Source organism: Rutidosis leptorrhynchoides, chromosome 2 (assembly GCF_046630445.1).
Source record: "Rutidosis leptorrhynchoides isolate AG116_Rl617_1_P2 chromosome 2, CSIRO_AGI_Rlap_v1, whole genome shotgun sequence".
NCBI classification, from domain to species: Eukaryota; Viridiplantae; Streptophyta; class Magnoliopsida; order Asterales; family Asteraceae; genus Rutidosis; species Rutidosis leptorrhynchoides.
The window spans coordinates 475,040,852-475,112,940 of record NC_092334.1 but is presented as its reverse complement, the minus strand read 5'-3'; the positions used below and the strand labels follow the sequence as shown (position 1 = coordinate 475,112,940).

At 32.2% G+C, this 72,089-nt stretch overlaps 1 protein-coding gene across 1 annotated transcript; it reads right to left on the bottom strand.

Moving 5' to 3' along the window:
- Positions 1-49,847: 49,847 nt before the first annotated feature.
- Positions 49,848-53,556, bottom strand: LOC139892600 (uncharacterized). The gene is made up of 6 exons (XM_071875710.1): positions 53,476-53,556; positions 52,088-52,692; positions 51,368-51,620; positions 50,654-50,800; positions 50,321-50,563; positions 49,848-50,204 (listed from the first exon to the last, which is right to left on the bottom strand). The coding sequence occupies exons 2-6, from the start codon at positions 52,669-52,671 to the stop codon at positions 50,070-50,072; spliced, it is 1,362 nt and encodes a 453-aa protein (XP_071731811.1). The 5' UTR covers positions 52,672-52,692; positions 53,476-53,556; the 3' UTR covers positions 49,848-50,069.
- Positions 53,557-72,089: the final 18,533 nt, after the last annotated feature.

Below are 72,089 nucleotides of genomic sequence, written 5' to 3'. Positions count from 1 at the left end.
CATAACACTTTCCACATCTCGAATTTGAAGAAATGTTTTGCTAAAGAAGATCTCACTATTCCATTAGACGAAATCCAAATCAACGAAAAACTTCAATTTATTGAAAAACCCGTCGAAATAATGGATCGTGAGGTTAAAAGACTTAAGCAAAATAAGATACCAATTGTTAAGGTTCGATGGAATGCTCGTAGAGGACCCGAGTTCACCTGGGAGCGTGAAGATCAAATGAAGAAGAAATATCCACACGTATTTCCAGAAGATTCGTCAACACCTTAACGGGTAGGTACTGTAGTGACTCGAACTTTACCATGTTTATATATATTAAATAAAATTGATATTTACATGATTAAATGTTTCCAACATGTTAAGCAATCAAACTTGTTAAGACTTGATTATTTAAAATGAGTGTCATGTTGACAATTGACCACCCAAGTTGACCGGCGATTCACGAACGTTAAAACTTGTAAAAACTATATGATATATATATATATATATATATATATATATATATATATATATATATATATATATATATATATATATATATATATATATATATATATATATATATATATATATATATATATATATTTAACATGATATTATGATAAGTAATTATATCACTAGGTATATTAACAATGAGTTATATACATAAAAATGAGACAACTAAGTTAAGAAACTCGAAACGATATATATAATGATTATCGTTATAACAACGTCTTACTAAATACATATGTATCATATTAAGATATTATTACACTATATTTAACATGATAAAATGATAATTATATATATCATTAAGTATATTAACAATGAACTACATATGTAAAAGAAGACTACTAACTTAAGAATTTCGAAACAATATATATACGTAACGATTATCGTTGTAATAGTATTTTAACATATATATATGATGTTAAGACATATTCATACACCATGTTATCATGTTAACATAACAATTTAACATCTCATTTAAGTATAATAACAATGAATTAATTACATTTAACAAGATCGTTAACTTAAAGGTTTCTAAAACAACACTTACATGTAACGACTAACGATGACTTAACGACTCAGTTAAAATGTATATACATGTAGTGTGAAAGGACCCGTCCTAATCCATCCGGACGAAGTCCATATCGATTATAAACGATTCACAACAGTTGATTACATCGCGAGGTACTTGACCTCTATATGATACATTTTACAAACATTGCATTCGTTTTGAAAAGACAATCTTTCATTACATCTAAAGTTGACAGGCATGCATACCATTTCATAATATATCCAACTTTAATTAACTTAATAATGATCTTGAATAACTCAACGACTCGAATGCAACATTTTTTGAAATATGTCATGAATGACTCCAAGTAATATCTTTAAAATGATCAAATGCACAGCGGAAGATTTCTTTCGTACCTGAGAATAAACATGCTTTCAAGTGTCAACCAAAAGGTTGGTGAGTTCATTAGTTTAGCATAAATAATCATTTCATAATTTTAATAGACCACAAGATTCCATATTTCTATTTCTCATAAACATACGTCCCATACATAGAGACAAAAATATCATTCATATGGATTGAACACCTGGTAACCGACATTCACAATATGCATATAAGAATATCCCCATCATTCCGGGATCCTTCTTCGGACATGATATAAATTTCAAAGTACTAAAGCATCCGGTACTTTGGATGGGGCTTGTTGGGCCCGATAGATCTATCTTTAGAGTTCGCGTCAATTAGGGTGTCTGTTCCCTAATTTTTAGATTACCAGACTTAATAAAAAGGGGCATATTCTATTTCGATCATTCAACCATATAATGTAGTTTCAATTACTTGTGTCTATTTCGTAAAACAGTTATAAAAGCGCATGTATTCTCAGTCCCAAAAATGTAAAGAGTAAAAGGGAGTAAATGAAACTCACCTAATGTATTTTGTAGTAAAAATACATAGAACGACATTGAACAAGTATAGGGTTGGCCTCGGATTCACGAACCTATATCATTTGTATGTATATTAAAACATATAATTGAAATCTCAAAATTTCATTCATAAATATATAATATTTGTATATATTTTGTAGTTATATTTATACTAGATTCCATTTTAAAAATATATATTTTATTTTATATCTTAAATTATATGTTACATATATTTATTTTGTATATGTATTTAAAGTGATTAATATAGTTATTTTGATATCTATATATATTTAGTATTATATTAAAAATACTTAATTTATTGTATGTAAGTTTTTATATATATGTAATGTTAATATGATTTATATATAGAATATTAATATATGTAAATAAGATGTCTTATGTACAAAATATTTACTTGTTTAAAAATGATAGTTTTGATATTACTGATTTACTACAAATATTAATAATAATCTTATTAAAATGATAAAATTAATGATAATACTTCAGTCAATATTGCTAATACTAATTATAAAATGATACTAATACTAATAATATACCTATGTAAATAATAAAAGTTCTAATATTTATAACATGATAATAATACTAATCATAATCATAATAGTGATAATAATACTTAAAATAATAAATTTGGTAATATTATTAATAATACTTTTAATAATAATATGATAAAGTTAATAATAATGTTAATAACAATAATAACAATAATACTTAAGGATGATCCTAAAATGATAATTTTTAGTAATAAAGAATGATAATTTTAAATAAAAAAATGTTAATTCAATAATAATACAAATTTTAATAAATTGATTAAAGAAGATAGTGATACACTTGGTAATAATAATAATAATAATAATAATAATAATAATAATAATAATAATAATAATAATAATAATAATAATAATAATAATAATAATAATATTTATACCTTGAATATTAAGTAAGTCCATAAACATGGCCCATTTATGTTGATAATTGGATCTCTAGAATAGCCCATCCAATAGTCCAGTACAATACGGTTCCTTTGTGTTAGGTTTAAGTTGTGAGTATTAGGGTATCTAGCAGAGTATTCGACATTTCCTCAATCATGGTTTCGATTTTTTTTTCTGCTCATCACCGATCATCTTCCATCATCATCGTTCTTCCTTATTAATCATCATCATTTAACAAATCATAACCGGCATAATTAAGGATCTATATTCGAGATACAGTGATCGATTTTTCAGAAGGAGCTTTTTTAATAACATCTTCAATGAAGTTGATTCATATAAATTGGGTTTAGAATCTTGAGGTATAATCAGATTCTAATACTGGTACATCAACACATCTAAATGACATCAACTGATTCTTCTTCAATTGAATCGGTTTCTTCGTTTGAGTTTGTCAAATAAAGTTCAGTCTCAGATTGATTCGAACGAATTAGCGAACAGGTAAACCCTCAGATCTCTTAAAATAGAATATAGTAATTTCTAATAGTGTTTTCTTGATATTTTAGGTTTATGGTGAAGATTGTTTTGCAGGTGGTGATTCTAATGATTGTGATGGGTTTTATAATCTAATATGGGTGTCGATTCCCTAATAACTTCTTGAGAAACATCTGAAAGGTAATATGATAATGAAGGATTTGAAATCTTTATATTACTTGAGGCTTTCTTAATTTTTACCTAAATATAATTATGATCACATCAATGTTTTCACTATTGTCGTCGGATCTTAGTATGCTCTTTATGTTACTGATATTAATCAATGACTATAGCTAGCAAATTATTCCAGCCGTAGACAGAGAATAGGAACAGCAGAAGCTTTAAATTTTATGATGGGTTGTGGTAGTTATCGATTGGTGGTTTGGAGTGGTGATTGATTAGATCAAGAAGGAACCCGGTAGCAACAACAATCACAATGGTGATGAGCTGCAATATAAAGTAGCAGCGACTAATAACATCCATCAGGTAATAATAACAATAATTCGAGTTTCGTGAATTTATTTTTGATAGTATTTGCATTGTTATCCGAAAGTAGATACAGAAGTAATGCTTTTCGAAAGGTTGTAGGTTTAGTTCTTGGGTTCTAGCTAAACATAACACAAATGCAGCAGTCTGCAGCAGTTTATTCAAAACCGAAATAAACAGAACGAGATTAGTTACTTACATTGGGGTTGTGGTGGTTGTCAGGTATATTTATACATGTATCATATATACATAGAGAGAGAATAGATGATGGGTTTGTTTGACAGCCATAAACAGACATAGCAGTTCATAGTAGCTGTTGCAGATTAGATAATCATGAATAAGTGATTGTTTGTGTGGTATTTTGTAGGTGGAAAGAGAAGAAGCAGGAAAAGACACAAGTGATGGTACTGGTGTGTAGTGACCCGAACTATTCCATGTTTATATATATTAATTGAGATTGATATTTACATGATTAAATGTTTCCAACATGTTAAGCAATCAAACTTGTTAAGACTTGATTAATTGAAATATGTTTCATATAGACAATTGACCACCCAAGTTGACCGGTGATTCACGAACGTTAAAACTTGTAAAAACTATATGCTGACATATATATGGATATATATATAGTTAACATGATACTATGATAAGTAAACATATCATTAAGTATATTAACAATGAACTACATATGTAAAAACAAGACTACTAACTTAATGATTTTTAAACGAGACATATATGTAACGATTATCGTTGTAAAGACATTTAATGTATATATATCATATTAAGAGATATTCATACATGATAATATCATGATAATATAATAATTTAAAATCTCATTTGATATTATAAACATTGGGTTAACAACATTTAACAAAGATCGTTAACCTAAAGGTTTCAAAACAACACTTACATGTAACGACTAACGATGACTTAACGACTCAGTTAAAATGTATATACATGTAGTGTTTTAATATGTATTTATACACTTTTGAAAGACTTCAATACACTTATCAAAATACTTCTACTTAACAAAAATGCTTACAATTACATCCTCGTTCAGTTTCATCAACAATTCTACTCGTATGCACCCGTATTTGTACTCGTACAATACACAGCTTTTAGATGTATGTACTATTGGTATATACACTTCAATGATCAGCTCTTAGCAGCCCATGTGAGTCACCTAACACATGTGGGAACCATCATTTGGCAACTAGCATGAAATATCTCATAAAATTACAAAAATATGAGTAATCATTCATGACTTATTTACATGAAAACAAAATTACATATCCTTTATATCTAATCGATACACCAACGACCAAAAACACCTACAAACACTTTCATTCTTCAATTTTATTCATCTAATTGATCTCTCTCAATTTTTATCTTCAAGTTCTAAGTGTTCTTCATAAATTCTACAAGTTCTAGTTACATAAAATCAAGAATACTTTCAAGTTTGCTAGCTCACTTCCAATCTTGTAAGGTGATCATCCAACCTCAAGAAATCTTTGTTTCTTACAGTAGGTTATCATTCTAATACAAGGTAATAATCATATTCAAACTTTGGTTAAATTTCTATAACTATAACAATCTTATTTCAAGTGATAATCTTACTTGAACTTGTTTTCGTGTCATGATTCTGCTTCAAGAACTTCGAGCCATCCAAGGATCCGTTGAAGCTAGATCCATTTTTCTCTTTTCCAGTAGGTTTATCCAAGGAACTTAAGGTAGTAATGATGTTCATAACATCATTCGATTCATACATATAAAGCTATCTTATTCGAAGGTTTAAACTTGTAATCACTAGAACATAGTTTAGTTAATTCTAAACTTGTTCGCAAACAAAAGTTAATCCTTCTAACTTGACTTTTAAAATCAACTAAACACATGTTCTATATCTATATGATATGCTAACTTAATGATTTAAAACCTGGAAACACGAAAAACACCGTAAAACCGGATTTACGCCGTCGTAGTAACACCGCGGGCTGTTTTGGGTTAGTTAATTAAATACTATGATAAACTTTGATTTAAAAGTTGTTATTCTGAGAAAATGATTTTTATTATGAACATGAAACTATATCCAAAAATTATGGTTAAACTCAAAGTGGAAGTATGTTTTCTAAAATGGTCATCTAGACGTCGTTCTTTCGACTGAAATGACTACCTTTACAAAAATGACTTTAACTTATTTTTTCGACTATAAACCTATATTTTTCTGTTTAGATTCATAAAATAGAGTTCAATATGAAACCATAGCAATTTGATTCACTTAAAAAGGATTTAAAATGAAGAAGTTATGGGTAAAACAAGATTGGATAATTTTTCTCATTTTAGTTACGTGAAAATTGGTAACAAATCTATTCCAACCATAACTTAATCAACTTGTATTGTATATTATGTAATCTTGAGATACCATAGACACGTATACAATGTTTCGACCTATCATGTCGACACATCTATATATATTTCGGAACAACCATAGACACTCTATATGTGAATGTTGGAGTTAGCTATACAGGGTTGAGGTTGATTCCAAAATATATATAGTTTGAGTTGTGATCAATACTGAGATACGTATACACTGGGTCGTGGATTGATTCAAGATAATATTTATCGATTTATTTCTGTACATCTAACTGTGGACAACTAGTTGTAGGTTACTAACGAGGACAGCTGACTTAATAAACTTAAAACATCAAAATATATTAAAAGTATTGTAAATATATTTTGAACATACTTTGATATATATGTATATATTGTTATAGGTTCGTGAATCAACCAGTGGCCAAGTCTTACTTCCCGACGAAGTAAAAATCTGTGAAAGTGAGTTATAGTCCCACTTTTAAAATCTAATATTTTTGGGATCAGAATACATGCAGGTTTTATAAATGATTTACAAAATAGACACAAGTACGTGAAACTACATTCTATGGTTGAATTATCGAAATCGAATATGCCCCTTTTTATTAAGTCTGGTAATCTAAGAATTAGGGAACAGACACCCTAATTGACGCGAATCCTAAAGATAGATCTATTGGGCCTAACAAACCCCATCCAAAGTACCGGATGCTTTAGTACTTCGAAATTTATATCATATCCGAAGGGTGTCCCGGAATGATGGGGATATTCTTATATATGCATCTTGTTAATGTCGGTTACCAGGTGTTCACCGTATGAATGATTTTTTATCTCTATGTATGGGATGTGTATTGAAATATGAAATCTTGTGGTCAATTATTATGATTTGATATATATAGGTTAAACCTATAACTCACCAACATTTTTGTTGACGTTTTAAGCATGTTTATTCTCAGGTGATTATTAAGAGCTTCCGCTGTCGCATACTTAAATAAGGATGAGATTTGGAGTCCATGCTTGTATGATATTGTGTAAAAACTGCATTCAAGAAACTTATTTTGTTGTAACATATTTGTATTGTAAACCATTATGTAATGGTCGTGTGTAAACAGGATATTTTAGATTATCATTATTTGATAATCTACGTAAAGCTTTTTAAACCTTTATTGATGAAATAAAGGTTATGGTTTGTTTTAAAATGAATGCAGTCTTTGAAAAACGTCTCATATAGAGGTCAAAACCTCGCAACGAAATCAATTAATATGGAACGTTTTTAATCAATAAGAACGGGACATTTCAGTTGGTATCCGAGCGTTGGTCTTAGAGAACCAGAATTTTGCATTAGTGTATCTTATCGAGTTTGTTAGGATGCATTAGTGAGTCTGGACTTCGACCGTGTTTACTTGAAAAATGATTGCTTAACAAATTTTGTTGGAAACTATATATTTTTAACATGTGAATATTATGTGATATATTAATCTCTTAACGCGTTTGATATTATGTGATAGATGTCTACCTCTAGAACAAGTCCCATTGACTCACCTAATAATAATGAAGAGTCAAATGTAAATTGGAATGATTCGTGGACTGGTTCACAAGTTCCCGATGAGGAACCGGAAGCAGAGTCGGAACCGGAAGAAGAATCGGAACCGGATGAAGAAATAGAACCGGTGGGGGAAATAATAAAACGGTTAAGTAAAAGAAAATCCTCAACCAACCGACCAAGGTTAATTATGGTCAATGGTGTTTCCGCCAAGGAACCAAAATATTGGGAGGATTACCAATTCTCCGATGAATCGGATTCCGACGAGAATTCCGATGATGTTATAGAAATTACCCCAACTGAATTTAAAAAGGCAAAAGAAAATAATAAGGGAAAGGGCATAAAAATAGAGAAATCTAATTCCAACCCCGATGAACTTTATATGTATCGTCAACCCCCGAAGTCCTTAAGTTGTAACAATGACCCGGGAACCTCTAAACCACCAGGTTTTTCTAAACCAATGTGGATAACGACGGCTCGTATTAGGGGAACATCATATATCCCTAGAAACTTGGCAAAACGAACCAAAACCGAAGAAGAAGAAACAAGCGAGTCGGAATAAGATAGTTGTATTCGTGTGGTGTAATATAAGTAATATAGTGTGCTTATGCTTTATGATATATGTAAAAATTGCTCGTATTAATAAGTATTTTTTTTTATGAATCTAACTCTTGTCTATTTTACAGTATAAAAACACAAAATGGATAGACAACCTAATATTTTAAGAGACCTACCCGGAGACATGATTGATGAAATCTTGTCTAGAGTCGGTCAGAATTCTTCGGCACAACTATTTAAGGCGAGATCAGTTTGTAAGACATTCGAAGAACGTTCCAAGAATGCCTTGGTTTATAAAAGGCTTTCGTTCGAAAGATGGGGGATATCACATTGGGAAATCCATAAGTTACGATGTGTTTACTTTGACACATATATTGCGGGGAACCCAAATGCTATTTTACGCAATGGGTTAAGAAATTATTTTGACTCAATATATCCGAATATTGGACTTCGTGATTTAGAAAAAGCGGCTAACATGCAACATAAAGAAGCATGTTATGCTTACGGATTAGTAATGTTCGCTTCTCACCAAAGTGAGAACAAGAACATCGGGCTACAACTATTAAACAAAACGTTCCCACAAGTGACGGAGTCGGTAATTGGGGTAAGAAATGAGGTTTTTAGATTGTTACGGGACTGTTGGACATTACGTAACCCTCGTCCCTTTGACGACGTTACAACACGCTGTCTTATCAACGGCCATAATGGTTATGTTCCACAAGACCAAGGATGGGAAGTAATCCTAGTAAAACCAGAATGCATGACTTGTTTCTGGACGTATGAATTACGTGTCTTTATTGCCTTTGCTGAACGACTTGTGTACTAGCTAGAATTATCTTCACAACCATCTTGTATCAAATTTATTGTGTGCTATATTTCATGTTATATGTAAAATAAGCGGTATTGTAAGTTTGTAAAATATTGTGTAAAAGTTTGAACGCGAAATATTATTATAATCAGTTTTTCATATAGAATTGTAGTAGTTGAATTGTATATTAGCTACTAAGTATGAACTTAACGGGTAGGTACTACCCGAATTTAAACTTATAAAATGCTAATATGAAGAAAAAGCTTTTATAAATGAGTTCATATTATGCTACGAAATACTATTAACTACTCTTAATATTCTGTATGATTAACTTGTTCCATTTGAATATTTTGAAGGAAATGGCACCGACTACTCGACACACCGTGAATATGAATGAAGAGGAATTCCGTACTTTTTTAGCTTCAAACATAGCTGCAGTACAGGCTGCGCTACATACCAACAATAACCTTGGATCTAGCAGTACAGGAAATCGTGTAGGATGCACCTACAAAGAATTCACTGCCTGCAAACCTTTGGAATTTGATGGAACCGAAGGACCGATCGGATTGAAACGGTGGACCGAGAAGGTCGAATCGGTGTTTGCCATAAGTAAGTGTACTGAAGAGGACAAAGTGAAGTACGCTACGCATACCTTCACAGGTTCTGCGTTAACATGGTGGAATACCTATCTAGAGCAAGTGGGACAAGACGATGCGTACGCACTACCGTGGTCAGCATTCAAGCACTTGATGAACGAGAAGTACCGTCCCAGAACCGAGGTCAATAAGCTCAAGACAGAACTTAGAGGGTTACGAACCCAAGGATTTGATATTACCACGTATGAAAGACGATTCACAGAATTGTGTCTATTGTGTCCGGGAGCGTTTGAAGATGAGGAAGAGAAGATCGAAGCGTTTGTGAAAGGATTACCGGAAAGAATCCAAGAAGATATAAGTTCACACGAGCCCGCCTCCATACAACAGGCATGTAGAATGGCTCACAAACTAGTGAACCAGATTGAAGAAAGAATTAAAGAACAGACTGCTGAAGAGGCTAATGTGAAGCAAGTCAAAAGAAAGTGGGAGGAAAACGGTGATAAGAATCACCAATATAACAACAACAGCAATTACAACAATAATCGCAACAATTATCCCAACAATCGCAACATCAATCGCAACTACAACAAACGGCCCAACAACAACAACAACAACAACAACAACTACAACAATCATCCCAACAACAATAATAACCGCAACAACAACAACAATCAGAAGCAGCTATGCCAAAGGTGTGAAAAGTATCACTCGGGGTTCTGCACCAAATTTTGCAATAAGTGTAAAAGAAATGGTCATAGCGCGGCGAAGTGTGAGGTCTACGGACCAGGGGTTAATAGAACAAAAGGAACAAATGGTGTCGGAACGAGTAATGGTGGAGCAAGTAGTGTCGGAGCAAGTTATGCAAATGTAGTTTGTTATAAATGTGGAAAACCGGGCCACATTATTAGAAATTGCCCGAACCAGGAGAACACGAATGGACAAGGCCGCGGAAGAGTTTTCAATATTAATGCGGCAGAGGCACAGGAAGACCCGGAGCTTGTTACGGGTACGTTTCTTATTGACAATAAATCTGCTTACGTTTTATTTGATTCGGGTGCGGATAGAAGCTATATGAGTAGAGACTTTTGTGCTAAATTAAGTTGTCCATTGACGCCTTTGGATAGTAAATTTTTACTCGAATTAGCAAATGGTAAATTAATTTCAGCAGATAATATATGTCGGAATCGAGAAATTAAACTGGTTAGCGAAACATTTAAGATTGACTTGATACCAGTAGAGTTAGGGAGTTTTGATGTGATAATCGGTATGGACTGGTTGAAAGAAGTGAAAGCAGAGATCGTTTGTTACAAAAATGCAATTCGCATTATACGAGAAAAAGGAAAACCCTTAATGGTGTACGGAGAAAAGGGCAACACGAAGCTACATCTTATTAGTAATTTGAAGGCACAAAAACTAATAAGAAAAGGTTGCTATGCTATTCTAGCACACGTCGAGAAAGTACAAACTGAAGAAAAGAGCATCAATGATGTTCCCATTGCAAAAGAATTTCCCGATGTATTTCCGAAAGAATTACCGGGATTACCCCCACATCGATCCGTTGAATTTCAAATAGATCTTGTACCAGGAGCTGCACCAATAGCTCATGCTCCTTATAGACTCGCACCCAGCGAGATGAAAGAACTGCAAAGCCAATTACAAGAACTTTTAGAGCGTGGTTTCATTCGACCAAGCACATCACCGTGGGGAGCTCCTGTTTTGTTTGTCAAGAAGAAAGATGGTACATTCAGGTTGTGTATCGACTACCGAGAGTTGAACAAACTTACCATCAAGAACCGCTACCCACTACCGAGAATCGACGACTTATTTGATCAACTGCAAGGCTCGTCTATTTATTCAAAGATTGACTTACGTTCCGGGTATCATCAAATGCGGGTGAAAGAAGATGATATTCCAAAGACTGCTTTCAGAACACGTTACGGTCATTACGAGTTTATGGTCATGCCGTTTGGTTTAACTAATGCACCAGCTGTGTTCATGGACCTTATGAACCGAGTGTGTGGACCATACCTTGACAAGTTTGTCATTGTTTTCATTGATGACATACTTATTTACTCAAAGAATGACCAAGAACACGGTGAACATTTGAGAAAGGTGTTAGAAGTATTGAGGAAGGAAGAATTGTACGCTAAGTTTTCAAAGTGTGCATTTTGGTTGGAAGAAGTTCAATTCCTCGGTCACATAGTGAACAAAGAAGGTATAAAGGTGGATCCGGCAAAGATAGAAACTGTTGAAAAGTGGGAAACCCCGAAAACTCCGAAACACATACGCCAGTTTTTAGGACTAGCTGGTTACTACAGAAGGTTCAACCAAGACTTTTCCAGAATAGCAAAACCCTTGACTGCATTAACGCATAAAGGGAAGAAATTTGAATGGAATGATGAACAAGAGAAAGCGTTTCAGTTATTGAAGAAAAAGCTAACTACGGCACCTATATTGTCATTGCCTGAAGGGAATGATGATTTTTTGATTTATTGTGACGCATCAAAGCAAGGTCTCGGTTGTGTATTAATGCAACGAACGAAGGTGATTGCTTATGCGTCTAGACAATTGAAGATTCACGAACAAAATTATACGACGCATGATTTGGAATTAGGCGCGGTTGTTTTTGCATTAAAGACTTGGAGGCACTACTTATATGGGGTCAAAAGTATTATATATACCGACCACAAAAGTCTTCAACACATATTTAATCAGAAACAACTGAATATGAGGCAGCGTAGGTGGATTGAATTGTTGAATGATTACGACTTTGAGATTCGTTACCACCCGGGAAAGGCAAATGTGGTAGCCGATGCCTTGAGCAGGAAGGACAGAGAACCCATTCGAGTAAAATCTATGAATATAATGATTCATAATAACCTTACTACTCAAATAAAGGAGTCGCAACAAGGAGTTTTAAAAGAGGGAAATTTAAAGGATGAAATACCCAAAGGATCGGAGAAGCATCTTAATATTCGGGAAGACGGAACCCGGTATAGGGCTGAACGGATTTGGGTACCAAAATTTGGAGATATGAGAGAAATGGTACTTAGAGAAGCTCATAAAACCAGATACTCAATACATCCTGGAACGGGGAAGATGTACAAGGATCTCAAGAAACATTTTTGGTGGCCGGGTATGAAATCCAATGTTGCTAAATACGTAGGAGAATGTTTGACGTGTTCTAAGGTCAAAGCTGAGCATCAGAAACCATCAGGTCTACTTCAACAACCCGAAATCCCGGAATGGAAATGGGAAAACATTACCATGGATTTCATCACTAAATTGCCAAGGACTGCAAGTGGTTTTGATACTATTTGGGTAATAGTTGATCGTCTCACCAAATCAGCACACTTCCTGCCAATAAGAGAAGATGACAAGATGGAGAAGTTAGCACGACTGTATTTGAAGGAAGCCGTCTCCAGACATGGAATACCAATCTCTATTATCTCTGATAGGGATGGCAGATTTATTTCAAGATTCTGGCAGACATTACAGCAAGCATTAGGAACTCGTCTAGACATGAGTACTGCCTATCATCCACAAACTGATGGGCAGAGCGAAAGAACGATACAAACGCTTGAAGACATGCTACGAGCATGTGTTATTGATTTCGGAAACAGTTGGGATCGACATCTACCGTTAGCAGAATTTTCCTACAACAACAGCTACCATTCAAGCATTGAGATGGCGCCGTTTGAAGCACTTTATGGTAGAAAGTGCAGGTCTCTGATTTGTTGGAGTGAAGTGGGGGATAGACAGATTACGGGTCCGGAGATTATACAAGAAACTACCGAGAAGATCATCCAAATTCAACAACGGTTGAAAACCGCCCAAAGTCGACAAAAGAGCTACGCTGACATTAAAAGAAAAGATATAGAATTTGAAATTGGAGAGATGGTCATGCTTAAAGTTGCACCTTGAAAAGGCGTTGTTCGATTTGGTAAACGAGGGAAATTAAATCCAAGGTATATTGGACCATTCAAGATTATTGATCGTGTCGGACCAGTAGCTTACCGACTTGAGTTACCTCAACAACTCGCGGCTGTACATAACACTTTCCACGTCTCGAATTTGAAGAAATGTTTTGCTAAAGAAGATCTCACTATTCCGTTAGATGAAATCCAAATCAACGAAAAACTTCAATTCATCGAAGAACCCGTCGAAATAATGGATCGTGAGGTTAAAAGACTTAAGCAAAACAAGATACCAATTGTTAAGGTTCGATGGAATGCTCGTAGAGGACCCGAGTTCACCTGGGAGCGTGAAGGTCAAATGAAGAAGAAATACCCGCATCTATTTCCAGAAGATTCGTCAACACCTTCAACAGCTTAAAATTTCGGGACGAAATTTATTTAACGGGTAGGTACTGTAGTGACCCGAACTTTTCCATGTTTATATATATTAATTGAGATTGATATTTACATGATTAAATGTTTCCAACATGTTAAGCAATCAAACTTGTTAAGACTTGATTAATTGAAATATGTTTCATATAGACAATTGACCATCCAAGTTGACCGGTGATTCACGAACGTTAAAACTTGTAAAAACTATATGCTGACATATATATGGATATATATATATAGTTAACATGATACTATGATAAGTAAACATATCATTAAGTATATTAACAATGAACTACATATGTAAAAACAAGACTACTAACTTAATGATTTTTAAACGAGACATATATGTAACGATTATCGTTGTAAAGACATTTAATGTATATATATCATATTAAGAGATATTCATACATGATAATATCATGATAATATAATAATTTAAAATCTCATTTGATATTATAAACATTGGGTTAACAACATTTAACAAAGATCGTTAACCTAAAGGTTTCAAAACAACACTTACATGTAACGACTAACGATGACTTAACGACTCAGTTAAAATGTATATACATGTAGTGTTTTAATATGTATTTATACACTTTTGAAAGACTTCAATACACTTATCAAAATACTTCTACTTAACAAAAATGCTTACAATTACATCCTCGTTCAGTTTCATCAACAATTCTACTCGTATGCACCCGTATTCGTACTCGTACAATACACAGCTTTTAGATGTATGTACTATTGGTATATACACTTCAATGATTAGCTCTTAGCAGCCCATGTGAGTCACCTAACACATGTGGGAACCATCATTTGGCAACTAGCATGAAATATCTCATAAAATTACAAAAATATGAGTAATCATTCATGACTTATTTACATGAAAACAAAATTACATATCCTTTATATCTAATCCATACACCAATGACCAAAAACACCTACAAACACTTTCATTCTTCAATTTTCTTCATCTAATTGATCTCTCTCAAGTTCTATCTTCAAGTTCTAAGTGTTCTTCATAAATTCTACAAGTTCTAGTTACATAAAATCAAGAATACTTTCAAGTTTGCTAGCTCACTTCCAATCTTGTAAGGTGATCATCCAACCTCAAGAAATCTTTGTTTCTTACAGTAGGTTATCATTCTAATACAAGGTAATAATCATATTCAAACTTTAGTTAAATTTCTATAACTATAACAATCTTATTTCAAGTGATGATCTTACTTGAACTTGTTTTCGTGTCATGATTCTGCTTCAAGAACTTCGAGCCATCCAAGGATCCGTTGAAGCTAGATCCATTTTTCTCTTTTCCAGTAGGTTTATCCAAGGAACTTAAGGTAGTAATGATGTTCATAACATCATTCAATTCATACATATAAAGCTATCTTATTCGAAGGTTTAAACTTGTAATCACTAGAACATAGTTTAGTTAATTCTAAACTTGTTCGCAAACAAAAGTTAATCCTTCTAACTTGACTTTTAAAATCAACTAAACACATGTTATATATCTATATGATATGCTAACTTAATGATTTAAAACCTGGAAACACGAAAAACACCGTAAAACCGGATTTACGCCGTCGTAGTAACACCGCGGGCTGTTTTGGGTTAGTTAATTAAATACTATGATAAACTTTGATTTAAAAGTTGTTATTCTGAGAAAATGATTTTTATTATGAACATGAAACTATATCCAAAAATTATGGTTAAACTCAAAGTGGAAGTATGTTTTCTAAAATGGTCATCTAGACGTCGTTCTTTAGACTGAAATGACTACCTTTACAAAAATGACTTGTAACTTATTTTTTCGACTATAAACCTATACTTTTTCTGTTTAGATTCATAAAATAGAGTTCAATATGAAACCATAGCAATTTGATTCACTTAAAACGGATTTAAAATGAAGAAGTTATGGGTAAAACAAGATTGGATAATTTTTCTCATTTTAGCTACGTGAAAATTGGTAACAAATCTATTCCAACCATAACTTAATCAACTTGTATTGTATATTATGTAATCTTGAGATACCATAGACACGTATACAATGTTTCGACCTATCATGTCGACACATCTATATATATTTCGGAACAACCATAGACACTCTATATGTGAATGTTGGAGTTAGCTATACAGGGTTGAGGTTGATTCCAAAATATATATAGTTTGAGTTGTGATCAATACTGAGATACGTATACACTGGGTCGTGGATTGATTCAAGATAATATTTATCGATTTATTTCTGTACATCTAACTGTGGACAACTAGTTGTAGGTTACTAACGAGGACAGCTGACTTAATAAACTTAAAACATCAAAATATATTAAAAGTATTGTAAATATATTTTGAACATACTTTGATATATATGTATATATTGTTATAGGTTCGTGAATCAACCAGTGGCCAAGTCTTACTTCCCGACGAAGTAAAAATCTGTGAAAGTGAGTTATAGTCCCACTTTTAAAATCTAATATTTTTGGGATCAGAATACATGCAGGTTTTATAAATGATTTACAAAATAGACACAAGTACGTGAAACTACATTCTATGGTTGAATTATCGAAATCGAATATGCCCCTTTTTATTAAGTCTGGTAATCTAAGAATTAGGGAACAGACACCCTAATTGACGCGAATCCTAAAGATAGATCTATTGGGCCTAACAAACCCCATCCAAAGTACCGGATGCTTTAGTACTTCGAAATTTATATCATATCCGAAGGGTGTCCCGGAATGATGGGGATATTCTTATATATGCATCTTGTTAATGTCGGTTACCAGGTGTTCACCGTATGAATGATTTTTTATCTCTATGTATGGGATGTGTATTGAAATATGAAATCTTGTGGTCTATTATTATGATTTGATATATATAGGTTAAACCTATAACTCACCAACATTTTTGTTGACGTTTTAAGCATGTTTATTCTCAGGTGATTATTAAGAGCTTCCGCTGTCGCATACTTAAATAAGGACGAGATTTGGAGTCCATGCTTGTATGATATTGTGTAAAAACTGCATTCAAGAAACTTATTTTGTTGTAACATATTTGTATTGTAAACCATTATGTAATGGTCGTGTGTAAACAGGATATTTTAGATTATCATTATTTGATAATCTACGTAAAGCTTTTTAAACCTTTATTGATGAAATAAAGGTTATGGTTTGTTTTAAAATGAATGCAGTCTTTGAAAAACGTCTCATATAGAGGTCAAAACCTCGCAACAAAATCAATTAATATGGAACGTTTTTAATCAATAAGAACGGGACATTTCATGGTGTTGATTTGCAAATGGAACAGAAACCAGTTGTGGAATCGTAGCAATAGCAGCAAGAAGGACTGAGTAGTAGCATACCAGTAATGGTTTTTGATTGTTTGTCTTGGGTTGTTTGAGTTGGATACTTGAGATAGAAATAGCAAACATTAGAAAATAAATTGTGGAGTGGGTGATTTGATGCATGGATATGTATATGTGTAAATAATGTCCCAGCGAAAATTATATACAATGGAATCAAATGCAGTTGTTTGTAGTGGTTGTAATGGTCGACATCTTATTCTCAAACAGAGAAAAACGAGTACAGATAGAAAAAAAAAAATGAAAAGTGATCTTGATTGGTAATTGATTTTTGGACATATCTATAACCTTGAGACAAGAATCAAGAATCAAATATAGTTTGATGGATATAGATATCAAACTCGTACCATTTATTATTATTATGATTTTTTTTATTGTACTTCTTTTTTATTAATATTAATAGATATATTACTAATATTAATACTAATTAATAATAATTTATTATACTGATTTTAAATAGAATTACTAATAATAAAATACCACTATTAATAACAATAATAATAAATTAATAATAATAATAATAGATTGAATTATTTTCTAATAACTATAATATTAATTATACAAATATTAACATCGGATATTAATTTTTAATAAGAATTATGAAATTAATAATAATAATTATTATTATTATCTGAGTAATAATATAGAGATAGAGATTTACATGGTTGTGTTGTTCGATGGGCAAACTGAAATATATATAGATTCATTTTAAATAACAACTTTATTATAACGTTTATTATTTTACAATTTAGTTCTTACAATTAAATCATATATTATTTCAAATTATATTTAAAATCATATATATATTTATTTAAATATATACATACCTATTTACAAATAGTTATTCATGAATCGTCGAAATAGTCAAAGGTCAAATGAATACATAAACACAGTTCACAGTTTTTGAGATTTCAACGTTACAGATTTTGCTTATCGTGTCGAAATCATAATAGGATTAAGTTTAAATTTGGTCAGAAATTTCCGGGTCGTCACAGTACCTACCCGTTAAAGAAATTTCGTCCCGAAATTTGAGTAAGGTCATCATGGTTAACCATAAAAATGTTTTCATGACGATTATGAGTTGATAATTAGGGTTTTATCATCACTGAGCAATATGGATAAAACAATTCGATTATTCGAAAAGTACGAATGAAGCTATCACAAAAGAATGAAATGAGTAAATGAGATTCGTCTTAACCGGTAACGTAGTCAAGGTTGATTTTAGAATTTAAGGTGCGTCTTAACTTTTGATGTTGCCTTGATTGAATTCCGGAATTCAAGGGATTTACAGAAAATCTTTGAAATCTAAAAGATCCGATTCTTCGTTTAATACGGCAATTAAGATCTCTTAAATTAAATGCGGATATCTGCCTTGATTGCTATGTCGGATACTCTTATTATAAATTTACCTCTACCGTTCCATTATTTTCACCACTTCTATATTTTCTTCCCTTGATTTACATTTCCAAGGATTGTGAAAATGTTTAATCCAGTTCTGATCATTGTTCTTATTCTGACTATCGCAACATTCATTCTCCTCTTCTAACTCCCACCGGAGGAATCTGCTTTCTTCTACTTCGCTCTTGGGGGTTATAGTGTTTTTAATTCTCCCTTGTCTTTACATTGCGATAAACATTGACATACACGGTTTGTAATTCCTGTGTTGTTATCGGGTTTTGTATACTCCTTTATATTTCGGGGCTCCATGCTTTTGTTTTCACTTCCCGACTTTAAGTCAAGCGAATAATGGTCCAGAATTTGTAGGTATAGAGTTTCGAATGATTATAATGTTCTAAGCAAGAAGGAACATGATAGCACGATTTTATTTTTAAATTTATCAACATCACGGAAGATAGAACCATCAAGAATACATTTTTCTTGATTTGTTCAGGAGTTAAGTAGAATGTAAGAGTTATGTAACATGGCACATGATGATGGTATGTTCTGTGAATCATCACGTTCCATTAGAACTCAGCATGACTTAGTGTAATATAATCACGTTGATCAAGTGTCATTATATTATACTAACTCATGCATCAGTCCTCAACATTACTTCAATAACTTTCATATTTTAAGCTCGAAAGTTTACAGAATATAGAAACTAACGGTTTCTATATGATGTAACACTGATAGTACGAAGAAATTAATGATTTCATGTAAGAATAGTTATAAAAATATATCCAGAAATATGAAGGATATTTATAATGAAAGATACGATAATATCTTGGAATATCTAAGATCAGAGGATGATAGAAACTATTGTCTGCAAGGGTTTAGAGTAATGAGCAAGATATTCACTAAAGACCTTAGCAGACATTGAATCATTCGGATTCTTTGAAGTCAAACTTATTCTTTGTGATTTTTCCACGGCTTTCTTCATAGTTTCGCATAATCTTCTTTTCGGTACTAAATTTTCTATTGAATGTTTCCATTATAATGATACACAGGAAGCACGAAGAGGTATATAATTTCGGACGAGAATATTTATGAAAATATCCTCAGAAATATCGAAGATATTGATGATGATATTTTGGAATTTCTAAGTTCGATGGTTGATGAAGAAAGGTTTTCCGCAAGATTTTAATATGAGTATGGAGCAAGATATTTGTTGAAGATTTCATCAGATCCAGAATTAACTGGATTCTTTGAATATAGGGTATGGTCCTTGTATTTGTCCTTGGTCTCCTTCATGGTTAACTCTATCCGTTTTCCAGTTCCAACGTTTCTGAGCTTTTCCAACACATTATTCTTTATCATCAAACTTCCGACTACTAAGGTCGTTTATGGTTGCCTACAGTTTCTGCTGCTTCATTCAGCTTTTTCAAAGTTCAATGTATTGATTCGTAAGCTGGGTGCCTTTTCAAAATTTCAAAATGAAAAATCATAATTCTAAGAGATAAATGTTATATGGATACATATAACTGTTGATGTAGATATGCTGTGAGTTTTCAAAGTACTGATAGCTGATTCCTGGTAACTGGTATGGCATTATTCGTTACAAGATGCGGATGAGTATATGATAGGATTTCAATGAATAAACATAATGATTTATCAGAGAGAGATTTAAACCAAGAAGAAATGAGGTTGCTGGTACGTCTACTGGTAATATGGTAAAATATGAAAGGTTCTCCGGTAACAATAAAAGAGCACGTATATATATCAAGGTTATAATAAGGTTGTTTCGAACGAAAAGTCGAAGTTGACTTGCTGGAGCTGTGATAAAATTGGCTACCTTGAAAAGGGATAGCAAAATTATTTTTGCTAATAAATGCCGAAGGATCTGACGCGGTTACATGTTAAACTTTTACTCAGTTGCCGAGAGTTTCTCAGGTGCATAACTATATGCATAAATCTTTCCTTCCGTAGATGAAGTGCGGTTAGTTCATCCTCTCGATTGAGGTGTTTTCAAGAATCATGAAAGGTTTGAATGCAGAATGTAATCGTGAAAATACAAATAAGGTTTAGGACGAAATCAAGTGGCAAACTTGAAGAATTATTTAATTTCATATGTTATAATCAATATTTTAATTCATTTTAATTGTCCAATGTCATTAGTCCACAGTCGATAGTCCACCTTTAATAGTCCAATAATTCATATATAATTTAATTTATAATATTCGAATTAATTAATACGTATCGTGACCAGTATACGTCTCAGACTCGATCACAACTCAAAGTATATATATTATTTGAGAATCAACCTCATCCCTGTATAGAGAACTCGATCATTACTGCATATAGAGTGTCTATGGTAATTCCAAATAATATATATAGATGCGTCGATATGATATGTCAAAACCTTGTATACGTGTCCCGATATTTAAAGTGCGTAAAATAAATACAGAAATTAAATGACAAAATAAATAAAGTGCGTAAAGTAAATAACAGAAATTAAATGACGATAAATAAAATTGCGAGAATATAAATTGCGATAATTAAACTACGATAAATAATTTAAATGGTGATAAGGAATTAACAGTTAGCAAGGAACAGTTAGCTAGGATTTTATTAGCATGGATTCTTAATAGAATTTCATATTGTTAATTAATCTGTTTCTAATCACTTTTTATTGTGTCCATTATTTCTTCATTATGTCACTTGTTGGATTCTGATAGGTCAAAATCCAAATATGAAATTGGATGAATATGGTTATTCTGTGGTGAATGGATTTGTATATCGGTGGATGTAAGTAGGATAGTATATGACTGTTGAAACAGATTAGAAGAACGTACAATGTAACTTACTAATGTGAAATCTTAAATATCCCTCGGGTATTACCTACCCGTTAAAATGTTTTCACCATTAACAGTTTGTACAAAAGAATTTTTAATTACAATCTTTATGAAAACATATATACATATATATTTTCTTCAGATGTAATCATGGATTTAATGAGTTAACTTAATATTAAACTCATTTAGTTTTCGGTTGGAACTAGAATAAATAATCTCTAAAACTTTATAGATTACATATTCGCCATGTCGAACGAAGATAAATGAGGTAGAATGATACGTAGAATGAAGATCATACTCAAAGTACAGATGATGATATTGAAGCATGGATTGTTGATGGTATTGGTGCTGTTATTGATGGTACTGTTGGTGCCGGTGATGTTGCCGAAGCTGGTACATTTTGCACCATATTCTCCGAGTTGATTATTCGAGCGCGAAGTTCGTTGACTTATTACTCCAGGATGATTGTCGGTCGGAACGAGCAGATGAATAAGGTTCAGAATTGTGGATAGAATATAATCTTGTCGAGTTACCCTGGAAATGAGACTGAAAATGGTGTTTCGAACTGGTTCGCCGGTAAACGCTTCAGGTTCATTGTCAAGAAGTGAATTCAGTTGGTGGAAGGGATTACCTTCTGCGCGTTTCCATTAATTAAGTCGACTACGAATCCATCAGATGAATTGATAATGGTTGATTGGTTGACTCATGCCGATGACGCTGTTTTCGGAGCTTAGGTGAACATCTATGTCGGAATAGCTGTCGGAATAACTATCGGAATAGCTATTGGAATCTGAGGGACTCGAACTGGTTGTAGTATTCCTCTCGTACGATCAGATGAGGGATTTTTGATAAGAAATAGATTATAGGATGTAGATTAGTACCCTGCAATACATAATTTACATATGCATATATAATACTAAAATCCCATAAGTTACTGAGGAATCTACGAAAGTTGTCAGGTAAAGTTACAGTAACAGATACGCTAAGATATGAAGTAGCAGATACGCTAAGATATGAATTTTGTCTATACACTATTCATGCAGTCAATGTAGTAAAACGTGTCTAGACTTAGAATGATAAGCAAGTGATTCTCTAAGAATGATAAGCAGGTAATTTTCGACACGAATGATAAGCAAAACTTTTGACATGAAGACACGGTCAAAGTCCAGGCTCACTAATGCATCTTAACGACTATCAGTTAGACATACTAATGCAAGACCTGGTTCGCTAAGACCACCGCTCTGATACCAACTGAAAGGACCCGTCCTAATCCATCCGGACGAAGTCCATATCGATTATAAACGATTCACAACAGTTGATTACATCGCGAGGTACTTGACCTCTATATGATACATTTTACAAACATTGCATTCGTTTTGAAAAGACAATCTTTCATTACATCTAAAGTTGACAGGCATGCATACCATTTCATAATATATCCAACTTTAATTAACTTAATAATGATCTTGAATAACTCAACGACTCGAATGCAACGTTTTTTGAAATATGTCATGAATGACTCCAAGTAATATCTTTAAAATGATCAAATGCACAGCGGAAGATTTCTTTCGTACCTGAGAATAAACATGCTTTCAAGTGTCAACCAAAAGGTTGGTGAGTTCATTAGTTTAGCATAAATAATCATTTCATAATTTTAATAGACCACAAGATTCCATATTTCCATTTCTCATAAACATACGTCCCATACATAGAGACAAAAATATCATTCATATGGATCGAACACCTGGTAACTGACATTCACAATATGCATATAAGAATATCCCCATCATTCCGGGATCCTCCTTCGGACATGATATAAATTTCGAAGTACTAAAGCATCCGGTACTTTGGATGGGGCTTGTTGGGCCCGATAGATCTATCTTTAGAGTTCGCGTCAATTAGGGTATCTGTTCCCTAATTTTTAGATTACCAGACTTAATAAAAAGGGGCATATTCGATTTCGATCATTCAACCATATAATGTAGTTTCAATTACTTGTGTCTATTTCGTAAAACAGTTATAAAAGCGCATGTATTCTCAGTCCCAAAAATGTAAAGAGTAAAAGGGAGTAAATAAAACTCACCTAATGTATTTTGTAGTAAAAATACATAGAACGACATTGAACAAGTATAGGGTTGGCCTCGGATTCACGAACCTATATCATTTGTATGTATATTAAAACATATAATTGAAATCTCAAAATTTCATTCATAAATATATAATATTTGTATATATTTTGTAGTTATATTTATACTAGATTCCATTTTAAAAATATATATTTTATTTTATATCTTAAATTATATGTTACATATATTTATTTTGTATATGTATTTAAAGTGATTAATATAGTTATTTTGATATCTATATATATTTAGTATTATATTAAAAATACTTAATTTATTGTATGTAAGTTTTTATATATATGTAATGTTAATATGATTTATATATAGAATATTAATATATGTAAATAAGATGTCTTATGTACAAAATATTTACTTGTTTAAAAATGATAGTTTTGATATTACTGATTTACTACAAATATTAATAATAATCTTATTAAAATGATAAAATTAATGATAATACTTCAGTCAATATTGCTAATACTAATTATAAAATGATACTAATACTAATAATATACCTATGTAAATAATAAAAGTTCTAATATTTATAACATGATAATAATACTAATCATAATCATAATAGTGATAATAATACTTAAAATAATAAATTTGGTAATATTATTAATAATACTTTTAATAATAATATGATAAAGTTAATAATAATTTTAATAACGATAATAACAATAATACTTAAGGATGATCCTAAAATGATAATTTTTAGTAATAAAGAATGATAATTTTAAATAAAAAAAATGTTAATTCAATAATAATACAAATTTTAATAAATTGATTAAAGAAGATAGTGATACACTTGGTAATAATAATAATAATAATAATAATAATAATAATAATAATAATAATAATAATAATAATAATAATAATAATAATAATAATAATAATAATAATAATAATAATAATAATATTTATACCTTGAATATTAAGTAAATCCATAAACATGGCCCATTTGTGTTGATAATTGAATCTCTAGAATAGCCCATCCAATAGTCCAGTACAATACGGTTCCTTTGTGTTAGGTTTAAGTTGTGAGTATTAGGGTATCTAGCAGAGTATTCGACATTTCCTCAATCATGGTTTCGATTTTTTTTTCTGCTCATCATCGATCATCTTCCATCATCATCGTTCTTCCTTATTAATCATTATCATTTAACAAATCATAACTGGCATAATTAAGGATCCATATTCGAGATACAGTGATCGATTTTTCAGAAGGAGCTCGATTTCATAACATCTTCAATGAAGTTGATTCATATAAATTGGGTTTAGAATCTTGAGGTATAATCAGATTCTAATACTGGTACATCAACACATCTAAATGACATCAACCGATTCTTCTTCAATTGAATCGGTTTCTTCGTTTGAGTTTGTCAAATAAAGTTCAGTCTCAGATTGATTCGAACGAATTAGCGAAAAGGTAAACCCTCAGATCTCTTAAAATAGAATATAGTAATTTCTAATAGTGTTTTCTTGATATTTTAGGTTTATGGTGAAGATTGTTTTGCAGGTGGTGATTCTAATGATTGTGATGGGTTTTATAATCTAATATGGGTGTCGATTCCCTAATAACTTCTTGAGAAACATCTGAAAGGTAATATGATAATGAAGGATTTGAAATCTTATCACATCAATGTTTTCACTATTATTGTCGAATCTTAGTATGCTCTTTATGTTACTGATATTAATCAATGACTATAGCTAGCAAGTTATTCCAGCCGTAGACAGAGAATAGGAACAGCAGAAGCTTTAAATTTTATGATGGGTTGTGGTAGTTATCGATTGGTGGTTTGGAGTGGTGATTGATTAGATCAAGAAGGAACCCGGTAGCAACAACAATCACAATGGTGATGAGCTGCAATATAAAGTAGCAGCGACTAATAACATCCATCAGGTAATAATAACAATAATTCGAGTTTCGTGAATTTGTTTTTAATAGTATTTGCATTGTTATCCGAAAGCAGATACAGAAGTAATGGTTTTCTAAAGGTTGTAGGTTTGGTTCTTGGGTTCTAGCTAAACATAACACAAATGCAGTAGTCTGCAGCAGTTTGTTCAAAACCGAAATAAATAGAACGAGATTAGTTACTTACATTGGGGTTGTGGTGGTTGTCAGGTATATTTATACATGTATCATATATACATAGAGAGAGAATAGATGATGGGTTTGTTTGACAGCCATAAACAGACATAGCAGTTCATAGTAGCTGTTGCAGATTAGATAATCATGAATAAGTGATTGTTTGTGTGGTATTTTGTAGGTGGAAAGAGAAGAAGCAGGAAAAGACACAAGTGATGGTACTGGTGTTGATTTGCAAATGGAACAGAAACCAGTTGTGGAATCGTAGCAATAGCAGCAAGAAGGACTGAGTAGTAGCATACCAGTAATGGTTTTTGATTGTTTGTCTTGGGTTGTTTGAGTTGGATACTTGAGATAGAAATAGCAAACATTAGAAAATAAATTATGGAGTGGGTGATTTGATGCATGGATATGTATATGTGTAAATAATGTCCCAGCGAAAATTATATACAATGGAATCAAATGCAGTTGTTTGTAGTGGTTGTAATGGTCGACATCTTATTCTCAAACAGAGAAAAACGAGTACAGATAGAAAAAAAAAAATGAAAAGTGATCTTGATTGGTAATTGATTTTTGGACATATCTATAACCTTGAGACAAGAATCAAGAATCAAATATAGTTTGATGGATATAGATATCAAACTCGTACCATTTATTATTATTATGATTTTTTTTATTGTACTTCTTTTTGATTAATATTAATAGATATATTACTAATATTAATACTAATTAATAATAATTTATTATACTAATTTTTAATAGAATTACTAATAATAAAATACCACTATTAATAATAATAATAATAAATTAATAATAATAATAATATATTGAATTATTTTCTAATAACTATAATATTAATTATACAAATATTAACATCGGATATTAATTTTTAATAAGAATTCAGAAATTAATAATAATTATTATTATTATTATCTGAGTAATAATATAGAGATAGAGATTTACACGGTTGTGTTGTTCGATGGGCAAAATGAAATATATATAGATTCATTTTAAATAACAACTTTATTATAACGTTTATTATTTTACAATTTAGTTCTTACAATTAAATCATATATTATTTCAAATTATATTTAAAATCATATATATATTTATTTAAATATATACATACCTATTTACAAATAGTTGTTCATGAATCGTCGGAAATAGTCAAAGGTCAAATGAATACATAAACACAGTTCACAGTTTTTGAGATTTCAACGTTACAGATTTTGCTTATCGTGTCGAAATCATAATAGGATTAAGTTTAAATTTGATCAAAAATTTCCGGGTCGTCACATAGTGTATTTAGATGTATTAGTACACTTTTGAAAGACTTCAAAACACATATCAAAGCACTTCTACTTAACAAAAATGCTTACAATTACATCCTCATTCATTTTCATCAACAATTCTACTCGTATGCACCTGTATTCATACTCGTACAATACATAGCTTCTAGATGTATATACTATTGGTATATACACTTCAATGATCAGCTCCTTAGCAGCCCATGTGAGTCATTAAACATTTGGGAACCATCATTTGGCAACTAGCATGAAATATCTCACAAAATTACAAAAAATATTATAAATCATTCATGAATTATTTACATGAAAACAAAATTACACATCTTTTATATCTAAGCCATATACCAACGACCAAAAACACCTAAAAATACTTTCATTCTTCAATTTTCTTCATCTAATTGATCTCTCTCAAGTTATATCTTCAATTTATAAGTGTTCTTCATATATTCTATAAGTTCTAGTTTCATAAAACCAAAAACACTTTTAAGTTTGCAAGATTACTTCCAAGCTTTCTAATCCATTCCAAGTAATCATCCAAGATCAAGAAACCTTTGTTACTTACAGTAGGTTATCTCTCTAATTCAAGGTAATACTCATATTTAAACTTTGATTCAATTTCTATAACTATAACAATCTTAATTCGAGCAGAAATCTTACTTGAACTTGTTTTCGTGTTATGATTCTAGTTCAAGAACTTTCAAGCCATCCAAGAATCTTTTGAAGCTAGATCATTTCTTGTGACTTCCAGTAGGTTTACCTACTTAACTTAAGATAGTAATGATGTTCATAACATCATCCGATTCATACATATAAAGCTATCTTATTCGAAGATTTAAACTTGTAATCACTAGAACATAGTTTAGTTAATTCTAAACTTATTCGCAAATAAAGTTAATCCTTCTAACTTGACTTTTAAAATCAACTAACCACATGTTCTATATCTATATGATATGCTAACTTAATGATTTAAAACCTGGAAACACGAAGAACACCGTAATACCGGACATACGCCGTCGTAGTAAAATCGGGCGCTGTTTTGGGTTAAAAAAAGTATCTTAATTTTTGAATTGGAAGTTTGTTTTCTGGAAAAATGATATTACATATAAACATGATACTATATCCAAAAATCATGGTTAAACACAAAGTGGAAGTATGTTTTTCAAAATGGTCATCAAGATGTAGTTTTTTCGACGGAAATGACTACCTCTTTAAAAAATGACTTGTAACCTGTATTTCTGACTATAAACTTATACTTTTTCTGTTTAGTTTCATAAATTTTAGTTCATTTGTTATAGCAACTTGTGTTTTGAAAAACATACTTCCACTTTGTGTTTAACCATGATTTTTGGATATAGTATCATGTTCATATGTAATATCATTTTTTCAGAAAACAAACTTCCAATTCAAAGATTAAGATACTTTTTTTAACCCAAAACAGCGCCCGATTTTACTACGACGGCGTATGTCCGGTATTACGGTGTTCTTCGTGTTTCCAGGTTTTAAATCATTAAGTTAGCATATCATATAGATATAGAACATGTGGTTAGTTGATTTTAAAAGTCAAGTTAGAAGGATTAACTTTATTTGCGAACAAGTTTAGAATTAACTAAACTATGTTCTAGTGATTACAAGTTTAAATCTTCGAATAAGATAGCTTTACATGTATGAATCGAATGATGTTATGAACATCATTACTACCTTAAGTTTATTAGGTAAACCTACTGGAAGTGACAAGAAATGATCTAGCTTCAAAATATTCTTGGATGGCTTGAAAGTTCTTGAAGTAGAATCATAACACGAAAAAAAGTTCAAGAAAGATTTCTGCTCGAATTAAGATTGTTATAGTTATAGAAATTGAATCAAAGTTTGAATATGAGTATTACCTTGAATTAGGGAGATAACCTACTAAAAGTAACAAAGGTTTCTGGATCTTGGATGATTACTTGGAATGGATTAGAAAGCTTGGAAGTAATCTTGCAAACTTGAAAGTGTTCTTGGTTTTATGAAACTAGAACTTATAGAATATATGAAGAACACTTAGAACTTGAAGATAGAACTTGAGAGAGATTAATTAGATGAAAAAAATTGAAGAATGAAAGTGTTTGTATGTGTTTTTTGTCGTTGGTATATGGATTAGATATAAAGGATGTGTAATTTTGTTTTCATGTAAATAATTCATGAATGATTTATAATATTTTTTGAAATTTTGTGAGATATTTCATGATAGTTGCCAAATGATAGTTCCCATATGTTTAATGACTCACATGGGCTGCTAAGGAGCTAATCATTGAAGTGTATATACTAATAGTATATACATCTAGAAGCTGTGTATTGTACGAGTACGAATACGGGTGCATACGAGTAGAATTGTTGATGAAAATGAATGAGGATGTAATTGTAAGCATTTTTGTTAAGTAGAAGTACTTTGATATGTGTCTTGAAGTCTTTCAAAAGTGTACTAATACATCTAAATACACTACATGTATATACATTTTAACTGAGTCGTTAAGTCATCGTTAGTCGTTACATGTAAGTGTTGTTTTGAAGCCTTTAAGTTAACGATCTTGTTAAATGTAATTAATTCATTGTTATTATACTTAAATGAGATGTTAAATTGTTATGTTAACATGATAACATGGTGTATGAATATATCTTAACATCATATATATATGTTAAAATACTATTACAACGATAATCGTTACGTATATATATTGTTTTACATATGTAGTTCATTGTTAATATACTTAATGATATATATAATTATCATTTTATCATGTTAAATATAGTATAACAATATCTTAATATGATACTTATGTATTTAGTAAGATGTTGTTATAACGATAATCGTTATATATATCGTTTCGAGTTTCTTAACTTAGTAGTCTCATTTTTATGTATATAACTCATTGTTAATATACCTAGTTATATACTTACTTATCATAATATCATGTTAACTATATATATATCCATATATATATATCATCATATAGTTTTTACAAGTTTTAACGTTCGTGAATCGCCGGTCAACTTGGGTGGTCAATTGTCTACATGACACTCATTTCAAATAATCAAGTCTTAACAAGTTTGATTTCTTAACATGTTGGAAACATTTAATCATGTAAATATCAATTTCATTTAATATATATAAACATGGAAAAGTTCGGGTCACTACAGTACCTACCCGTTAAATAAATTTCGTCTCAAAATTTTAAGCTGTAGAAGGTGTTGACGAATCTTCTAGAAATAGGTGCGGGTATTTCTTCTTCATCTGATCTTCATGCTCCCAGGAGAACTCGAGTCCTCTACGAGCATTCCATCGAACCTTAACAATTGGTATCTTGTTTTGCTTAAGTCTTTTAACCTCACGATCCATTATTTCGACGGGTTCTTTAATAAATTGAAGTTTTTCGTTGATTTGGATTTCGTCTAATGGAATAGTGAGATCTTCTTTAGCAAAACATTTCTTCAAATTCGAGACATGGAAAGTGTTATGTACAGCTACGAGTTGTTGAGGTAACTCAAGTTGGTAAGCTACTGGTCCGACACGATCTATAATCTTGAATGGTCCAATGTACCTTAGATTTAGTTTCCCCCATTTACCAAATCGAACAATGCCTCGCCAAGGTGAAATCTTAAGCATGACCATCTCTCCAATCTCAAATTCTATATCTTTTCTTTTACTATCCGCGTAGCTCTTTTGTCGACTCTGGGAGGTTTTCAACCGTTGTTGAATTTGGATGATTTTCTCGGTATTTTCTTGAATTATCTCCAGACCCGTAATCTGTCTATCCCCCACTTCACTCCAACAAATCAGAGACCTGCACTTTCTACCATAAAGTGATTCAAACGGCGCTATCTCAATACTCAAATGGTAACTGTTGTTGTAGGAAAATTCTGCTAACGGTAGGTATCGATCCCAACTGTTTCTGAAATCGATAACACATGCTCGTAGAATGTCTTTAAGGGACTGTATCGTCCTTTCACTTTGCCCATCAGTTTGTAAATGATAAGCAGTACTCATGTCTAGACGAGTCCTCAATGATTGTTGCAGTATCTGCCAAAACCTTGAAACAAATCTTCCATCCCTATCAGAGATAATAGAGATTGGTACTCCATGTCTGGAGACAACTTCCTTTAAATATAATCGCGCCAACTTCTCCATTTTATCATCTTCTCTCATTGGCAGAAAGTGTGCTGATTTGGTAAGACGGTCGACTATTACCCAAATAGTATCATAACCACTTGCAGTTCTTGGCAATTTAGTAATGAAATCTATGGTAATATTTTCCCATTTCCATTCTGGGATTTCAGGTTGTTGAAGTAGACCTGATGGTTTCTGATGTTCAGCTTTGACCTTAGAACACGTCAAACATTCTCCTACATATCTCGCAATATCGGCTTTCATACCCGGCCACCAAAAATATTTCTTGAGGTCCTTGTACATCTTTCCCGCTTCGGGATGTATTGAGTATCTGGTTTTATGTGCTTCCCCAAGTACCATTTTTCTCACATCTCCAAACTTTGGTACCCAAATTCTTTCAGCTCTATACCGGGTTTCGTCTTCTCGAATATTAAGGTGTTTCTCCGATCCTTTGGGTATTTCATTCTTCAAATTCCCTTCTTTTACGACACCTTTTTGCGCCTCTTTTATTTGAGTAGTAAGGTTAGTATGAATAATTATATTCATAGCTTTTACCCGCATAGATTCTCTGTCCTTTCTACTCAAGGCGTCTGCTACCACATTCGCCTTCCCCGGGTGGTAACGAATCTCGAAATCGTAATCATTCAATAACTCAATCCACCTACGCTGCCTCATGTTTAGTTGTTTCTGATTAAATATGTGTTGGAGACTTTTGTGATAAGTATATATAATACTTTTGACCCCATATGCCTCCAAGTCTTTAATGCAAAAACAACCGCGCCTAATTCCAAATCATGCGTCGTATAATTCTGCTCGTGAATCTTCAATTGTCTAGACGCATAAGCAATTACCTTCGTTCGTTGTATTAATACACAACTGAGACCTTACTTTGAGGCATCACAATATATCACAAAATCATCATTCTCTTCAGGCAATGACAATATATGTGCTGTAGTTAACTTTTTCTTCAACAATTGAAACGTTTTTTCTTGTTCATCCTTCCATTCAAATTTCTTCCCTTTATGCGTTAATGCAGTCAAGGGTTTTGCTATTTTGGAAAAATCTTGGATGAATCTTCTGTAGTAACCAGCTAATCCTAAAAATTGTCTTATGTGTTTCGGAGTTTTCGGGATTTCCCATTTTTCAACGGTTTCAATCTTTGCCGGATCTACCTGAATACCTTCTTTGTTCACTATGTGACCGAGGAATTGAACTTCTTCCAACCAAAATGCACACTTTGAAAACTTAGCGTACAGTTTTTCTTTCCTCAATAACTCTAGCACTTTTCTCAAATGTTCTTCGTGCTCTTGATCATTCTTTGAGTAGATAAGTATGTCATCGATGAATACAATGACAAACTTGTCAAGATATGGTCCACACACTCGGTTCATAAGGTCCATGAACACAGCTGGTGCGTTAGTCAAACTAAATGGCATAACCATAAACTCGTAATGACCGTAACGCGTCCTAAAAGCTGTTTTCGGAATATCATCCTCCTTCACCCGCATTTGATGATATCCGGAACGTAAATCAATCTTCGAATAAACTAACGAACCTTGTAGTTGATCAAATAAGTCGTCAATTCTCGGTAGTGGGTAACGATTCTTGATGGTAAGTTTGTTCAACTCTCGGTACTCGATACACAACCTGAATGTACCATCTTTCTTCTTGACAAACAAAACAGGAGCTCCCCATGGTGATGTGCTTGGTCGAATGAAACCACGCTCTAAGAGTTCTTGTAATTAGCTTTGGAGTTCCTTCATTTCGCTGGGTGCGAGTCTGTATGGAGCACGAGCTATTGGTGCAGCTCCTGGTACGAGATGTATTTGAAATTCAACAGATCGGTGTGGAGGTAGTCCCGGTAATCCTTTCGGAAATAAATCGGGAAATTCTTTAGTGACGGGAACATCATTGATGTTCTTTTCTTTGGGTTTGACTTCTTCGATGTGTGCTAGAACGGCATAGCAACCTTTTCTTATTAGTTTTTGCGCCTTCAAATTACTAATAAGATTTAGCTTCGCGTTGCTCTTTCCTCCGTACACCATTAAGGGTTTTCCTTTTTCTCTTACAATGCGAATCGCATTTTTGTAACATACAATTTCTGCTCTCTCCTTTTTCAACCAGTCCATGCCGATTATCACATCAAAACTCCCTAACTCTACTGGTATCAAATCAATCTTAAACGTTTCGCTAACCAGTTTAATTTCTCGATTCTGACATATCTTATCTGCTGTAATTAATTTACCGTTTGCTAATTCGAGTAAAAATTTATTATCCAAAGGCGTCAATGGACAACTTATTTTAGCACAGAAATCCTTACTCATATAGCTTCTATCCGCACCCAAATCAAATAAAACATAAGCAGATGTATTGTCAATAAGAAACGTACCCGTAACAAGCTCCGGGTCTTCCTGTGCTTTAACCGCATTAATGTTGAAGACTCTTCCTCGGCCTTGCCCATTATTATCCCCCTGATTTGGACACGCATTTTTGTAATGGCCCTTCTTCCCGCATCCAAAACAGGTAATGTCGGCATAACTTGTTCTGGCATTATTTGTTCCCTTAGCCATTGATCCGTAGATTTCACACTTTGTCGCACCATGGCCCTTTCTTTTACACTTAGTACACACTGCCATACAGAGCCCAGTCGGATGGTATCCTTCACACCTATGACATGGTTTCTGCCTCTTGTTGTTATTGTTGGGATTGTTGTTGTTGTTGTGGTTATTATTGTTGTTGAAACGGTTGTTGAAGTTGTTGCTGGGGTGGTTATTGTTGTTGCGTTTGTTGTTGCGAAAATTGGTGCGATTGTAGTTGTGATTGTTGTGTTGATTGTTAAAATTGTGACCCTTGTCACTGGTTTCTTCCCACTTTCTCTTGATTTGTTTCGTGTTGGCTTCTTCGGTCGCCTGCTCTTTATATTTCCTCAATATGATTTATGAGTTTATGAGCCATTCGACTCGCCTTTTGTATGGAGGCGGGCTTGTGTGAACTTATATCTTCTTGGATCCTTTCTGGTAATCCTTTTACAAATGCGCCGATTTTCTCCTCTTCATCTTCGAACGCTCTTGGGCACAATAAACACAACTCCGTGAATCGTCTTTCGTATGTAGTAATGTCGAAACCTTGTGTTCGTAATCCTTTAAGCTCTACTTTGAGCTTATTGACCTCGTTTCTGGGACGATACTGCTCAGTCATCAGATGTTTGAATGCTGACCACGGTAGTGCGTACGCAGCATCTTGTCCCACTTGCTCTAGGTAGGTATTCCACCATGTTAACGCAGTACCTGTGAAGGTATGCGTAGCGTACTTTACTTTGTCTTCTTCAGTACACTTACTTATGGCAAATACCGATTCAACCTTTTCAGTCCACCGTTTCAATCCAATTGGACCCTCGGTTCCATAAAATTCCAAAGGTTTACAGGCAATGAATTCTTTGTAGGAGCATCCTACACGATTTCTTGTGGCGTTATTTGTATTGCTATATTCAGAGTTATTGTTGTTGTTTTGCATTGCAGCCTGTACCGCGGCTATGTTTGCTGCAAGGAAAACACAGAAGTCTTCCTCGATCATGTTCAAATTCTGACGAGTCGTCGGTGCCATTTCCTTCAAAAATAGCTCAAAAGAATTAAGTTAATCATATAGAATATCAAGAGTAGTCAATAGTATTTCGTAGCATAATATGAACTCATTTATAAAAGCTTTTTCTTCATATTAGCGTTTTATAGTTTTAATTCGGGTAGTACCTACCCGGTAAGTTCATACTTAGTAGCTAATATACAATTCAACTACTACAATTCTATATGAAAAACTGATTATAATAATATTTCGCGTTCAAACTTTTATACAATATTTTACAAACTTACAATACCACTATTATACATATAGTATGAAATATAGCACACAATAACTTTGATACAAAACAGTTGTGACAACAATCCTAGTTAATACGCAAGTCGTTCAGCAAAGGCAATAAAAACACGTAATTCATAAGTCCAGAAACAAGTCATGCATTCTGGTTTTACTAAGACTACTTCCCATCCTTGGTCTTGTGGAACATAACCGTTGTGGCCGTTGACAAGACATCATGTTGTAACGTCGTTAAAGGGACGAGGGTTTCGTAATGTCCAACAGCACCGTAATAATCTAAAAACCTTGTTTCTCACCCTAACTACTGAATCCGTCACTTGTGGGAAAGTTTTATTTAAAAGTTGTAATCCGATGTTCTTTTTCTCACTTTGGTGAGAAGCGAACATCACTAACCCGTAAGCATAACATGCTTCTTTATGTTGCATGTTAGAAGCTCTTTCTAACTCACGAAGTCCTACGTTGGGATATGTTGAGTCAAAATAGGTTCTTAACCCGTAGCGTAAAATTGCATTTGGGTTCCCCGCATTTAGCGCTTTAAAGAAAACACGGCGTAACTTATGGTGTCCCCAATGTGATATACCCCATCTTTCAAATGAAACCTTTTATAAACTAAGGCATGCCTGGAACATTCTTCAAATGTTCTACAAACTAATTTTGCCGTAAATAATTGTGCCGATGAATTCTGACCGACTTTAGACAAGATTTCATCAATCATGTCTCCGGGTAGGTCTTCTAAAATTTTTAGTTGTCTATCCTTAACATCCATTTTTGTTTTAATACTGTAAAAATAGACGAGGGTTATATTCGTAAAAAATAATTATCAAATAATACAAGCAATTTTCACATACAACAAGAAAAGTACAAGCACACTTATTTTACATATTTTACACCTCATGATTACAACTCTTTATTCCGACTCACTAGTTTCTTCCTCTTCGGACCTGTTTCGTTTTGCTAATTTTATAGGGATATATGATGTTCCTCTAATATGAGCCGTTGTTTTCACAAATGGTTTAGAAAAACCTGGTGGCTTAGAGGTTCTCGGATTATTGTTACAACTTAAGAAATACGGGTGTTGACGATACATATAAAGTTCATCGGGGTTGGAATCAAGTTTCTCTATTTTGATGCTCTTTCCCTTATTATTTTCTTTTGCCTTTTCAAATTGGGTCGAGGTAATTTCTATAACATCATCAGAATCCTCATCGGGATCTGATTCATCGGAAAATTAGTAATCTTCCCAATATTTTTCTTCCTCGGCGGAAACACCATTGACCATTTTTAACTTTGGTCCATTGTTTGAGGATTTTCTTTTATTTATCTGTTTTTCTATGGTTCCTAATATTTCCTCCTCCGGAACCTCTTCTTCCGGTTCCTCTTCTTCCGGTTCCTCCTCTTCCGATTCCTCCTCTTCCGGTTCCTCTTCGGGAATTTGTGAATCTTCCCAAACTATATTCGACTCTTCATTATTATTAGGTGAGTCGATGGGATTTGTACTAGAGGTAGACATCTAACACACAATATCAAACACGTTAAGAGATTAATATATCACATAATATTTATATGTTAACAATATATAGTTTCCAACAAAAATGTTAAGCAATCGTTTTTCAAGTAAACACGGTCGAAGTCCAGACTCACTAATACATCCTAACGAACTCGATAAGACACACTAATGCAAATTTCTGGTTCTCTAAGACCAATGCTCGGATACCAACTAAAATGTTCCGTTCATATTGATTATAAACGTTCCATATTAATTGATTTCGTCGCGAGGTTTTGACCTCTATATGAGACGTTTTTCAAAGACTGCATTTATTTTTAAAACAACCATAACCTTTATTTTATCGATAAATGTTTAAAAAGTATTACGTAGATTATCAAATAATGATAATCTAAAATATACCGTTTACACACGTCCATTACATAATGGTTTACAATAAGAATATATTACATCAAAAATAAATTTCTTGAATGCAGTTTTTACACAATATCATACAAGCATGGACTCCAAATCTTGTCCTTATTTTAGTGTGCAATAGCGGAAGCTCTTAATAATCACCTGAGAATAAACATACTTAAAATGTCAACAAAAATGTTGGTGAGTTATAGGTTTAACCTATATATTATCAAATCATAATAATAGACCACAAGATTTCATTTTTATAACACATCTCATATCAGGCATTTCGCAAACTGCATAGAGATAAAAATCATTCATATGTTGAACACCTGGTAACCGACGTTAACTTAATGCATAGTATACCCCCAAAACAGAACCTCTCGTCTGTATAATAATCTCGAAGTACTAAACCATCCATAACCTGAATGGGGGTTGTTAAGCCCAATAGATCTATCTTTAGGATTCGCGTCAATTAGGAGCCATTTCCCTAATTCTTAGGTTACCACACTTGAAGGGCGATATTCGGTTAATAATCCAACCATAGAATGTAGTTTTGCGTACTTGTGTCTATTTTGTAAAACATTTATAAAGCTGCATGTATTCTCATCTCAAAAAAATATTAGATTGTAAAAGTGGGACTATAACTCACTTTCACAGATTTTTTACTTTGCTGGAAGTAAGACTTGGCCACTGGTCGATTCACGAACCTATAACAAATGTGTACATATATATCAAAGTATGATCGAAATATATTCACAACATTTTTTATTACGTTTTTATGATTTAAGTTTGTTAAGTTAGCAGTCCTCGTTAGTAACCTACAACTAGTTATCCACAGCTAGATGTACAGAAATAAATTAATATATATTATCTTGAATCAATCCACGACCCAGTGTATACACGTCTCAGGTTAGATCACAACTCAAAGTATATATATTTTTGGAATCAACATCAACCCTGTATAGCTAACTCAAACATTACTGCATATAGAGTGTCTATGGTTGTTCCAAATAATATATATAGATGGGTCGATATGATATGTCAAAACATTGTATACGTGTCTATGGTATCCCAAGATTACATAATATGTATAATACAATATAAATTAGTTAGGATATGTTTAGTCTAGATTTGTTACAAAATTTTCGTAGCTAAAACTAGCAAGTTTATTCAATTTTGTTTTACCCATCATTTCTTCGTTTCAAATCCGTTTTGAGTGATTCAAGTAGCTATGATTTCATAATGAACTAAAATTTATGAAACTAAACAGAAAAAGTATAAGTATATAGTCAGAAATACAGGTTACAAGTCATTTTTTAAAGAGGTAGTCATTTCCGTCAAAAAAACGACATCTTGATGACCATTTTGAAAAACATACTTCCACTTTGTGTTTAACCATGATTTTTGGATATAGTATCATGTTCATATGTAATATCATTTTTCCAGAAAACAAACTTCCAATTCAAAGATTAAGATACTTTTTATTTTTTTTAACCCAAAACAGCCCCCGATTTTATTACGACGGCGTATGTCCGGTTTTACGGTGTTCTTCGTGTTTTAAGGTTTTAAATCATTAAGTTAGCATAACATATAGATATATAACATGTGTTTAGTTGATTTTAAAAGTCAAGTTAGAAGGATTAACTTTATTTGCAAACAAGTTTAGAATTAACTAAACTATGTTCTAGTGATTACAAGTTTAAATCTTCGAATAAGATAGCTTTATATGTATGAATCGAATGATGTTATGAACATCATTACTACCTTAATTTTAGTAGGTAAACCTACTGGAAGTGACAAGAAATGATCTAGCTTCAAAATATTCTTGGATGGCTTGAAAGTTCTTGAAGTAGAATCATGACACGAAAACAAGTTCAAGTAAGATTTATGCTCGAATTAAGATTGTTATAGTTATAGAAATTGAATCAAAGTTTGAATATGAGTATTACCTTGAATTAGAGAGATAACCTACTGTAAGTAACAAAGGTTTTTTGATCTTGGATGATTACTTGGAATGGATTAGAAAGCTTGGAAGTAATCTTGCAAACTTGAAAGTGTTCTTGGTTTTATGAAACTAGAACTTATAGAATATATGAAGAACACTTAGAACTTGAAGATAGAACTTGAGAGAGATTAATTAGATGAAGAAAATTGAAGAATGAAAGTGTTTGTATGTGTTTTTTGTCGTTGGTATATGGATTAGATATAAAGGATGTGTAATTTTGTTTTCATGTAAATAATTCATGAATGATTTATAATATTTTTTGTAATTTTGTGAGATATTTCATGCTAGTTGCCAAATGATGGTTCCCACATGTTTAATGACTCACATGAGCTGCTAAGGAGCTGATCATTGAAGTGTATATACCAATAGTATATACATCTAGAAGCTGTGTATTGTACGAGTACGAATACGGGTGCATACGAGTAGAATTGTTGATGAAAATGAATGAGGATGTAATTGTAAGCATTTTTGTTAAGTAGAAGTGCTTTGATATGTGTCTTGAAGTCTTTTAAAATTATACTAATACATCTAAATACACTACATGTATATACATTTTAACTGAGTCGTTAAGTCATCGTTAGTCGTTATATGTAAGTGTTGTTTTGAAACCTTTAAGTTAACGATCTTGTTAAATATAATTAATTTATTGTTACTATACTTAAATGAGATGTTAAATTGTTATTTTAACATGATAACATGGTGTATGAATATATCTTAACATCATATATATATATGTTAAAATACTATTACAACGATAATCATTACGTATATATATTGTTTCGAAATTCTTAAGTTAGTAGTCTTGTTTTACATATGTAGTTCATTGTTAATATATACTTAATGATATATATAATTATCATTTTATCATGTTAAATATAGTGTAACAATATCTTAATATGATACATATGCATTTAGTAAGACGTTGTTATAACGATAATCGTTATATATATCGTTTCGAGTTTCTTAACTTAGTAGTCTCATTTTTATGTATATAACTCATTGTTAATATACCTAGTGATATACTTACTTATCATAATATCATGTTAACTATATATATATCCATATATATATCATCATATAGTTTTTACAAGTTTTAACGTTCGTGAATCGCCGATCAACTTGGGTGGTCAATTGTCTACATGACACTCATTTCAAATAATCAAGTCTTAACAAGTTTGATTTCTTAACATGTTGGAAACACTTAATCATGTAAATATCAATTTCATTTAATATATATAAACATGGAAAAGTTCGGGTCACTACATATAGGGTAGCATATGTGAATTAAATATGATAAAAGCCTTTTAAAGCTTCTTTTATCTTTCTTGGGTATTACCTACCCGTTAAAAATTCACACGTCATAGCTAATATGAAAAGAATTTTATTATGATCTCGAGATATACATAAATATATATACATATATCTTTAAATTGTAAACCAAAAATAATGAATTATTATTCCATGACTCATCATTCTCGGTACCCTTCGGTGCCTGCGGTGCTTACAGAGCTTGTGGTGATTGCAGTGCTGGGGATGATGCTGGTGCTAGTGGTGTTGATGATGTTGTTGGTACGGCTTGTGGTACCTGCTTAGTAAATGCAAGCCTAGCTTCCAAATTGAACACCGTCACCTCTAGGAAAGTTTGTTAGGATCTGCTTGTTATTCCCATGAAAGGGACAAGTGCCACGTCAACCCTCGAGATTAGCAAAGTTTGTTATAACTATGAAAGGGACATGTGCCACGTCACCATTCCCTCGTGACAACTATAAATACACGAACAAGATCATTTATTCAACACACTGGATGCATTAATATTACTCTGCTCAAATTAATTACAGTAACATCTCTCCAGCTGATAATACAATTCCGATAAAGATTCCGGTCGTTATCGGAGTTCATCTTCACTCTAAGATATTAACTTATTCAATTCCAATCGAATAAGGTTAATCTCATCGATTTTTTACGCCCTTGAAATCCAGATTTCAAATCGGGGTTCGCCAAATTATTGGAGTCAAAACATTCGATCCACTCTTTTCCACAAATCAAGCACTCAAATCCGAAATATATTTAACTATAACGATTTTGGTTTGATCATTCTATTAAAAACGCCGTTTTGTAAACAGTAAATCTATTTTGAAAACACAATCCTAATCACCCATTCACAAAGAAAATAATACAAAAATAAATGACTCGTAAACTTGAATTCATTACCTCTCCATACAGAAAAGAACCGATTCCGCCACTGTGAAGTGCTGGTGAAGTCATTTATAGCAACTCCACCAGTAGTTAAATTGTTCAACATCAAATTCAATCTGCATTGTAACAATAATAATGTGGTACTCCATTGGTGAAGTCTCACTTACTTTAGTTGTAGGCCAGGCCCGTATGGGGAGCAACATGATCAATGACTCGGGGCACAAAGGGGGCCATTTTTTTTATATATATACAGACACAATCAGAGGTTAAAGAAACAGGGTAACTAGAGAAACACAACTGAAACATCGAAGACGAAGCACAATAGGCCCAAAAACAACACTCAAATGCCTCAAAATAAAAGAAATCAAACCCCACTACATTCTAGTAAGGAAGAAAAGGCATTTTTTAGATAGTTTATATTATTCGTAAGGACCTAAGAGCCCCTTTTTAAATAGCTTATTTATTCGTTAGGGGCCAAGGGCATTTTTTCCCACCTCATTCTAGGTATTGAAATTCTCGAGATCGGCCCTGTTTGGTTGAATAATGAAAACACCCATAAGTAAGTATACATGTATCTTCATAAGGTGTGTATACAGTCAGGTACCACATTAGATTACATAACGAAAACTAAGGTCAAGACATATACAAAAGAAAAAGTAAATAATACAGTAGTAATAAATAAAAATAAAAATTGGATGATGGGAGAGCTTATGTCACAGATGAGAACCTTCTATGCTGATTTGCCGGACAAGTGGAAAAACCAACAAGAACAACAGATATTATATGTTGCTTGCAGAATAAGAGACAATAACAAGGAAGATTTTGTGATCTTTGTGTTTGTTTGATTGTGAATGTATCTACTGCATGGGTGCACCCCATGGGTGAGGTGGATTTCGAATTGTGATGGAATGGTCGAATGGCTTATTATGAATCAATGACAAGAAGATTGATAAGGACTGTTTTGGAATCAATCTTGATCATTGCATACATTGATAATGTAGTCAATAGCATCCCCAATTTTTTCTTAGATGATGGCTTCCCAACCCCAATTCTTCTCCCAATCCGTACATCTTCCCAACACATCATTCCAACCTTCTTTTCCCAATTCAATTCCCTTAACAAAACAACCTCAATTCAATCATCAATCTTCATCTAAAACACAAACTACAAGCCACATCTACCCAAAGAAAACAACCCTATTCTTGGGGAATTTATCAAAATTCACCACTCCAAATATCATCAAAAATTTACTGTGCAACTTTGGACCAATGGAAGTGATTTCCTGGAAACAGGATAGGTCATACGCTTTTGTAAAGCTTCAAAACTTAGACCAAGCTATTCGTGTACTCCAAGAGTTGAATGGAAGTTTGTTAAATGGTCGTACCTTGTCTGTAGGTTACGCTAAAAAGGAGTTAAACACTAAAATATCTCCCAGAAGCGAAGATCAAATACCTGTTAACAGATCCTTCCAAAACTTCAATTCGAACCCTTCTGATTCCAAAATTAATCTCGCTATCAATCACAAAACAACCAATCGACTCAAATTCACGGCTCTTATTGTAGACAAGGAACCAATAAAGGCGTTATAGCTATTTAAGTGGTTGAAGAGTAGACATATCTTCATCGATTCTGTGTCTACTTGGGGCCCTTATGGGTATATCGTTTGTTATAAAGATGAAGAAAGTTATAAACGTATGACTAAGGGTCCTTCATCTAACGATTTGGAATTTTTTAATGTCATTCCAATGAAGAATTACACAAACAAATATTTAAGGGTTACAAAAATTGCAATCAAAGGGATGCCCTTTAATTATTGTTCATCTAATTTTACTATTGAAGTGGCCAATTTCTTTGGTACAGTGATGCAGATTGATACCTTATCTCCCAACCTCCAAAGGCCTGACGTTCTGCAAGCTATCATCGTAACTAATGAACCAGGCTCAATCAAACAGTATGTTGATGCAACAATTGAAAACAAATTCAATTGTAAGTTATGGATTGAGGAGGTCTTCGAAGATGAGGTGATGGAAACGGTCGATTACGATATCATCAGTGAATATAACGAATTGGCAATGGAAGAGCACAAAATTTTCAAAGAGCAAAATGTACAAGTTCAAGCTAATTTTTTGGTACCGAAAAATCATCAGAGGTCAACCGATATTCTGTTAGAGGATGGAGAGGTTAACTTTACAGAAGTGAATTTGAATTTTGAAACCCCTAAAAAGTCAAACCTCCCTTTTCCGTCTACCTTACCTAGTGTGATTCACAACTCTATGGAAAAGGTTTCAAAAGCGGTTAAAAACCAAAAGCTTAAAGCAGATGAGATCTGTAAAGCAGCAGCAGAGATCAAAGCATCAATCTTCAAGACAAACTATGTGGTTTATGTTTCTGATAACGAGGCAGTTGAAGATACGTCCCTTTCAACCCCAAATTCTCCTTTGCAACGTGTCCCCTTCAATTTAAACTTAAATGACTACCCTACCCTTATCAATATTTCTCCCAAAAATCTTCTCTTTCTAAACCTGATGTTAGTTCCCCTAACTTTTTTAATGAGATTTCCTTTGCATCAAAACTGAGATCATCTAGCCCAATCAATCCAACACAAGATAACCATTGTATCGAACAAGGGTGTAAGGAGTCTTGTGATAAAATTAAAGCGAGGTGCATCTCTGTTCCATCTAACGATGTTCCTGTTATTCACACCAAAGAGGAAAAACTCAAGAACAAGGGTAAAATCTCAAGTAACGAATGAGTAGATCAAATTCCAGATCTCTCGGGTTTTTTTGACACGTCATGTGAGATTAAACATGTCATTGGTGATGGTAAATCAGTGAAGAACAATAATCTTCCCAACAAGCATTTTGGTGGTAAAAAACTAACCTTTAAAGAAGAGATGACCAATTTTGGGGTTTTGATGCAAAATATGGCCGATGATGATTCTCCAACCAACAAAGCTAAGCCATGAGGATCGCCTCATGGAATACCCGTGGCATCGGTAATAAATCAAGAGGCCGTATGCCGGGTACTTTGGTCAATCGGTTTTATTTGCGATCTCTAGATTCAACTCTAGCAAGCCGTCTTTATGGAAGTCCATTGTTGCTTCCTCCTTTGGTCCTTCTTTTCGAGGTAAATTAACGAATAATGTCTCCTCTTTACATTCTTCACAAATTTCACCTTTTGGAGAGATTTGTTTAACTTGCAAAACGATAACAACCTTCATGGTATTATCGGTTCAAACATTTGGAAATGGAAAGTGGGTAACGGAGCGAACATTTTATTTTGGCATGATTTGTGGATAAATGACTGTCCCTTAATAGATGCTTTTCCCACACTTTATGATTCTTGCTTGATTCCATTAGCTACTGTTAAAACTTTTTACTCTTATGATCAAAGTCATCACATCAGTGTGTGGAAGTTGCATTTATCCCACCCTCTTTCATTCTTCAACACCACTAAATTAAAGGAAATCTTGCTTCTGTTGAATAATGTGTCATTCAACGTACTGAGTGACAACCAAATCAGTTGGTCCGTTTCAAATGATGGGATTTTTTCGGTCTCCGACGCGCATCCCGTTAAGGACGTCCTTTCTAGAAGACACATATTGCCATTGACTCAATCGAATTTATGTGTTTGGTGTTTGGATGAAATCGAGACCGTTAATCATTTTTTGATACATTGTAAATGGTCCTTCAAAGTTTGGGCGGATCTTTTAGATGGTGGAATTTACTTTGGGTTCTTCCGGGCTAGATAGAAGCATTTTCGTTCGATTGGTTTTATGGCATGGGCAATAAAGCTTCTAAGTTTTTGGAAATTGATCGGACCCGCTACCATTTGGGCAATTTGGTTGGCACGAAACGACTTCCTTTTCAATGGTAAATTCACATGTCGCTCGGTATTGGCCCACAATATCAAGTTAAAAAACCTTCTTATGGGTTACAAATCTCAATCTTTGCAATAGTTTTCATTTTATGTATGGGAACACAATTCTTATCTCTTGTGTTTTTAGCTTTGTTTCCTTTCAATATGTAATTTCTTTAAAGACCTAGCTTGTCTCCGTCGTTGTAATTTGTATTTGTATCTTCATTATTTTGATGAAGATCTTTCAATTATATAATTCAACTTTTTTGCCGTAAAAAAAATGTAGTCAATAGCATAATTTGATCAATCAAGCAATATTACATTCGGGAAACATGAGGAATGTCGGAAATGTATACTTAAGACGTGGATGCAGTCTACATCGAACTGTTGATAACAACACGTTAAAAAAATTTATGAAAATCAAAAATCAATATTCAGAGATTGCTACAAATTTTTGGTCATAATCAAGAGGGAAGCACTTTTTAGGGGAAGGGAAAGCAATTTTTTTTTTCGTTTTCTGAAAAAACTTTGTTCACGAACATTATAGATTAGATGAAAATATGAACATTAAAAAATGACACTTTGTGATGAATGTCATTATTTTGGCGGGAAAACGCTCGAAGAAAAAAATAAAACATTCAATGCATTGAATGTTTTGCTGCTGAGTTTATTTGCATCGTTTTGTTTTCATCTTGTGTGAAGTGTTTTTTTCGAATTTAGCCCGATATAGAGTTTAGGGTTTAGGGTTTAGGGTTTTCGAGTTTACTCCGTAAATCCTCAACCCAAAACCCTAAACCCTAAACGCTAAACCGTTCATGTTAAAATATTCAATCTAAACCCTAATTTCTAAACCCTAAATCCTAATTTCTAAACCCAAAACCCTAATTTCTAAACCCTAATAGCTAAACCCTAATTTTTAACCCCCTAATTTCTAAACCCTAATTTCTAACCCCTTAAAAAAAAAACTCAGAATCAAAACATTCAATGCATTGAATGTTTTCATTTTTTTTCTTCGAGCGTTTTACCGCCAAAATAATAACATTCATCACAAAGTGTCTTTTTTAAATGTTCATATTTTCATGTGATCTTGATGCCTGAAAAAAATTCGAAAAAACGAAAAAAATTACTTCCCCCCACTTCCCTCTTGATTATTTCTCCCTCTCTCTCTCTCTCTCTCTATATATATATATATATATATATATATATATATATATATATATATATATATATATATATATATAGGGGTCAAATGAGAACCATTTTTAGAATGAGAACTCTCTTGAATCTTCTATCATCACACGCGTTGCCAAGCTTGGAACCAGTTTCGGAGGGTGTCTCAGTGAGGATAGAAACTCGTTGAAAGTAAGAAACTCGAAGTTTATGAAATAAACTTAAACACACAAATTTTGTTTATTATACAAGATCAGAGAAGGAGGAAGTTATCATATTTTGTTTTTTGATCTCTTCTTCTTCTTCTGGCATTACATATTTATAGGCCATAAATGACACTTATGACCACCTAACACTACCAATTATTGATCCTATTACATCACCGCTTACATCATATTACATTATTGGTACATACGATACATCACTGCTTACATCATATTACATTATTGGTACATACGACACATCACTGCTTACATCATATTACATTATTGGATCATATGACACATTATTGATCCTTATTACATCACCGATTACGTCATTAGAACGTCTTTAATCAGTATCTGGCCATTCATCACTGTCAAAATCATCTCTAGGATGATTTATTGATTCTTCTGATGACGTTTCATCCATGTGGTTATCTGAATCTATTTGGATTCTTCCAATATTCATCATAAAAGCATGTTCTCGTATTTTATCTCTGATGAATGCATCCAAGGGTGTTGCTGGTGGGTAATTTAGAGGATGGTCTGCTTCTTGAAAAGCTGCTGAGTCAAAAAACATGTGTTGTAAACCATTAAGCTGACTCATTTTCACTTTGAATAATAACCATTGTTCTGGATGAGCATTCTTGGAACTTAGAAGATTATATCTATACCAGCCATGGATTCTAGTGGATGAGTTTTGGTGAATTATTGTGCTGTTAGGATACTGTGAACATCTGACTAGCTGCTGGTGAAAAATGATTATCACATAGGTAGTGAGGAAATTACCAAAAATTTATTCCCAGAAAGACATGGTTTGATATCTTAAAAGGAAGTTGATGGTATTCCTAAACATGGGTTGTTCTTTTTGTGATCGTCCTATCTGTGTTAAAAACAGATATCGATTCATGACACTTGCATTAAACACCATTGCAATATCGAGCAAAAAGTGGGACTCGGTCGAAAAAAATTGTTCTAGTCGAACAATTTTTATTTTTTGTCTTTTAGATGCATTGTTTGCTTGGTTCTGCGTTTTATGTAGAACATGATGTAGAACAGCATGTAGAACATGCTGTTCTACACTTGTTCTACATCAATTTTCATCAAATTAAGTTAGGGTTTAGATTTAGGGTTTAGATTTTAGGGTTTAGGGTTTAGATTTAGGGTTCAGAATGAATTTTTTACACGAACGGTTTAGAGTTTAGGGTTTTGGATTGAGGGGAACACTTACGTTCTACATTTTTGTAGAACCAATTTTGATTTTGTGCTTGTAGAACATGGTGATATTCGAACAAAAACACTAGCGACTAGGAATGGCAATGGTCACCCGATCCAGCGGATATCCATCCGATCCACCCGCTTCGTGATGGATATGGATGAACCTAAATGGATATGAATACGGATATGGATGAACTTAAATGGATACAGATATGGACATGGATGAAAAGTTTCATCCATGGATATATCCATTATCACCCGAAATACATATATAAATACATAAATATAAATATATGCTTATATATTTACTATAACAAATGCATTTACGTTATATTTACATTTTGTTTTTAAACATATAAAGATATAACTATGATATATTTCAATAAAACACGTATATGTAACAAAATATATATATATACAAATCGCATATTTAGTTTTTCATATTCTATGTTTAATAGACAATTCAACAAATTGTGTTATATCTTCGACAAAGATTACACATTTTTGTGGAATAATTTAATTATTCCATGTTATATATATATATATATTTGCTATACTACGTTTACGTCTACATCCCATTTTAAGAAATCTTATAACATTTTTTTAATATCCATTGGATATCCATTAACCCGCTCAATTCAATGGATATGGATATGGATGTATGACCAAAAAGTAAATGAATATAGATATGGATATGGATGAACAAAAACTAAATGGATATGGATATGGTATCACCCGATCCATATCCGATCCATTGCTTGGATTCTTCCAATATTCATCATAAAAGCATGTTCTCGTATTTTATCTCTGATGAATGCATCCAAGGGTGTTGCTGGTGGGTAATTTAGAGGATGGTCTGCTTCTTGAAAAGCTGCTGAGTCAAAAAACGTGTGTTGTAAACCATTAAGCTGACTCATTTCCACTTTGAATAATAACCATTGTTTTGGATGAGCATTCTTGGAACTTAGAAGATTATATCCATACCAGCCATGGATTCTAGTGGATGAGTTTTGGTGAATTATTGTGCTGTTAGGATACTGTGAACATCTGACTAGCTGCTGGTGAAAAATGGTTATCACATAGGTAGTGAGGAAATTACCAAAAATTTATTCCCAGAAAGACATGGTTTGATATCTTAAAAGGAAGTTGAAGGTATTCCTAAACATGGGTTATTCTTCTTGTGATCGTCCTATCTGTGTTAAAAACAGATATCGATTCATGACACTTGCAATAAACACCATTGAAATATCGAGCAAAAAGTGGGACTCGGCCGAAAAAAAATTGTTCTAGTCGAACAATTTTATTTTTTGTCTTTTAGATGCATTGTTTGCTTGGTTCTGCATTTTATGTAGAACATGATGTAGAGCAGCATGTAGAACATGCTGTTCTACACTTGTTCTACATCAATTTTCATCAAATTAAGTTAGGGTTTAGATTTTAGGGTTTAGGGTTTAGATTTTAGGGTTTATGGTTTAGGGTTTAGATTTAGGATTCAGAATGAATTTTTTACACGAACGGTTTAGAGTTTAGGGTTTAGAGTTTGGGTTTAGGATTGAGGGGAACACTTACGTTCTACATTTTTGTAGAACATGATATGTAGAACAGAAATGTAGAACCAATTTTGATTTTGTGCTTGTAGAACATGGTGATATTCGAACAAAAACACTAGCGGCCGAACAAAAATTGGAAATTCGAACTTTTTTACGTTCTACATTTTCGTAGAACATGATCTGTAGAACATAAATGTAGAACCAATTTTGATTTTGTGCTTTGATTTTTTTTGTTCGCCTTTCCCTTTTATGTTCGGCCGCGTGATTTTTTTGTTCGCCTTTCCCTTTTTTGTTCGGCCGCGTGATTTTTTTGTTCGAATTCCCCTTTTCTTTTCGGCCGCGAGTTCTCACAAAAGTGGAGTTCTCACTGGATCCTCTCCCTATTATATATATATATATATATATATATATATATATATATATATATATATATATATATATATATATATATATATATATATATATATATATATATATATATATATATATATATATATATGATAATATTACAGTATAAAACTTTGATTCAAACCTATATTACAAAAAGCACCATTCTTCACATAAGCTTAAGCTATACATGAATACAGTGACGAATTCTAGGAGAATTTGGGAATTTTATTATTGTAGTAATATATATCTTTATCTTTATTTCTTATAACTTTATACATATTTGGGATCATAAAACTTGTAGTTTTACCAACCAAAATGTAGCCTTTCGAAATCAGAGAACGAATCTGCTTAAGATGAAATAGATTGGTATCCATCCTCAGTTTGCTTTTTTCTTCGATACGCAACTACAACAGCAACTAAAATTGCAAATCCAAACACAGCTATACCCCAAACGAAGACTGGTACCATTGTTTCTTGATGTATCTGCACATCAAATCAGAAAAAAAGTTATAACAAAAAAAATAAAAATAAAAATGACTGCAAATCAAATTTCACCCAAAAATAAAAGTAAATGTTGCCAAACAAGATTAAAATCTTACGTGAACAGGATTGTTCACTGCCAAAGAAGACTCTGCTACAAGAATATAGAAGAGACCCATGACTCCCGTGTGACTTTTCGCGCTGCTGTAATTAGACTCCAACGTCAAAATTTCACCTTTACCGATTTTTACTGAACCTGGTTCAGGATAACATGCAGTCATTCCAACAATGTAACCTGCTTCGTCTCCTGCACTGTTTCCTTCCCCGTAAATAGATCTAGACGAGCAAATAATCCGTCCATCCTGAATAAAAGTTTTTTAAATGAAACATACTATCAACACAAATCTTGATTAAACGAAACAAACCCCAAATTTTAAATATGAAATTGTTACCTGTCCAAATAAAGCAGAATTTATTCCGCCACTGTGCAGGTGTGCAACACCATAAACGACATCACCAGCTGTTGGGAAACTAACACTTGACCTTCTAGTGCTTATGTTAGCGGCTCCAGTAGTAGATTGTTCAACATTAAACTCGATCTGTGCAGTAACACTTAAAATTATCAATCTAAATGACAAAAGATTTAAATTTTTTACCAAGATAGCAAAAGGTCTCAACTTTTTACTAAAAAGTCTCAACTTTTTACTAAAAGGTCTCAACTTTTCACTAAAGGTGTTAAATTTAGAGAGTTTATGTATGAAGATGATAAGTACGTATAATATTCTACCAAGATAACAATACCCAACAAAATTTTACAATAAAGGTATTGAAATTCGATTAAATTTGTGTCTGAATATGATTGATAATGGCAGAAGATAACAAAATATTTAAAATTTCACTTAAAAGGTATAAAATTAACATAATAAGTTCAATTTTCTACTGAATATCAATCAAAATCACATATAATTTAAACCTTTATTTAAAAGTTGTTAAATTGTTTACCAAGATAGCAAAAAGTCTAACTTTTTACTAGAAGGGTAAAACTTCCTAATAAAAGGTCTCAACTTTTTACTAAAAGGAGTATTAAATTAACAAAACAAGTTCAAATTTTTACTGAATATCTGTTAAATCTTCATATATTTTTACTGGGTGTCATGTTAACTTACCAAGCAATCATTGATCCCTGTGTTTTGCCAAGTATCAGTGACATCAAATATGAAGATCTTTACAGGTACAATTGAGTCACTCCAATCAACCCACTTAACTGTATACCTCAAATAAAGGTTCCTTGTAACACTTTTTTCAAGCTCATTTTTCACTTTGCATTGCGTTCCATCATAGCAACAGTTTAACCCTCCCTCATAATTTGCGTTCAAAGGACGACCGTATTCATCATCAGTCACATTGTATAACTTGCATCTGCATTTTCAAACCAATAACATGAAAAAATCTTACACTAAATTTACAACAAAATCAAATTAAAATTTACTTAATAACTCTGAAAAAACGTTCTCATACATCTGTAAAAAATGAAAATCACACTAGGAATGATTGACGAACACTATAAAGATAAAGAATCCTTATTATTTCGGCACAAGAAAAGGGTGTGAACATTGACAGAACTTGAACCCGAATACAAATGGCGCGAGTACAAAAACTAGTAATAAATTTTTCATTAACAGCGGGCTAAACACCAGTAAAAACCTTATTTTTTTCATAAAATTTTTATTTTAGTGTATCTTTTTTTTAAATCCAGATGGGGCGGGTGTGAAAAATCCTTTTCTTGTGTCGAAGACTAGAAAGATGAATGGGTTGGATCAGATTTCTTACATTCTCATCAAATTTATAAAAAGACGTTTATTCTTGTTCATTTTATTACATGATACCTGCATTCAGTACATCCCATGGGATCTACTGCACCCCGAGTATCAATTGCGTGAATATTAAGCAACCATTTTTCTTCATATCCAACAGGAATTTCAAGTGGATTACCAACTTCGATTCCATAAGGATCAGGAACATATGTTGACGTTTTTCGCGTTTCAGATCCTAATCCAAAAAACTGTGAAAGACCATGATTGCATACTCCAGCGTTCCCAGTCATTATAAAATCCGATTGTTGAAATCCTAATTTACCATTATACTTAACGTTTGTAACGCCTTTACGTTGATAGTATCTTACTGCAACCCAATGGTGAAGATATGTTTCATGAAGAGGAACAGAGTCCCCTGCTTCATCAACAACCTCAGCATTGAAACTTTTTAAAGCAATATGACCTTTTGGGAACTCGATGTCGTAGTAGAACTTATTGGAAACAGAACCTGGATGTTGGGTTATTTTGGGTGATAAATACACCATTGATTTCACCCCATTTTCAAGTGTTACGCGAGCTTCGGAATTTTGAGCACATATTGCCAATATCGCGATAGCTAGCGTAAAAACTAGTCCTTGTGTACTATTTGACATCATTGAGCCGTGAGGTCGATTAATCTGAAGGAAGAAAAAGACAGTAAAAACATTTCATTTTTGTTCTACCAAAACAGTTCAAGATTTAGCATGGCATATGGAGTTTCATTCATACATTATTATGTTGTTCTACTGAATCGCAAGCTAAAAGTTTGAAATCATGTTGTAACTAAAAGATTAATCAGCAGATTAAACAAACAAGGAAATAGATTTGAACCAAGGAAATAGATTTGAACACTTTGTAATAAGTATTTATCTCTACATATTAACCATGCAAGATGTTTCAGATTCAAACTTCAGTAACAACATATTTTGTAATGACTAGATCAAATAAAACAGTAAATGATAGAAAAAGTGATAGGGGAAAGGGTAGGAAACCGTATCGGTTAACCGGTTAAAGTGCATACATCATGTAAGAAAAAAACTCTTCATCTCTGGATAACTTAAACAGGGAAAGCCTTTTTCGTTTACACGTTTATTCATTTCCTATTTTATTTTTTTTTTTTATTTTTTTTTATCAACATAGAGTAAAAACAGTTATACAAAACTTTGATCATGGAATACATGATTCCCTTATTTTAAGTGGATTCAAAACTGAAATTCACTATATTGAAATTGTATACTAATTACGCTCATCTTATAACAAGGTTCAAAAAACATATATTTTCAGTTACCTGCTTGAAATACATTACCTCACGATAATCTTGTCACCAAATTAAATAAAAAAAAATACATACCCATAAATATTTTCAATTAAACCCGCAAAATATAAACAACTAAAAAGAATCCAAGAAAATAAACTCTTACCCAGACGAGTATTGGGTATAAAGTTGGGAACTTTACAACCTGACAACAATATTTTCGAGAGATTACGAAGACTATATAGTGTAAAAGTCAAGGTTTATATGATAGAAAAAGAAATTCAAAAACAAAAGGATGATGGCAGCGCTTACGACACTGGTGACAAGGTTGGATTTTGATTCGTTGTAAAAAAGATAAATAGACAACAAGAACAAGAGATAATAAAATTAAACTATATACGTGGCTAGTAGAAAAATAAACGATAATAACGAAAGATTTTGTGTTTATTTGATTGTTTATACGTGTGACCAACGGTGTTATCGATCATGAAACAAAAACAAGGACATATAAGGGTTTATCATTCAGACGACTTCCTACTTATTGATGGTTTTGTGGTGTGAATGATCTTTAAATTTAATTAATTAACTAGTTAAAGACGTGCGGTTTCGCAGGTTTTATAAAATGATAATATTTAAAGATAATCATCAACCATAATAGCATAAAAAAACAATTAAACAGTCAAAAAGTTCAAATGTATAAAAATATAGATAAAAAAAATCTTGTTCAAACTAATTCGACATAAACTTTAAAATATTGTTACATTGTTATACAAATGTGTGAACAATACTATAAGAATTTGAAACCACAACAGTGTATAAACTTTAAACAAATATATAAGAGTGCATAAACTTTATAACAATACATAAATCTATAATTTCTTTAGTCAAAATATGATGCGCAAGTAGTTTTCATACACAATTCATAAATAAAAACATTTATTATTTTGAATCAATTAACTCTTCATCAACAGTACAGTCATTACAAAATACTAATATACTAATAACTAATAATCTATGAGAGAAAGCAAGTAACAACTATAACTTGAATATTGTTATGAAATCAAAAGTCAAGAATGGCTGTGGATGTCAATTTGAATAATAGTTACGCATACATTTGAATAGTTACTTGCACAGTAAAATTTATAGTATAAATATAGGATCGAATGTAATCAGTTTTTGCACCATTCACTTCAATAAGATTTATTACTCTCTCCTTTCTCTTTAATATCAATAGTCCATAGCCAAGAGTCAGATCACTAAAGGTAGTTATAAACTCCTAAATTATAACACGTTATCATCACGAAGTGCTCCGTATAATCAAGGTTTATCTAAGCAATCACAAGTCACTAATCAAGGTAAGAAATTCTTTAACGATATCTTCTATTATTTATTAGTAAGGTAAATATTATTATCATCATAAGTAAAATTATATTTCTGTAATCTAACTTTTATTAACTTCACTAACATTTATATTTATGTTATTTAAGTTATATATGGTCGGTTATACCGCCTGAATTATATTTATGTAATCTAACTTTTATTAACTTCACTAACATTTATATTTATGTTATTTAAGTTATATATGGTCGGTTATACCGCCTGAATTATATTTATGTAATCTAACTTTTATTAACTTCACTAACATTTATATTTATGTTATTTAAGTTATATATGGTCGGTTATACCGCCTGAATTATATTTATGTAATCTAACTTTTATTAACTTCACTAACATTTATATTTATGTTATTAACTTCACTAACATTTATATTTATGTTATTTAAGTTATATATGATCGGTTATACCGCCTGAATTATATTTCTGTAATCTAACTCTTATTAACTTCATTAACATTTATATTTATGTTATCTAACATTTATGATTACTTATGTGACGACCCGGAAATTTTCGACCAAATTTAAACTTGATCTCTATATGTTTCCGACACGATAAGCAAAGTCTATTAAACCGAGTCTCAAAATTTTTGAACTATTTCATGAAATCGTTTGACCTTCGACCAGTTTTGACGATTCACGAACAATTAATTGTAACTTGATATGTGTATATATATATATATATATATATATATATATATATATATATATATATATATATATATATATATATATATATATATATATATATATATATATATATATATATATATAATACTTTGAAATATAGCTTGATATAATATATGATTTAAATTATAAAATGATATAAGAGATAATAAAATTTATTATTAAAATAAATCTATATATATATATAAAAAGTATATTAAATATATATTTTGTGATTTTGAAGTTATTTTGTAAACAACGGTAACGCTCAATTGTCATATTGATTGATAATAAACGAGTTAGAAAGAAACTTATGTGATTTTAAAATAAATGGTGATTTGAAAAGGAGTTTTATAAATTTTAGGCTCATTAATAAAATATTTAGAAGTTATTTGTTGAATTTTAAAACTTTTTATATTTTACTTGGGGATGAGAGTGAATAATTAATGTAATTTTTATTTAATAATTAATGATCGAATTTTATACCATAATGACCAAAATAAATAAATATAGTTAATCTAAAAATTTGAAATTTTTCCGAAAACTTTTATCCGCCACTGATTACAAATAGTGCACGATACACTATCCGTGCAAACTGTCGGTAGATTTAATAGGCTGCTTTATAATCTGCACGTTTCTCTTCTTAATCAATTGAGTAATAATATTTTATTATTATTTTTATTATATTATAATTGGAAACACGCTTAATTGAAAGATTGAATTATAATTGAACTCACATGCTAGATTACTATTATGTACTGTGTATTTTGTTTCTTGTCGACTCACATCTCAAATCATGAGATTATTAATTGACACTATTTGTTTTGTTTTACTTGCATCATTTGCTTCATGCACAACATAAGGATTAATATATATGTATTGGTTGAATTACTTGAACCATCACTCCTCACCATCTTTATCTCGCGAAACACGACTAAATCAAACCAAACTCCATCTATCTCTCTTTATTATTTCTGTTTACAAAGGTATCAAGATATCATATATCATATATGAGATATAGGCTTAAATAAACCACCACATTCGAATTTTTCCTGATTGAAACTCCACTGGAATCCCACCACAAACCCATAACCACCTTTTACCATCTTCACTCACCTAAAACCACTTACACTTGGAGTACTTTTCGGTTAATATCACTGCAGCTATTCGAGACTCAAACATCCACAAGAACACCACGATTTACTACGATGTTTTTTCTTCTGTTTCTCCTTCTTGTCGGGAACCAATAACAACCGCTGCCACCTTTAATCTATCACGAACCATCATCACCATTAACACCCATAAACACCCACTTTATATTCGATCACCCTCTTCAAACCCATGAACAAACCACCTTGTGTCAACTTTCGATTCATGATGTGTCCCGGTTATTAAACCAAAAATTCAATCCACGACCATCGGTTAACCTCACCAATTTCCCGACCCATTACACACAATGACCACCTTTGAACTTTCACCTTCCACCACCAATTTCCATCGACCACCTTGCCACCACACCTTACTCCGGTAACCATCGCAGAATCACCAAAAACCGAAGCAAATAACCACCATCTCTCCTCTCTCTCCCTCTCCTCTTCTTGTTCGGAAATCACAAAAAATCACCACCTTATAACCACCATTGTAATCCACCCTACAACCTCACCACCCTCACCATCATCACCACAACCATTTTAATTTCCTTCTCATCAATGTATTGCTACTACAACAGCCTCCTTGTTTTCTGTTTACCGAAAAATATGAAATTGAATAATGGTGATTATGGGATACGAATGAAGGTAAGTCACGAGGTTGATATTAAAAATTGCACATTTCCTTTTTCTTGTTCCTTAAGTGGCCGACACAATTAGCAAATAACCCCACTAGAATTATTTATGGTAAAGTGTTGGTGATCTCCTGCATGCCTTTTTCTTTTTCTTGTGTATTACTATCGAAAAAGTATGTTACCAGACTAAAGCCACACGAATTCATATTTCTTTTTGGGCTGCGAGGTTATTGTTTGTTGGGCCACGAATTCAGCTTTCTGTTGGGCCATATGGTAATTCTTTGATAGTGGATCGATAACTAGGCTTATGATTTTATTATGGACCAATATTTAATGCTTGGGCTTTTGACGTTAGATGATATTAGATGATGGTTAATAGATGATGATATAAGATATATGATGTATAAGATAATGATGAGGTTAGGATACATGTTGACGATGATGATAGTAGCGATGGTAATATTGATGATGTTGATAACGTGATTTCAATAAGATGATGATGTTAGAAAAATGATAGCGGGTATTAGGATGAACACGATTATAGATGATGATAATTAAAATGATAAACGATAATAATAATGGTGACGATGAATATGATAACGAATGGTCGATGATGATAAATTGTGATGATACGATTAGGATGATAATGATTCAAACCAAAAAAGATGAAATGGAGGGACGGTTAAGGATGTTATTGGGTTAGCGGGACGTCGCGGGTTCAAACTCGGACTTGGGCATTTTTTAAGGGCTACTTCTTTGAGGTAGTTTACTTATTACTCATTATTATTATTACTGTTATTATTATTATTATTATTATTATTATTATTATTATTATTATTATTATTATTATTATTATTATTATTATTATTATTATTATCATTATTATTATTCTTGTCATTAAGTAACATAAATATTATTATTACCAATTATTTTTATGATTATTATCATAAGTATTAGTATTATTATATGAAGTATTATAGTTATTTATATAAATAATAGTATTATCATCAAGTATATTACTAGTAGTATCATTATTACTATCATTATTATAATTATTAGTAAAATCATGATTTTTAGTATTATTATGATTAATATCATTATTATTATTATTATTATTATTATTATTATTATTATTATTATTATTATTATTATTAATAACATTATTAGTATCATTATTAAAAAAAACTAGCATTATCATTATTATTAATAGTATTATTAATATACCAAATAAAGATTTTCTATATAAAAATACATTTATGTCATAAAACATAACTATATTAATACTTTTGAAATAAATATTAATTATCTATTTAAAGTAAATAAAAATAAATATATTTAATTTAGTTATTAATGAAACATATAAAAATAACAATTATATCACTAATAATATGCAAGTCTGTTCGATTACGATTATACGTGTTAATATATATACTTGATATAGGTTCGTGAATCCGAGGCCAACCTTGTATTGTTCAGTATCGTCGTATGAATATTTTTACTACAAAATATTGTAGTGTGAGTTTCATTTGCTCCCTTTTTAAATGCTTTTGCAATATATATTTTTGGGACTGAGAATACATGCGCTGCTTTTATAAATGTTTTATGAAATAGACACAAGTAATCGAAACTACATTCTATGGTTGAATCGTTATACCGAATATCGCCCTTGTTGAAATTGGTAGCCTAAGAATTGGTGTTTATTATAATTGCCACCAATTGACGCGAATCCTAAAGATAGATCTATGGGCCTTGACAAGCCCCAGTCAGAGAATTTGAACTTCTTTAGTACTTCGATTTTATTTTTGGGGATATTCTAGATGCATTTTGTTAATGTCGGTTACCAGGTGTTCAATCCATATGAATGAATTTTAAACACTTACGAGTGTATGGTTATTGATTAAATGAAATCTTGTGGTCTATTAAAATTCTGGAAATGATTATTATGATAAACTAATGAACTCACCAACCTTTTGGTTGACACTTGAAAGCATGTTTATTATCAGGTATGAAAGAAATCTTCCGCTGTGCATTTGCTCATTTTAGAGATATTACTTGGAGTCATTCGAGTCGTTGAGTTCATCAAGATTATTATTAAGTCAATTATAGTTGGATATATTATGAAATCTATGTATACCGTCAACTTTCGATGTAATGAAAGTTTGTCTTATAAAAACGAATGCAATGTTTGTAAAATGTATCATATAGAGGTCAAGTACCTCGCGATGTAACCATATGTTATTGTATTCATCCTTATGGATTAGGGCGGGTCGTCTCATGTGGTATCAGAGCGGTGGTCTTAGCGAACTAGGTCTTGCATTAGTGTGTCTAACTAGTAGTTGTTTAGATGCATTAGTGAGTCTGGACTTCGACCGTGTCTGCATGTCAAAAGTTTTGCTTATCATTTCGTGTCGAAAATTACCTACTTATCATCCTTAGAAAATTACCTGCTTATCATTCTTAGTCTAGACATATCTTACTGCATTGATTGCATGAATAGTGTATAGACAAGATTCGTATCTTAGCGTATCTGCTAATTCATATCTTAGCGTATCTGTTACTGTAAACTTTTCCTGACATGTTCCGTAAATCCCTCCGTAATCTACAAAATCTTTTGCTATATATATATATATATATATATATATATATATATATATATATATATATATATATATATATATATATATATATATATATATATATATATATATATATATATTCTATGTAATTAGAATACCATCCGATATCCGGAAATCATTCATATCGAAAAATCCTTTACTCAATCTTATGAAATGGAACTCGTCACTAGTTCAAGTTCTTCGGAACCCGACAGCTATTCCGACATGGATGTTCACCTAAGCTCTGGAAGCAGCGTTACCAGAATGAATCAACCAATCAGCCATCCCTAATTCATCTGATGGGTTCGTAGTCTACTTAATCATTGGAGACATGAAGAAGGCGATCCCTTCCATCCACCACATTGCCCTCTTGGCGAAGAACCTGAAGCACTTACCGGTGAACCAGTCCGAAACACTATTTTCTCTCTCATTTCCAGAGTATCTCGTCATGATTATATACTATCTCAAATTCTGGATCTTATTCATCCGCTCGTCCGAACCGACAACCAACCCGGAATAATAGAAGAAGTCAACGAGCTTCGCGCTCGGGTAGTGGCTTTGGAGAATATGGTGCAAAGGTTACAAACACCAGCTGCAGCACCAGCAGCATAATCAGTACCACCATCATCAACGCCAACAGTACCATTACCACCACCAACAACAACCGCATCGCAACCCTCAACTTCACAATCTGTCCCACGAGCATCAACGTCATACGCACCATAGATACCAAGGAATACCAACAACAGTAACCGATGAAGTATTGATTCATAACTTCATTGGAGGATCATTCTGCGGCGATTATGTAATCTCTAAAGTCTTAGAGATTATTCATTTCTAGTTTCAGCCGAAAATCAAATGAGCTTAATATGATATTAACTTATTAAATCTATATTACGTCTGAAGAAAATATACATACATATATTTTCATAAAGATTGTAATTAAAAATTCTTTCGTACATACGGTTAATGGTGAAAATATTTTAACGGGTAGGTAATACCCGAGGAATATTTAGATTTCACATTAATAAGTTACACTGTACATTCTTCCAATTTGATTCAACAGTCATTTACTATCCTACTTACATCCACCGATATACGTATCTGTTCACCGCAGAATAACCATTTTCATTCAATTTCATATTTGAATTTTGACCTATCAGAATCCAACAAGTGGCATAATGAAGAAAACATTGGACAAAAATAAAATTTGTTAGAAACAAACAAATTAACTATGAGAAATTTTGTTAAGAATCCACGCCAACAAAATCCTAGCTAACTGTTAATTCCTTATTACATTTAATTATCGCAATTTTAATTCTCGCAATTTTATTTATCGTCATTTAATTTCTGTTATTTATTTTACTCACTTTAAATATCGGGACACGTATACAATATCATATCGACGCATCTATATATATTATTTGGAATAACCATAGACACTCTATATGCAGTAATGCTCGAGTTAGCTATACAGGGTTGGGGTTGATTCTCAAATAATATATATAGTTTGAGTTGTGATCGAGTCTGAGACATGTATATAATGAGTCACGACACGTATGTAGCGACCCGACAAAATCGTCATTGACGGTGCCATTAACTTAGGTTCCGTTGCGTGGTCATAGTCCCTAAATGAGACACGTTTGACCAAAATTATGTCGCATTCATTTGAAACGTAAGACTTACAAAGTTTAGTTTACCAAACGGATCGAAAACAAGTTTAAGTTTACAAAAGTAGTAATGTAAAAATGAAATAACTTGCGACATAATTAGTTGAAAATCACGGTTGCTATAAATAACGTAAGTATGTAAACATTTGTTTGAATCCAAAGGTGCTATCACTAGCGTATGCATGTATGCTTGACTCCAAGCAAGTAATCAAAGTGTATGCATTTATGCTTGACCTCAAGCAAGTATGAGTGTACGCGAAATCATGTATCAAATAGCCATTCATGAACCTGAGAAACATATAGAAAACTGTCAACGAAAAACGTTGATGAAATCATAGGTGTTTGTAAACGTTGTTTTTGAATCACAAGATTTTGTATAGTTGATTATCCAAATTGTTTACATTCCAAAAGTATGTTCGCGAGCACCCAATTATCAAGACTTAACTGTTTTGCACCCTGTTGTGTAGTGTTAGAACATACACTAAACCCGAAAATATATTTCATCCGCTAACGGTAGCGAACCGTCCGAATGAGGCTCGTCAAGCCCATGTGATCACATAATATAAATTCTCGCTTACACCCTGCAAGTGTAACTAATGATAATAAAATTGAGGCTTTTTGTTCTAACTCGCTGTGGAATATTTATTTCCGTACTTGTGTTCAAAGTATAAAAGTATGTAGTATAAAATTGTATATGTTTCTCATCCTATAATTTAAAAGTATAAAAGTTGTTGAAAGATGGGACTATGATCTCACCTCGGGTATACGAGTATAATGTACTTCATAATGTAAACGTGTGCATGAAAGTTTCTTAGCCTTGACCTAAACAAGTAAGTTGTATCAATTAACCGGTTACGACACAAGGTCGGGCAAAATGTGTTCAATTAGTCCTATGGCTCGTTTCAACTTGATTATTATAGCATGTGAATCACGTTGTCAAGTTTCATGCAAGAATCAAGTATAAAAGAAGATTAGAACTATTGCAAAAGTGTTTGGTTAAGTTTGCCTAAAAGTCAAACTTGGTCAAAGTCAAAGTCAACGTAAAAGTCAACACGTTCGGGTCGGGTCCCGAACTATTTTCCTAAGCTTAGAAATCATATATGAGCATGTTGGCCAAGTTTCATGTCAATCGGGGGTGCGTAGCATAGCTAGAATTAAACGAAAACGGACATTTTTTGGCAGTCTGCCTCATATGCGCCGCATCCAAGGCAGATGCACCGCATCTGTGTCTGGTTCAGCAATTCTGGGCAGTTTTAAACACTTAAACGATTTCAACTTCAAACAACCATAAACTTATGAACCGTAAACATTCAAAACACGTATCTTATATTGTTGGAAAGGTATTTTGACAAAGAATACAATTAAACACATTTCAGCAATCAAGTTCATCATTTGAAATAACAAAAACCTCATCGAATGATCGTTAAACGTTCAAAATCAAAGTTTCAAGTTCGAAAAATGCATTTCTTGACTCAAGAATCCAATCTACACATACGATATGCTGTTTCGAAGGTAATTAAACATACAATACAACTAAACACTTACTAATAACATTTCATGGCATTCAATGCATCAAATGTTCATTTCAAAGTTCATCAAACCCTAACCAAAATCATGAATTCAACCATTTTGCAAATGAAGCTTTTCTAGATCAACCTACACATCAAAATGAAGCTAATGATTCTAGTAACACATTTAATACATGAACTTTAACATTTAAACAATATTTAATCACCCAAAACTCAAAATTAAGCACACCCGTTTCAAATGTTCATGCTAGTTACTCAAAACAATAAATCGAGCAAACTAAATACATATTCATGTTAGACTTGAGCCATAGACACTAACTAACACCATTTTAAGTCTATAAAACGAATTTGAGAAATCTAGAGTTTTAGAAATGTTACCCAAACGAGATGAAATTGGTACCAAAATGTAGAGGATGATGAGAGGATCACGAATATGTAATTTGTTTTGATGTTTGCTTGCTTGAATTGATTTAGATGATGATTCTTTGAAGATGTTAAAAAGTGTTCTTGGTGACTAGAGGAGAAAAGAGGATGAGGAGGTGAAAATGGAATGAATGGTGGAAAGAGTGGGTTGACTAGTTGACCTAGTCAACTAGTTTGCTCACTTGGCAACTTCGGTCCCTCAAGTTTAAAAGCGGGTGAGTGAATTAACCGAACGAATATTTTAAAAACGCCAGAGTAAACGAGAGATGTTTTAATCAAATAACGGAAATATTAAGAATGTTAGTTAACGAAAGATGCGAATTTAGATAACGAAAGATATTATCTAAAAAAAAGATAGTGTTAAAATAAATTTAACGGAAAAATGCGGGATGTTACATTACCTACACCTTAAAAGAAATTTTGTCCTGAAATTTAGTTGGAAGTAGTAGTCGTTGTTTCTTCCTCGAGATCTTGCGTTGCCAATTCTACGAATAAGTGAAGGTACTCCCTTGGGCATTACAACAAGCTTGAAAATTGGAATTTTACGTTGTTTCAGAGTTTGGTTTCACAATTCATAATTTCAAACGATCCTCCTATGAAGTGGAGTTTGTCATCTATAGGAAGTTCATCAATTTAGAGACCCGTCCTAATCCATCTGGACGAATACATTACATTTGGTTACCTCGTGAGGTACTTGACCTCTATATGATACATTTTACAAACACTGCATTCGTTTTTAAAAGTCAAACTTTCATTTCATTGAAAGTTGACGGTATGCATACTATTTCATAATATATCCAACTATAATTGACTTAATAATAATCTTGATGAACTCAACGACTCGAATGCAACATCTTTTGAAATATGTCATGAATGACTCCAAGTAATATCTCTAAAATGAGCAAATGCACAGCGGAAGATTTCTTTCATACCTGAGAATAAACATGCTTTAAAGTGTCAACCAAAAGGTTGGTGAGTTCATTAGTTTAACATAAATAATCATTTCCATCATTTTAATAGACCACAAGATTTTCATTTTTATTTCTCATAAATATACGTCTCATGCATAGAGACAAAAATCATTCATATGGATTGAACACCTGGTAACCGACATTAATAAGATGCATATAAGAATATCCCCTATCATTCCGGGAAATCCATCGGATATGATAAAACAACATCGAAGTACTAAAGCATCCGCTACAACGGATGGGGTTTGTTAGGCCCAATAGATCTATCTTTAGGATTCGCGTCAATTAGTAGACTGGTTTACTAATTCTTAGGCTACCAAGCAAAATGGGCATATTCGGCTTCGATCATTCAACCATAGAATGTATTTTCAATTACTTGTGTCTATTTCATCAAAGATTTATAAAAGCGCATGTATTCTCAGTCCCAAAAATATATATATTGCAAAAGCATTTAAAAAGGGAGTAATGAAACTCACAATACAATATTTTGAAGTAAAAATATTCATTCGACTGAACTGAACAATTGCAGGGTTGGCCTCAGATTCACGAACCTATATCATTTATATATATATTAACACATATAATAACATTTAAACAAGTTTTATATATTAATATTAATATACTTCATAATTTGTATGTTATATTAATAAATAGTTTAATTATAACTATTTTATATATTTTAGATAATTGTATATACGATTATATTAAAATGTATTTATCTATTATTTATAACTTAATTAATATTTTATAATAATAATAATTAAGTTAAATCAATATGTAATATTAATATAGTTAGGATATATGTAAAAAAAATATTTTTATATAAATATCATTTGTTTATTATAATATTACTAAAATAATAATAATAATAATAATAATAATAATAATAATAATGATAAAATAATGATAATTCTAACTCTAATGATAATAATAATTACGCTACTTAATGATATTACTAGTAATGATAATAATATTAATAATAATAATAATAATAATAATAATAATAATAATAATAATAATAATAATAATAATAATAATAATAATAATAATAATTGTAATTATAATCATGACAATAATAATAAATGATAACTAATACATATATTAGTAGTAATAATAATAATAATAATAATAATAATAATAATAGTAATAATAATAATAATAAAAATAATTATAGAATACAACCTTTGAAGAAACAAGCATTTAAAAGAAACTTCATTGCCCGGGCTCGAATCCAAGACCTCTCGGTAAACACCCACACTACCAACCATTGAACTACCATGATACTTTCTGAATTAAAGCCCAGATTTAATTCTTTTATCATATGGAAACTTGAAGTCCAATTCAATAAGTTTATTAAGTCCACCAAGCCCAAAACTAATCTATATCTTTTTAATCCCCACAGCCTAATTAGTTTAAGTTGATCCAGCATTCAATATTCACACAAAGGGCTCGGTTAGAAAGAAAAGGAAAACACGAAGCAGCAAGTACAGTTACTTCCATGATCCTCGTAGAGTAAGAAACAGGAATAGATCGAATAGCAACCGATCACAGTAGGTTAATCTGTATGGGTTTAAGGGATATAAATATGATCACCATCATAAACATGATCATCATCGTTATCATCATTTCTCATCATCTAATTATCATATAGCATCGCCGTAATCGTAATCCACCCTCAATCTTCGCTGTAACAGAAAAATAAAAGCAACCGGAACAACAGAATAGCAGCGTTTCTTTTGTGGGTTCTGTTTGGTGGCGGATTTCGAAAAGAAAATAGAAACACAAGATAATAGTAATAGTTGCAGGTTATGGTGTTTGGTGTGATGGTTTCATAATCGAACAGAAATATTAGTTGTGGGTGGTTAATCATTATCTTCATCATCATCATAACCGTAACCATCATCATCATCATCATCGTCATCGTAATGAATCACCATCATTTTAACCTTGTTCATCACTACCATACAACCCTCATCATCATAATATCATACGCCATCATCAACATCATATTCGTTGTCATCATTCTTACAAGGTTAATACTCGAATTTAGTTTGACACAAACCCAAAGTAACTAGGCCCAAAAATCATGGACATAGTAGCCCAACGAAAATGACCCATTAATAGCCCAATAACATTAACAATTTAATAGCCCACTCCGATGTTTTATGGTTTTCATGTCGACTAGAATACAGAAGGAAAACGCGTAGCAGCCACATCATAATAAAGGTGGGTTCTTGGACATTGACATAAAGGAAACAAGTTACATCCAATATTAACACCAACATCATCGTGGACCTTACCTAATCATCTTGTCACCATCTTTTATTATTATACGCGTTTCTGTCATCATCATCGTGATTATTTTAATCATGTATCATCAACGTTTTCTTCATCAAACATCATCATCCTTATTTCATTTGAAACAGAAACATAAGGCTGTTGTAGCAGCACTGCAACTGCATCAAATTCGTTGGGACCCAACAGGAATGAAAATAGTCGCAGTGGCTGTAGAGGGTGTAATGGGTTTTGTGCAATAGCAACCACAATAATTGGCAACAACCGAAGGTCATTAGTAGTAGAAAAAGAGAATTATGGTTACTGCAGAAATTTAAGGGAGGTGGTTACAAAAGTGAAGGTGATTGTAGATAGCTGAATGGTGGCCGATTTTAATGGAAGGTGGTGGTTTCGTATGGTTGTAAACAGAAAAGATTGAACACATTGTTGTGGTTGAAGCTCGTTTGAAACATAAATAAGGTAGACGCAACAGTGATGGGTTCATGATGGTACCTGGGTTGTGTTTGAGCTCAACATCAAAAGAAGCAGAACAATATAATAGTTTGGTTGTAACAGCGGTAGAACATAAATATAAACATATAGTAGTAACAAGTATTGATTGTATGTGGGTGTTGTCGAATTAAGATGATTGTTGGTTTTTCTCGGACAGGAATGGAAGTCAGAAGCAGATAGCAGGTGTCACTAAGTGGTGGTTTGTAGCCTTTGGAAGGTGGTGTGGGGTGAAGGTTGAAGGTGGCGGTTTATGGTTTCTCACGATAGGAAGGGATCAAAATAAAGGTGGTGGCCGTTGAAGATTTATCAAGGTGGTGGTATTGGTTTTATGGATTTCACGAATGTTGGTGTTTTGTCCTGTACAGAAAACAATTTGCAGAAACTAAAATGGGTTTGCGTTTGATCAGTTTAAAATAGAAAACAGTAAATAAATAGGTTGTTGGAGGTTGGGTCTTGGTGGTTTGATGATCTTTAATAAAAGATGATTTCGGTTTAGTCTAACGGAAACAACAACAAAAAATAAAATAACATAAACTTAGCTGCAGCGTGGGGTGATGTTTCGCTGTTAAACAGGAACGAATAAACAAAAACAGATAGAAGGTAGCGTACAGAGGCATGAAGCAACAACGAGATGTCATGGTGTTCGAATAAATGAAGTAAAAACAGAAGATGAATTAAGATGGTATGGTGGTGTTTATCACAAATGGTTTTTGTTTGAGAGTTTCGATGGAACTAGAAACAGTAAAGACGATCAAGGGTTTGTGTTTACCTATAGAATGATGGTGGTTGTTTGGTTTAGTGACGAGTTGAAAATGATGAGATGAAGGTGGGAGGTAGAAGAAGAGATGTATATGTGATCAAATTCCCATATGCATCTATCTATCTATATATTATATGGAATATGGATATAAATATAATAAAAGTAATTAATAATGTAAATTATAAATTAATGATAGTAATCCAAATGAAATGTGCAAGGATGAATCGACATTCAATCACGGGTAAATAGAAAGATAAAGGTTGATTGGGATATGTAACGAATTCTGAGTGCATATAAGTTAATATATATATTATGTATATGGTATGATTGGTAGGATAAAATCGAGTAGACAGCAAATCATTTAATAATCATAAGGTAATATAATAGTAATAATATACATCTAGTTAAAGGAACGTGCAATAACACAACACAGTGTAGCAGTCAGAGGTTTAACAATATCTGCTGACAGTTTACACGGAGTACTATATCGTACTCCGTTGTTAATCAGTGGCGGATAGGAGTATTAAGAAAAATTCTAAAATTTTACAATAATTATCTTCATTTATTTTAGTCATCATGGCATAAAATTCGGTTATTAACTATTTAAAATTATTCAATAAAAATTAACTCACTGTCCACGCTCGACCCCAGGTAAAATATAAAAAAAAATTAAAAACTTAATAAATAGCTCCTAAATACATATTTAATAAGCCTATAAATTATATAACTCATTTTCGAATCACCGTTTATTTTAAAATCACATAAGTTCATTTTAACTTGTTTACTATCAATTGAATGACAAATGAGTGCTACTATCGTTTACTAAATAAATTTGAAATTAAATATATATATTCAATGTACTTTATTTATATATGTAGATACATTATAAGTTATAATATCATGTATTACTTTATTTTACATAATTAATTTTAATATCAACAACATAAAATATTCCAAATTATATTTTCAATTATTATGTATATATATATATATATATACACACACACATATCTATTTACAATTAATTGTTCGTGAATCGTCGAGAAAAATCGAAGGGTAATTGAATATATTAAACAGTTCCAAATTTTTGAGACTCAACATTACAGACTTTGCTTATCGTGTCAGAATTATGAAATCGTATCGTGAGTTTGGTTTAAAATTAGTCGAAATTTTTCCGGGTCTCTACAGTACCTACCCGTTAAAGAAATTTCGTCCTGAAATTTGATCGAGGTGGTCATGGCTAACAATAAAAAATGTTTTCATGACGAATATGAGTTGATAAATAGAGTTTTATCATTATTGATTAATAGAGATAAAACGATTTGATCATGTGAAGCGTATGAGTGAAGCTATCACAAAATAGTGAATTGAAGAAATAGAGATTTGACTTAACTTTTGACGTAGTCACGGTTGAATTCAGGAAAATAAGGTTCTTCTTAACTTTTACGTTGTCTCGATTGAATTCCGGAATTCAAGGGATTTAAAAAAAATCTTCGAAATCTATAAGATTTGATTCTTCGGGATTTATGGAAATTAAGATCTCTTTAATTAAGTGCGATCATCTATCTCGATTGTTTTGTCTGATATTTCCACTATAAATGAACTTCTCCCGTTCCATTATTTTCCACCACTCCCATTTTCTATATTTTAATTCATACTTTCAAATCATCTGTCAATATGCTTCATCCAGTTTTAATTCTGGATATATTCCTGACTTTCATATCGATCATTTTCCTTTTTTCATCTACCACCGGAGGAATCCTTTTACTTCTAGTTCGCTCTTGGGGTTATTGTGTTTATCATACTCCCGTGTCTTTATACTACTATTAGTATTAATGTACACTGTTTGTGATTTCTGTGTTGTTGTCGAGTTTTATATCTTCCCTTATGTTTCGGAGCTCTTTGCCTTTTTATTCTCTTCTCGACCTCTAGTAAAGAACGGTCCAGAATTCGTAAGTATGGAGTTTCGAATGAAATTAATGTTCTAAACAAGAAAGAACGTAATAGCACGATTTGATTTGTCAAATTACCAGAATCACTGAGAATAGAACTATCAAGAATATATTTTCTTGATATGTTTAGAAGTTAAGCAGAATGAAAGAGTTATGTAACATGACACATGATGATGGTATGATCTACTGTGAACCATCATCACATCTCATTAGAAACTCAGCATGACTTACTGTAATATAATCACGTTGGTCGGGCGTCATTATATTATACTAACCTATGCTTCAATTCCCAACACTTCTCCACAATTCATTCATAATTTATACTTAGATTTTACAGAAGTTTCCAATATAATGGAATACAGAAAACATGAAGAGGTAGATAATTTCGAACAAGAATATTTATGAAAATATCCTCAGAAATATCGAAGATATTTATGATGATATTTTGGAATTTCTAAGTTCGAAGGTTGATGAAGAAAATTTTTTCGCAAGATTTTAACATGACTTCGGAGCAAGATATTCTCTAAAGATTTCAACGGATCCTAAATTACTTGGATTCTTTGAATATAGGGTATGGTTCTTGTATTTGTCCTTGGTCTCCTTCATGGTTAGCTCAATCCTTTTTTCAGTACCAAATTTTCTATCGAGCGTTCCCAACATTCCATTCTTTATTATCAAACTCTTGATCATTTAGACCATCTACAATTTTGCTGTTTCTTCTGCATTTAATGCTACCATATCTGAATCATCGGTTATCAATCCGAGGTGGTTTCAAGAGAATTGTGTTTTTAGATGATTAAACGCTGATTGTAATCGCCAAGATACAAAGGAGGTTTAAGATGAAATCAAGTGGCAACTTGAGGAAATATTTAACTGTAGTAGATGTAATTTATTTATAATCTTTTAAGTCAAAATGTGTTGTAATTACTATTTTCTACTCTTTTAATACTTTTTAATTGTCCATGATAGTAGTCCAATAATTCAACCAAAACTAGTATATTATAAGGACATAGTCATATAGGAACAGTTAGCTAGGAACAGTCAGCTAGGATTTGGTTAGTATAGGTTTAAAATTTTACGTAGTTAATTAATTGGTTTGTAATCAATTTTATTTTGTTCATTATTTTCTTTATTATGCCACTTGTCAAATCTTGACTTGGATTTTGATCGGTAGAAACTCGTATATGAAATTGAATTTGAATGAAAATAGTTGTTCTTTGGTGAACGAATATATATGTGGATGTAGGTAGGATAGTTCAATGAATGCTGAATCGGATTTGAATAATGTACAGTATAATATGTTAATGTAAAATCTAAATATTCCTCGGGTATTACCTACCTGTTAAAATATTTTTACCATTAACAGTTTGTACGCAAGAATCTTTGATTACAATCTTTATGAAAATATACCTACATATATATTTTCTTCAGATATAATCATGGATTTAATGAGTCAATATAATATTAATCTCATTTGATTTACCGTTAGAACTAGAATACATAATCTCTAAAATATTAGAGATTACATAATTGCCAGGTAGAACGAAGATAAATGATGTAGAACGATACGTAGAACGATGATTATGCTCGAGGTATATATTGTGATGTTGAGGCGTGTGATGTTGAAAATTAGGTTGTTGGTAGTACTAGTGTGGATGTTGGTGGTACTGTTGGTGTTGATGATGTTGATGAAGCTGGTAATTTTTGCACCATAATTTCCAAAGCCACTTCTCGAACGCGAAGCTCGTTGACTTATTTTATTACTCCGGGATGATTGTCGGATGGAACGAGTGGATGAATAAGATTTAGAATTGTGGATAGAATATAATCGTGACGAGCTACCCTGAAAATGAGGTTGAAAATGGTGTTTCAGATAGGTTAGCCGGTAAGTGCTTTAGGTTCTTTGCCAATAGGTGAATTCGGTTGGTGGAAGGGATCGCCTTCTTCGCGTTTCCATTGATTAAGTCGACTATGAACCCATCCTCAATTCATCCAGAATTGATGATGGCTGATTTGTTGATCCATTCCGGTCACACTATTTTCGAAGCTCAAGTGAATCTCCATATTAGAATCCGAGGGACTTGAACTAGTGGCGAGTTCCTTTTTGTACGATTAAATAAAGGACTTTTCAATATGAAATAATTTCCGACTATCAGATGGTATTCTAATTACATAGAATATCTATATATATATAGAGTAAAAGGTTTCGTAGATAACGGAGGAATTTACGG

Bases quoted from the DNA above. Each gene is read 5' to 3' on its own strand.
- LOC139892600 (XM_071875710.1), bottom strand. From the start codon at position 52,671: ATGATGTCAAATAGTACACAAGGACTAGTTTTTACGCTAGCTATCGCG. The intron at 51,621-52,087 runs GTATCATGTAAT...TTGAAAATGCAG, and splicing joins ATGGGATGTACTGAATGCAG to ATGCAAGTTATACAATGTGA. The intron at 50,564-50,653 runs GTAACAATTTCA...ACTTTTATTCAG, and splicing joins ATTCTGCTTTATTTGGACAG to GATGGACGGATTATTTGCTC.